General features: G+C 35.2%; 3 protein-coding genes across 3 annotated transcripts in view; all 3 read right to left on the bottom strand.

Moving 5' to 3' along the window:
• Positions 1-17,363, bottom strand: part of LOC134848114 (uncharacterized) — a 27,557-nt gene extending 10,194 nt beyond the window's left edge. Inside the window, exons 1-5 of the mRNA XM_063865461.1 lie at positions 17,221-17,363; positions 16,707-17,149; positions 15,197-15,541; positions 10,853-11,020; positions 9,845-10,357 (exon numbers count right to left, since the gene is read on the bottom strand). Coding sequence (XP_063721531.1) covers positions 9,845-10,357; positions 10,853-11,020; positions 15,197-15,541; positions 16,707-17,149; positions 17,221-17,269 — 1,518 coding nt within the window. The 5' untranslated portion in view covers positions 17,270-17,363. The remainder of the gene's footprint in view (positions 1-9,844; positions 10,358-10,852; positions 11,021-15,196; positions 15,542-16,706; positions 17,150-17,220) is intronic.
• An 11,591-nt stretch (positions 17,364-28,954) lies between these two features.
• LOC134848113 (nesprin-1-like) lies at positions 28,955-47,702 on the bottom strand. Its single transcript, XM_063865459.1, has 10 exons — positions 47,477-47,702; positions 43,788-44,011; positions 37,121-37,303; positions 36,519-36,692; positions 34,220-34,543; positions 33,291-33,425; positions 32,889-33,209; positions 32,286-32,447; positions 31,664-31,860; positions 28,955-29,210 (listed from the first exon to the last, which is right to left on the bottom strand). The coding sequence occupies exons 1-10, from the start codon at positions 47,700-47,702 to the stop codon at positions 28,955-28,957; spliced, it is 2,202 nt and encodes a 733-aa protein (XP_063721529.1).
• An 11,195-nt stretch (positions 47,703-58,897) lies between these two features.
• On the bottom strand, positions 58,898-60,294 carry LOC134848215 (exosome complex component RRP43-like). The gene is made up of 3 exons (XM_063865595.1): positions 60,067-60,294; positions 59,574-59,943; positions 58,898-59,172 (listed from the first exon to the last, which is right to left on the bottom strand). Exons 1-3 carry the CDS (start codon positions 60,250-60,252, stop codon positions 58,913-58,915), a joined length of 816 nt encoding a protein of 271 aa, XP_063721665.1. The 5' UTR covers positions 60,253-60,294; the 3' UTR covers positions 58,898-58,912.
• Positions 60,295-72,089: the final 11,795 nt, after the last annotated feature.

Here is a 72,089-nt window from a genome sequence, read left to right as displayed (position 1 = left end):
TCTCAGATGTATCATCAATGGAAATGATACAAGATATACCGAATGGTCAGCAGATGTAAAACTATTTCCCTTAGCATATAATTCACAAATCAGGACAACTTTAGGAATGTCACCATATGAAATGGTTTTTAACCAAAAGCCACGCAAACCAATAATGTTTACAGCAAACTCTCATAAAAACGCACAAGGTTATTGTCAACCAAATAAAGACTCAATTTGTTATAACCTACCATTACATACACACGATGAAGATCATTTTCATCACCCACAAATTCTTAAATTAGCCTCCGGTACACACACCGAATGGATTTTAAACAGAGATAAAAAACACAATGAAATTTACCAAAAGGTAACAAAAAAGTTGTTACAAAGGCAAAATATTAATGAACAAATAAATTCACGCTTTACACCAGCCTCCGATTTAAAAATTGGAACATTTGTTTTAATACCCAATTTTAATACTCAAAAAGGAATTTCTAAAAAGTTACAACCCCTTCGTAAAGGACCATACCAAATAATTGCAAAACCCACTGATGTCACATATAAAATCACCGACTCAGATAAAAAAGAAATCGTTCAACACCGAAATAACCTATTACCTTATTATCCAAAAGAATACGCACTCCGCGAACTAACTCAATTATATTCTTTTACAGGTTTAAAAGTTATTCAAAATAACCCACATACGGACAACATAACAAAGGAACAAAATGATATTCACCTCGGAAATCAAAATACAAAATCAAACACCACAAAAAACAATACAAAAAATCTCGATAAAAATACATCTCAAAAAGAAAGAAAAAATAGAAAAATGACAGAAAAAATAATACCCCAAAAACAAATCGACAAATCAGAACATAGAGAGTCTTCACGACTTAGAAATCAACCACGTAAAAATTATAAAGTATTCATCCCACAATCTAAAATATTAAAGAAAGTTGAATTTCAAAAACAACCTTAAATTCTACATTTAAAAATCTTTGCACCTCTGAAACATTTCACACTTTCATTTTTCAAGATAACATGCTGATAAACACGCAGCGATTCTAGTTCAAAATTAGCCAATAGGATTCATCCAATCCGTCACCTTCTATAACTTTAACACAAACCAACTAGACGAAAAATATTAAACTCCAGGCATATCTATAACTATAACTCTACGACCTCCAGGTCAAAAATAAGCAAACCACTCCAACTTGACAACTAAAATAAATATCACCATAATATCATAACCCTCCCTTATCTAATAAACCAAAGATCAACAATATTTCCCCAACTCAGCCCTCAAATACCCCCCAAACAAATATGTTAAATTAGCCTAAAGTAAAAGAACGACCATTTTATTTAGCCTAAAGTATAAAAATCTCAAAAATACCCCAGATCATTTGACAAATGAAAATAAAGACAAAGAAGACCTCCCGATCACCATAAAAATTGCCCCCAACAATTTTTTACAAAACTCAACCCACTTGTCAAAAAACTAATAAATAATCCGACCACACTTGAAAATTGCCCCAAACAACAAAAAATATTCGATCACGAAGCCATTTCTTAAATGCTCTTCTATCAAACAGTCACTAAAATTATCACAAATCTCAAACAATTTTTTACGATACTTGAAACTTTCATAATATTTCTTTTTGATATCCTTGAATCTTTTCTAATACTCTTAATCATTTTTTGTAATATTTTTTTAATTTTCTACACTATATTCGAACTATTTCTCCAACTTTCAAAAACCCTTGATTATATCCACAGGTACGATTTATAAAATTGTCTAAATGATACGAACTATTTTCAGTAGAACTGATATTTTTCTACTATTTGTAATTTTCATAACATTTCTATCATCCCTCATTTTGACTATATGCAAATGTATAAAGAAAGCAATCATCACATTCGCTCTAGCAACAATCCTCCTAATTCTTTTCTTAGAAGAATACTTTAATAAACATTAACTTTTTCACTAAAAGAATAGACCAAAAAGCTATCAAAAATTGCTACCCAAAAGTCACAAAGTCAGTCTTCACCGACATCATCCCAAGATAACCCAACAACACCTTCAACTACTAATAATCCTCAAACATCTACACGAATTTCCTTTCAAGATAACCCATAAACTTTTGAAGAACGACACGCTCGTTTATCAGAACCACTAGAACCAGTTCAACGACAAGCACCTCTAAGCGAACCAACATATAACTTATACCCAACACTACCACAAGAATTAAGTAGAATAAGAAATCCTAGTCAAAACCAAAATACAGTCGAAATAAATAGACAAATTATACATCCTCGACGGAACAGGAATTTTCTAACTCCCCGAGTTCATTTTGATATACCTCAATCCCCATCACAAAACACTCCAGAAAACCCCATTGGTATATTACCAGAAACCCCTACGCTTCTTTCACAACGTAGCACCTCAAGCCTACCATCAGATTACTTAGGTTCAACACCAACATCTGAACAAATACGTGAAAATCCCTTTAACCCCCCAAACCAGGCATCACGACTACCATATTGGACAACACATTCATTTACACAAGGTGAATTAAATTTAGTCAATGATCCAATAGATATTTCTACGGATACAACAACATCCTCATCACTACCAGAAACATTATCACTACCATCAACACCATCAATAAGCCAGATTTCACCACCACCTTTTAACTTAAATTTTCCAAATAATCTCGACGCCAGATATCGAGAACAATCATCAACAAATATCCCTTTAAGACTAGATTGGAATACATTTACAGCCCCTCCACCATTATTTGGACAACATCTAGAAAGTAATCGCCTCCACAACTGGGCACTTAATAGATTACAATACCGACAAGACATTCACGACGATATCCGTGATCACAATATCCAAATACTCCAACAAAACAGTTTACAATTAAAGTTTGAAATCACAGTTAAATTAAACAACATTACTCAACATCCCTACCCATTAACCCACCAAACATAACAGCTCAATCACTACCACCACCATTTATAACCACTGAAGTAATATATAAATACGACAGATATACCAAAAAAACAATTGGTTACATCACATTTTATAACCCATACTCAGGATTATCATACACATGTATATTCTAAAATTATTAATTTTTCTCCAACTCCTTTTTCTAGTAATCTCAAATCAAAACATAAACCCTTCTCCCCGCACAGGACCCCAAGATTTATTAGTAACACATTACGATTGTGAAGAAAACGAACAAAAAACACTACACAAGTATGCAATAAATCAAGTATCACAGTGCGAAACAGAACCCCAAGCCATAGAAACTACAAATGTCATAGCAACACTTTATTCAAAAGCCCGAGCAACTACAGTTATAGGATATAAATTCACAGCAACATTTTCTGAAAAGAAAGTACATTGTTCACAAGTCTCAAACGGAAATAAAAACCGACTTGACCATGAATCATTCTACCAGAGTAATATAGAACGACTTTTACATCTCAATCCCGAAGATTGTAAAAACGAGTTACTCCGACTAAAAATCACAAAAAATAAAAACACAGATAGAAATTTAGTATATTTCCAAGTTTTTTCAGATTCTGTACATCAAGCAGAACTTGAAAGATATCAAGGACATATAAAATTAGATGAAAAATACCCATACAACGGCGCACACGGACGATTAACCTATGACATGCACGATAAACACTGGATACCACACATTGGTATAAATGACCCATCAAACTGCAAAGCAGACACAAAAAATAAAGGATACCAAGAAATAATGTTTTTCGATTGGAAAATACAACTCGAAAAAATACAACTCACACGAGATTTATCAGACAACACAATGATTTATCAAGGAATTAGATTACCTTGTAAAAACGACCAAGGTTATTGCGACCCTACAACCAGAACACAAGCAACAATTGTTTGGTTCCCCGAAGACACATGTACAACATTTCAAGTAGCAAAAATACACGCTCGTATGATAAAATTTCACGAAAAATATTTTATACAATCAATACCATATGAACAAGTAAATCCATTACGAAAAATAAGTTCTAATTTTCGAAACATTCATAATATAGAAAATAAATTAACACGTTTTCAAATATATCAAGAAACAGAACTTGCATGTAAATACAGAAACCCACTTCACAAAACACAATACTCTGAAATATTAGTTGAATACGAAAATGGATTCGACATGACCACTGGAAAAATAAAAGTCGACCCATACGCCACAAGTCATCCCCTAAACGAAGGAACATCATATATACCAGTTAATTTTCAAAAGAATACAGGTCAACCTGGTGGACATTTAAAACCCCAAAACGATCAAAGCACACGTTTACAAGAACTATCACTAATGAATAGTACATATTTTGGTAATATCCACTATGATATTCACTTAGATATGAAACTAGACTACACGATTAGCCGAATTTTTCAAGAAATGTCACTCTCCGAATTAGAAACATTACACCAACTATGCGAATTAGAAAGAACACAAATATTACAATCACTTGCACTAGCAGTATTAAAAATACCCTACGCAGGATATTTACTATCAGGAAATAGATCAAATTTTTTAGACTATGAAGGAAACATCTTATGGTTTTATACTTGTACTAAAAAAGTATCACCACTATACGTTTTTGAAGATAAACGATGTTATAAAAGAATCCCTATCTTTTATAAGAATAAAGTACATTTCGTTGACACACTTTCACGAAGAACCTATTTCTGGGATACCGCAGTTCCATGTGGATCAGAAAATAGCCACAACGTAGTACAACTAAACCCTGATGAAGATAAATATTACCTTCTCACCCCATATCCCACATTAATGCAATCACTCAAAAAATTTTCACCAGAAAGCATTCGCGCTATCGCTCGAAACCCAAATATAGACTTACAATCAATAGGAATATACTCAAAATCAGATATTCAACATCACATTAGAACACAACAATTCCAGGAATTATTAACACAAATGGACACAATACAAAGACAATCAATTGACCAAAACTTACGCAAACTTGCCGAAACCGCAGGATTTGCAGACATCTATACGCAAGACTATAGCGGATATTTTAAAGACATTAAAGATTATATATATATCTAAACGGTGAAAAATACCGTCCCCAAGATATATCACCTATCAATATTTTTAGCTTTGTTACACTCAAGAATGAAATTCTTGATTTTCTAGGATGGCCCTACTACATCTTAGAAAAACTAACTATTTTATACGCAATGTTTAACTTTATTGGATTTCTTTTTTCACTCTTAAAAGGAATCTATAACACATGTGCTATACACACACAAGTCAATAGACAAGCAAGTGTAGCACGCATACTATTTGCAGGATTTTTTGGAATATTTTCTACATCTATAAACAAAATTCTTTTAGACGCACAAATAAAAGAATATAACACAAAAATAGCAACAAGACAGAACACATACGACGAAGAACATAACAATGCAGACACAACACCAACAGCACCACAGTTACCACCCCTACCACATAACCATCCATTATCCCTAGTCCCACGTAATTTTCGAAATTTAGCCATAACACATAATAATTTTAGACCAACCATATCACAAAGTCCCATCCAACATATAATGCCACACCACTCACAAGATGAAAATACTTATGAACAAATTATAGAACAACCCCATACCACCGCTTTTCAGTCTCAAAATAATAATTTTTTTAGCCCACGATGAGCCGACAACTTGGATCCCTACACCGATCAAATTCCCACCCAACCAACCTCACCACTCCAATCCCAATAATACCACTTTTTGCTTTTCCGCCACCCGATTTCCCATCCAGTAATGTAACATCCGGCATGAATTCCGATACTAATTCACACATCTCAGTTTTATACTCCATCTCACAACTCAATAACGCAAATATTGAAACCCCCGATGAATTTGCCGACTCTGAACCATCTCCATCAAATAATTTTCACACCAATCCCTTAAATTTTTCCCAACCCCCTTTTCAACCCATACTACCAAATAACCCTGACCCAACCAATTCTACACCCTCTTATGCTTCCCAAGTCACTCCAACCTACTCCTCACTTCACTCAAACCAATCATCTCATTCTTCAGACACCCCCCGAATCTCCCCAGAACTAGATAATTTCATTACCCTACAACAACAATCCTATCACCTTGACACCCCAACCATAAACCAAATCTCATCCACAATAGATTCATCCAACCCTCCTACCCCTACACCCTCTTCAATTTATACTGATTCATTAGCACCATCATCCACAACTACTATATCTTCACTCAGCACTAATAGAGCTTACCGCACTTTTAAAAGGAAGTTCCCCAACCATCCTTTCCCAGCGAAACCAGGAACAGCCCGTGAATATATCAACCATCCACAACACACTAACACAAAAGAGTTTTTAGCTATCACCTTACCCTCATTTCCACAATACACCTTAAACACCCCTCATGACACTAACGAGACACGTAACTTTGTAGACGAATACGTTTTAATGCCTACCCTTCCTTGGACCTCATATTATCATTTTACAAATCCCCTTTGCTTACCTTTATCTAACACTCATATCGATATAGAACGAAATAAGGACATGCTATATCGACTCACTACACCACTAACACCTAGACAATTTACTTACATTGGATACAAAAAATCACTAAAAACACACACTGCACCCCGAGCTAATGAATATACACTAGAATATTACGATCATAACATCATCAGAACTAACCAAGATCAATTCTTAGACGACGATCGCTTCGCTAACCCACAAATCACCGAGAAATTTTTCATTAAAACACCATATGTATTTACACTAAATATCTTCGATCGCAAGTTTGACCACATTATCTCAGAAGCACTAACAGACACGCAAGCCTACGAAAGTTTTAAAGAACGCTTCCAAATATTTTCACTAACCTTTCGTTTCCTTGCACCACATGAAAGAGATTTGCACTGCTCACACGATATTATGTTGCGCACTAAACAAACACACACATATACTTATTATCGTTTCATCCAAAATCACTTTGACCTACACACTCCCTCCAGACAACCACACCATCGTTTTCAATTCATCAATTCCAAATACACCTCACCATTCTTTCTTAACTTCACATATTGCATTAAAGATACTAACCTTCATGGTATTCTTCGAAATTATGATCCCATAACCCAAATGTATATCTTTTGTCCCATCACCAAGACCTTCAACGCAGAAGAATCCCGACCCTTCCTCATCCCACACGAGTTTGTCCAACCTATAGAAATCCCCATTTTAGAATTCATCCATAACACTAAATTCAACCACAAATTATATAATCTAATCCAAAACACACCTTATGAATTTGCAGTTGGCACTGAAGAACTAACCACCATTAAGGCACTTCAATTGCTTTGGCCACTGCTTCAAACTAAAAATATCATCCGCATATTAGCCAAACTACTAACAACTTCAGATCTCATCCACGACATTTTCCCCCACGGTTTCTTCCCCGACGACTAACAGGTAAGTATGAATTATACATATTACTAATTAATTCAAACATTAGAAACTCACCATTCTTTATCCATGTTTTCTTTAGAATTTTAGCCTTCATCCTAGATCATCTGAAAAATTCACAAAAGAAAAATAAAAAATAGCAAACTTCTTCAAAACTGTTTAAGACCCTATTAAATTTTTGCACCAACAATTAAATAAATATAATACCAATGCAGTAAATTAATTTATACATTTTTCCCCCACCAGCAGTAAATCTAATAATGATGAAAATTTGTAACTTAATTTCCCCCAACAACTAGCAGTAAAATTAAAATTCTATGTAGTAAATTCATAAGAAGCAAAAGCAGTACTAACCTTTTGATATTTTCATTCACTCGCATAAAAATTCTATCCAAACTCGCACAGCTCGCCCACGAAGAATTGTTTAAAGCAATGAATTTCAGTTCCAAGCTTTCACACTCGATAACTCTAACACATGATAACATGTTTCAAACTTTACTTTAACCCGGTTGGAAAGGAATTATATACTAAACAAAACTAACCAATGCAGCTTACTAAACACCACAACACATAGCATAACAGCATGACTAAGAAAAGGAAACCAACGGTACCCAAACCGGATTAACCCAGTTTAAAACTGGATAATTTATTCTTTTGAAGACTATTATAAAGTCTAAGAAAGAAATAATAAAACACAAAAAAGTCGAAAGACAAACCCATACCACAAACAATTTGATTTTTGAAAAAAGGACACAACCAACAAAACATAAGAAAAACCACAACAAACCCAACATAAAACGTTGTCACATAACAGGACCTCTCACAAAAACCGCATGCAATCATACTCCCACTCCTGGCCTAACCCACCAGGAAGGACGTCCTGAGCATGCTCTATAGCCGGCCTAACCCACCGTGCTACATCCACGCTTTGTGACCACACTCCTATTTTTAATAAGAGCTACTCAAGGGTGAGTAACTCTTCAAAATAACTGAACTAAAACAAAAAGCTTTTGTGAAAACAACTAACTAAAATCATAATTAAAAAATATTAAACTAATAAAAGTTTTATAAAATGTAAATTACATTATGCAATACATAGATCAGAATACAACACCAAGGACGAACATCCAAAGACAAAACGACCCTACTACACTCGAGAAAGAATGGCCAACTACAATCAATATGCCGCCCACAATCACAACTCAAAGGATTTAGAGTACGACTTGACTTCGCAGAAAAGGACTTCATTGAACTAGACCAATGACCACCTCGATGTTCAAGTATACGTACAGATCCGAGTAACCAGGCATCCCCTCCACGCACAATCTCCACGCCATTCCCAGACAAGGTCAAACACAAAGAAGTTCTCACCAATGAAACAGAAAAACCTGACATAGCCAACCATTCTGAAATCAGATTTGAGTTTGTTGCGAAAACCCAGTCGTTGTCTTGAGAAGACACAATGATTGAATCTGGGACTTCTCTAATAAGAAAACCCAGAAGAAATAAGATGTTCGCCAAATACCAACGTCCATCATCCATCTTTCGAATTGCAGAAAAACTATTCTAAAAAACTCTGTAAAACCCGGATGGGTGGAACCTGATCTAAACTACATTTTATGATTGGATAAATTAGATATTTTACCAATGTAAAGTATTTAATATTAACCAATCATGATCCATCTAACTAACAATCCACTTATTTGTAAGTGCTGAAATTACTTGTAATTTCAGCACCAGAGAGATTTGAATTTAACTTAGAAATTAGTTGAACTCTCCCGAGTACTTCAGCAGCCGCAATAAACCAGTATACCCTAGATCTATTGAGCCTAGCAGAGACTAGTTAAACAACCTGAGACTAGATAGTATAAGAGTAAGATTAGGATCGGTATTAGACTAAGAAGTTGCACGAATCTATCCGGCCGAAAATAAGATAGCGTGACGAGCAGACGGTGTACCCTATCCGAAATTACTCTATGAGTTATACCCATAGAACATAACTCATAATGTCAAAAAAAGACTATTTGATTTTGGTTTTTTTTGCAGCTGATCCAGTTTCATCCAAATTTTAAAACAAAGATTAACTAACTGATGCAAGTTTTGTAATATTTTTCATTGTTTTTCTAGCTAGAAAACTCATTTCAACGATGTAGCAATTTTTTTCTATAAATTTTGTTCTTTGTTTTCATTTTTTTGCAAATGTTACTATGGTCAAAACGTTATCAGCTAATAACCCAGCAACCAAACGTTCTGGGCAACACAATTTTAAACTATTTGGTATTTCCAATGGAACGAGGGTGGGGTGGGGGGACTGGGGGTTTACCGAAAGCAGGTCGAGAGACTGTTCCACACTGTCAACATCTTTCGCCGAAATTGCATCCACCTCATCCACCGCTTCCTCGCTCTCTGATTGGTCAATTTCCTTCTTATGCTCCAACCAATCAGAAACTTTGTTTATCTCCTCTGCAATCGCCTCCTTTTCCGCTTTGCATCGTGTCATTACTGTCTTCGCTTTATTAATTTGGTCACGTGACTGTTTGATTCGGTTCTCTCGCTCGGATATTTTCCCGGCAAGTCTGTGTGTGTCGACAGTTTGACTCATGTCGTCGCGGAAAACACTCAGTTTTTGCTTCATCTCTGCAATTATAGATTCGGATTTGGCTATTTCTTTTTTGGCGCCGTCCAAGTTGTCAAGGAACGCAAGCGGGTCGTTCAGTTTTTCGGGTGTGATTTCAAGCAGTGTTTCTATTTCCACAACTTCGTTTGGGACATTTTTTTCCATCTCAGCTTGTTTATCGACCACCTCTAGGCTTTGTTTCAGTATGTCGGCTTTGACCTTGAAAGAAGAATATATTTCTAATAACTTTTAATCTTCATGGATTGTACTTTAAAGTCTCAACCATATTTGACCCGTAAAAACTTAACTCTGAGGCTAATATTTTTTAAAATACAAATTCAATTCCGTTATAACTCAATGTGCTGTTTAGGTTTCGAGTTCATTCAAGGTTCTTCACCAAGAAGTCGGATTTTTTGTAATTAACCCCTATTTTTCCCTTTATGGCACCTTGTGAAAAATTCCCCCCCCCCCATTCATGAATGATTGATTCAGTGCGGTCAAGCGTACATGTTCATATTTTCCTTAAAAATGATTAGTTTACTAATGAATTATCCTTTTTGTAAAATGAGGCGGAGACAAAAACAGAGATCATGAATCCAAAACTTCGTCTCATTATTCTTCCATTTACTTTTTCCTAGATCTTTTTTGTTTAATTCATCTTCATTCTATTGTTTCTACTGATTCGAAATTGTATATTTTTGAAAATAATCCCACCTTGAGGCTCTCGCCCAGCGACTGGAATGAGCTGAGCAATCCCTCATGATCCTCCGACAGTTTGTAATCCGAGGACTCCGAGGGGGGTCCCAGTTGGGCCATCTTCTCCTTCAAACTCTTCATCTCACTCACCACTTGCTGCTCATTGGACCACGAGTCAATGAATCCCTAAACTCAGCCCGAAAAAACCTAAATTTTGCCAATTACCAAACATTTGCAGAACCGCTCTATCAAATAGCCAATCAAATAAAAGGGGAATAAAACCAGTGGGCGTTGCCTGAGTGCGAATTAAAAATTCTCAGCCCAGAAAAAGCAAAAAAAAACATAAAAATTTTAAGGAGAGCTACAAACTACAAAAAAGGGTTCATCGTGCAGAGTTTAACAGCTGGTATGCTCCCAGATTCCCCTTGTGAATACATGGTGTTACTGATACTCTGATACTGACACGTTTAAAATTTTAAGATCAGAGTCCGTTTCTATTACTTGAAGAATCAACCCGAGTGACATTCCATTATGGCCGTGTTTATAGTTTGCTAGTCTAACTAAACTCAACTACTGCGGGAAACTTGAAACATTTTTATGCGGCTTTGAAAAGCTGTAAGTACGCTGCAATAATTTAAATTGAAAATAAGCTTCAAAAGCCTGGATGCCGTTTTTTTTTACAATACAACGTAAGGGTCAAACTATTGTGGATTATTTTGATAATTTCGCAGGCTTTTTCCAGATGACAAGATAAAAAAGCAGTTCTGACGAGGATAAATCTTGAGAATGATTTTCAATATTTGTTATTGGTGACCGGCAAATAAGACGACAGGACATTAAGACGACAACCGTTTTAATGGGAATTTAAGAAGACGCAATTTTCCACATAGTATTTCTGAGAAATTTAAACCGCTTCTAACTGTTCAGTTTACATGTATTGTCTCTTATTTGTCGTCTTAATGTCTTGTCGTCTGAATGGCATGTCGTCTTATTTACCTAGCACCTGTGAATCTATTGGTAAGCTAGATTTAAACCTAAATAACTCCGTAGCTATAAACTAGCAGCCAAAATTTTCCAGAAGCAACGTCGAACGCTATTTTCTCGCTTATGATTTAACAAAAACAATAAAATTTAGCGCAAGTAGCAAAAGTGAAGACTTTCCGTGGCTCATCAGCCTTGGAACCCAAAATTTCACTATGTCTTCCTATCATTAAAAATGGGGAGATCTTTGTCTTCGGGTGTGTTTTAGTTTTTTTCCATTCAAAATCAGGCACCACAAAAAATCATCGGACTGAGTTGACTGATATCAAATAAAAGCCCTTCAATCAACCGTAAAACCTCTCCTACCCTCCATCTCCCTAAGTGACTTAATGTAAAAAATGTGAAACAAAAATTTATCAATTAACAGTGAGATTGTGCCACAAATTTCCTAAAAATTCAATTTTCCAAAATTTAAAATTGGTTCGAGTTGCAATTTTGAACACTGGAGTTACCCTCAATATTGACAAAAAATCAGCAGCTATGTTTAAAACTCGAAGAATCAAGATAAAATAGTCGATCTACCAAACAACATAAAAAAACTGTTCGATATGGAGAAGTTTTATTCAGTTTTGCTGTTCGATAGAGACGTTTTATTCAAAAACCAAATCACAAAAAAAACACAATATTGCAAAAAAAAAACAAGCTGCAAAAAAAACAAGTTTTTTTTTTAAAAAAAAACAACAAAAAAAATCACAAAGATCTATATACTAGTATTCACTCCCGCAGTCAGTAAAAAGAGAAAATATTAGATTATAATGGATTTTTATTGTGAGTCTCCATAAACTTCAAAAAAACTTGATTATCATCGATTAAAATTCTAATGTTACTAATTTTCGAAACAAACAAAATCATTATAATCGGTAACAAGACTGCTCGTATACCAGGGCAAAGCCCTGAATGTTCCAACTGTCCCTTAATTCATATCGAATAGTTTTTTGGGGGAAAATATTGAAAACTGTAAATTTTGGACAAAATCAAAGTGTAAAACTTTGAGTCGTACGAAATTAATGCGACCAATTAGCCAGCCTCAATTCACTTTGGAACGTTTTTGTTGTGCGGGATAATTTGCCACGCATAAATAATTCGAGTTACGCTCTCAGCAATATGAATAACTTCTTCAAAGCGCACATAAAATAGTCCAGAACATGACCAATTTGGCAATTTTCAAACCCCCAGAACTTCACAATCGAAGGTAAAATATCTTTATACATTTGAACTCAGGAAGTATATCTCTTTAATGGGGTATAAAAACTATATGGTGTGTAAAAACTTTTTTGTTGTACACTATTTTTTCGATCGGCAAAAATTGGCTGAAAAAACCTCACCGAGCATAAATATTCCGTTTTCAAAAAACCGTTCTACTGCAGCATAGCCTAGCATATTATAGAAGGCCTAAATAAGGCTTAGAGAAATGTTTTGAATAACATGCAACTAGTCCACAAAAGGCTGTTTTACTGCTGACAATTTTTCAATTCGGATTGACCAGAAGAATTATATTAGGTCCAAATGTTCACAAATTTAAGACAGAGCAAATAAGACAAATAACAAACAGTTTCAAATCCTTTCAGGATTTGGCGAAAAACAAAACGACAAACAAAGTCAATCTAAAAAAATTTACAACCTCGTCGCAAGTTGTTATTGTTGAGTCACTTCTTGATAAATTGATAATATTAAGAATTTTCCTATTTTAATACGCAACCTTAGCAAACCAAATCATTTGGACATAACTCTTCTAAGATCACAGGAATCAATGCGGAAAAAAAGAGTTGGTTACCACTTTGATTTTATCTTTTTTTTTCCAAAATTATTTCTCTTGAAGTTTTTCCGCAAAAACTGGAGCTGTGAAAATGTATAAAAACATTAAAATGACGCAGAGAAACTAATAAATCATCAAATTAGTTTGAAAATCAGTTTTGACTGTTTTGGAACCAGATCCAAAATATAATTTATTATTGGTTATAATTTAGATATTTTATCCCTATTAAATATTGAAGACTAACCAATCACACTCCGTCAAACTAACAACCCACTTATTTGTAAGTGCTGAAATTACTTGTATTTTCAGCACCAGAGCAATTTGAATTTAACTTACAACTTAGTTGCTTTCTCCAAGAGACTGACTCGTAACAAAACAGTATACTCTAGATCTATTGAGACTAAGAGATATAAGAGTAAGATGAAGATCGGTATTAGACTAAGAAGTTGCACGAATCTATCCGGCCGAAAATAAGACAGCGTGACAAGCAGACGGTGTACCCTATCTGAAATTACTCTATGAGTTAGACTTCCATCTCAACTCAGTTGTATATAAACATTTGTGGAAAAGGTTTCGATATTGTGATTCTGCGAAGCAATCCATGATGATTAAAAAATAGATTTTTTACTGAAGTATAGCCTAATACGATTTGTGAGTAGCATGCAACTATTCCAAAAAAGACGTTTTAACTGCTGGAAACATTTTTAAATTGGATTAATTAGAAAACTTGTAATTAATGCAATTTCTCACAAACTCCGTTAGAAACGGGGCAGTAAAGACGGGACAGGCAACGAACAGATGCAAGCCGATTCAAGGTTTGATGAAAAGCAAAACGACAAACTAAATCGTTCACTTAAAAACTTCAAGTATAACTTCAATTGACCTGACGGGACCACACTTCTAAACGAGCTTTTGAATTGGACTCATCAAAAACATCGGAACTACACTTTTCAACGAGTATCCCCTTTTTGGAACGCAGAAAGCAGAACATCGGAAAGTTGAATAGTTGAATATGGTACAAAAAACTGGCATTAGAACCAGGGGCGGATCTAGGATTTTCTCGAGGGGGGGCGGATTTCGGATTTTCAAAAAATTTTCGAAAATTTTGACGACCTTTTTTTTTTTTAGGTCGATCAGATTGATTTTCCGAGCTCTCCCAAAGCAGTAAAAAGACCCTGTTTTGGCTAAATTTTCTGCGCCGCAGGCAATTTTTTGAAAAAAAAAACAGGTCAAAAAAGCCGTTTTGGGCACTTTTTGGAAAATTTTGACAAAAAAAACGCGTTTTTTTTGGCGCGCGCTCCCCCTCAAAACTAGTATATATTGGCGCCAAAGGCGCCTTTAGAAAAATTTTAGGGTCGGTCGGCCAAAAATGGATTTCCTAAAAAGTACCAAAGGGGGGACCCTTTGGGCTGGCAGGGGTTCGAATCCCTGAGGGAAAAAGGGCGTCCGCCCCCCCTAAATCCGCCCCTGATTAGAACATCTTTTTTGACGGTTGCAAGAAAAATCTATCTTGCTCGATTTTTAGTTCATTTTTTTTAAATTTTGGGTAATTAATAAAAATGAACCTCTGTTTTCTGTAGCGCATCTGTCAATTTTTCCTTGGTCGCATCGAGCTGTGTAGTTCTAAACAGGTGGTCTGTTCCGCGTCTCAAGAAATGCGACATATGACTTTTCGCTTTTTTGTACTTTTCAACAGTTTCCATATATTGTTCAACTTTCTCTGCTTCCCGACTGCACTCGGAAAGCTTCTGTTCCACTTCCCGCTCTACTTTTTCCACTTCCTCGGCAATCAAAGGAGCCGAGACTGTCATTGCACGAGTGGAAGAGGGAATAGAGTCTTCTTCGATCTGATTGGCTCGTTGTTTTAAAGAATTCAATTGGTCCAACACTATCGGGTTTTCCTTGATCGTCTAAACGTACAATCGGATGTAAAAAGGTAAAAATAAGAAGTTTTTGTTTTTTCGATTAACTGATTGAACGAGGATAAAATGAAGGAAAAAAATAAAAAGCAAAAGTGGTTTACTAATTCTTAGCAAGAAAAATTTAATTCTTGAAAACAAATTTTATTATTTAATATTTTATTATTTTGTTCACATTTCCGCTTTCATTTTAATAGGAATCAATTGTTCTGAAGCAGCGTTTTTCCAAATAGTGGTTTTTGTGTTCTATGACATCAACAATGATGGTTTTTTGTTGGATGGAAAAACAAATTTTATGAATAAATCATGAATAGCTCGCCCAATGAGAACGGAAACGAGACAGGAGACCGGAACTGTGTTGAAAAGCCAAGCGATCATTTGGTTTCAATGCTTTTGTTATATTATAGGAAGAATATGAAATTAAAAGGAGGCATAATTATAAATTGTAAGCTGTCGCTTGCGCAGGGGTTTTTTTGAATAAAATTATTTCACCTACCCTTAAATCAGGGGCGCATTTAGAGGGGGAAGAAATTTTTTCCCTTGGGAATGAATTAGTCACCGTGGCAATCTTAAGTATACTTCGTTACTATTTTACACCAAGTTTTAATTGAACATCCCTGTAATTTTTCTAAATGCTTCTTTGGTGCCAAAGTATACTGCGTTTCAGGGTGGAGTACGAGCCGAAAAAGCGGAAGATTTCCAAAAACAGGAATTTCAGCACATTATCTCAAAAATTTACCAGCGGCGCAGAAATGCTCGCCATAGATTAAAAACGTTGAAAGATCTGATTTCAGCTCCAATGCGGCTAGTTGCAAAGGACATTTTTCCTTGTAAGAGATTGTTTAATATTTTGTTTTAACTTTATCACAACATTTTGCTGCTTTTTTTTTAACTTTTCAACCTTTTTTAAGCGTATCAGAACCGTTTAATGCACTTGTCATTAATTGGATGAGATCGGTTAGCTTAACACCGGTCTCCTTTGAGTCGCTCAAGGGGGAGGTGGATATTAACTTTGGGCTACGTCGGAGTTCTCAGCGATGTCGTTACTTTGGTCCATCGGAAAAAATTATGAGAATATTTTATGAGAGTGCAAGAAAGTTATATTTTATGAGAAAGAAGAAGTTTAATTTTATGAGGAAGCAAATCTGGAAATTACCTTTAATTCCTTCAGCAGTGTCTGAAAATCATTCACACTTCCTGTCTTTGTTTTGTTCAACACTTTTCCCACTTTTTCCTTCCACAAAGCGACGTCATCTCTCAAACTGTCCAATTTGGAGTTCAACTTGGAAGTTTCCTCGCTTTTTTTCTGATGAGATTCGATCTCGCTTTTAACAGTTGCTAGATTGCCAAGTAAATTACTGACGAATCCTTCGAATGTAATTTTGTGACCATTTAAGGAAAAGTCGATGCCGGCGTTTTGACAGCTTTGGTCCAATTCTGGAGCGGTTAGTTTCCAGAAGTCCAAATCGCGGTGACAAATGTTGATTTTGCTTTGCGAAGTCGCAAAGTCGGTCGAATCTCGTATGTTTTCAATGGTGTTTTGCAGAACTCGCAAGCTTTCCCACTTGTTTATTAAATTGATTCGTTCGGAACAGTTTCCTGAAACCAAAAACAATTTATATTTTTTGCGTTAAAACAAATTTTAAAAAGGTTAGAAATTCGGTCGTTACCTCTAAGCGCGTCCAAGTCCTCAGCTTTTTTTGCAAAGTTAGTCAACATTAGTTTCACCGTCTCATCAGTGGAGGGAAATACTTTCAATGCGGACTTTCCGTCTTTTAAGCTTGAATCTATTTTAGACTTAATTAAGTTCTCCAAAATTTTTTCGATCTTTGATTTTGAGTAATCCAAATCTTCTAGTGCTGTCGTATTACTTAGCGAGGCCTCTGACTTTGCTGCAGCGAAACAGTCATCAATTTCATTATTGTAGTTGTCAATTTTTGTTTTCAAATCTCGGCATTTTGAAACTGAATCATTTTTCATTTTCAAGGCTTTTTTCAGCTGTTTGAGCTGAGAGTCAACCATTTCAAAAGCATTTGTTGGTTTTTTGTCAGCCGTTGAACTTTCGAACACTTCCAAAGATTTGTTCATTTCTTTCAAATGTTGGTCAAAAGTGTCTAATTTCTGGGCCAATTCTTCCAAATTTGAGTCCCATAATTCGAGAGTTTCGCTGTTGAGCGTTCTAGTATTCGCTGTCTGTTTCAACTGTTTGTCGGCTTGGTCTAATTCAGCTGTAATCTGTCTTCGTGCCATTTCGAAGCTGTTTATTGACTCCTGAAGTTCGCTGTACGACTTCAAATCGTTAGTGACACATTTGGAAACGCGTTCAAATTTCTGTTCTGCTTCCTAAAACAAAAGCTTCAATAATTTTCTCAATTTTGAAAAAAAAAATTATAGTTTTTGTATTACTTTTTTAAAGTTTCCACAACTGTGAAGTCTCTGGGCCTAAACTGTCTTGAAAGTTAAATATGATAAGTTTGATACACTATTTATTGTTTTCCGAACCAAAATTAGAACGTTTGTTTTTTTAAATTTTGGTTGGTAACAGAATACGTACCTGCAATTGGTTTTCCATTGAGCTCAGACAAGGTTCGGTTCCCATTAAGGTTACCATGTTTTGAAGAAGCGCCTCCACCGATTTTTTTTCTCTGTCAAAGGCCTGAAATAATAAGAAATTCAATAAAATAATGAAAAAAATGATAAATGAGAAAGAGCAGTTTCGCTATTTGTGACAGACACCATTTATAATTTATAGTTTTGGGTTTTGGTGAGACATTTTGGCGAGCTTTACAGCAGCAAATTTAACTTCGGGAACAATTTAGGCGCTTTTTCATTTAGTTAACATCACAGAAATATCTTAGCTGTCAGTTTTTAAAATTGTCTAGAAAGTCACTAACCAATGAAGAAATACTAGGAATCCATTTAAAAAAAAGACACCTAAAACCTCATATTATGGTTTCATTTATGCTAAAAATTAGGGCCCGTAGCCGTAGGTCATCGTTGGATGTTGTAAAATTGTACCAAAGAGAAAATTTTGATTGACCAGGAAAGGCTCGAAGTCTTGACTGGTTTACGATTAAGGCGCGCAACCTCCCAAAACTAGCCACGCGTTCTTCTATTTTGAAAAAGAACAATAAACGAGCGGCTCTGGTCTAAATCGACAACCGCGGAGTAACGTCCCTGTGATTGGTACCTGGAATTCGTGCTTGAGTCCGGCAACCTCTGAAACAGTGGCCACTTTGGCAGGTATGGAGAGACTTCTGGCATCCACTCGTGACGTGAACTCTTCCAGGGTTGAGAGATCTTGTCGAAACTGCTCCAGTTTAGATTTTTCGGACTCTACAAAACATGTTAATTTATCAAACAAGGTACCACAGCCGAGTTACCAATGTACTTGTTTTTATTTTCCTTAATTTTTTTTTGGTCATATCGGTTTTAAACTTTTCTTCAACAATTTTATCAAAATTTTAGTTCAATAGTTCTACATGTAGGTGAAGCAGAAAAGACGACTTTATGGGTGCATAACATCAATTTTAAACCTTATTTTCAACAATTTTTTTTTCAAATTGTCATCCAAAATAAGAGGCTTGGTGGTCAAAAATTGTTGTTACAAGTTCAGAAAATAGGCCTTTCGAGAAATACTCCATCGTTACAACTTATAATAGCTGAAGTACAAGAAAAAAAAAGAACTCGCAAAAATAAGTTAACTGGTTTCAAAGTTAAAGCATTAAAAAGTGATCTTACATATACTTTCGGCGCATATACAAAACATTCCCATACAAATCAGTCCGAAACTTCAAAACAAAGTCCTAAAAAACAGTCACGTACAAAAAATTTCAAAACTATTTGATACTTTTGACTTGATCTTTTGGCGCCGACAGAAATGATTTACAAAAATGAGTTTGAATCGCCGATGGCACAAAAAGATTTCAATTTTCCGAAAAACTGAAGTTTGGTTAAATATAGCATGGAAATGTGACGGGAACAAAAAATGGGCTCAAACTTAGAGAGTTGGGCGAGGGGAAAGAAAAATCACCACCTTGTATGTATCCAGTATTTTGCCGGTTTCGAATTGACTCTAGCTTAACTTTGAAAAATCAGGGAAATTATTTTTTACTGCTTTGCAATGTTGTGATAAAAAACTGAAAACAAAAAAAACGTGTGTTATGGTTTATTTTTACATTATTATTTAATTTTCAATTTATTTTATAACAAAAATACATAAAATTTAATGTTCCAAGTTATATTGTACAACTCCTAACAAATTCAATTTTTTTGTTGGATTGATTTGACCTAATCATAGCCGTTAAGTTTTGGTTGAGTTTTTGGTATTTAATGTTTTTGGATCTTTTCGTCCTGCGCACATTTTTTCTAGTAAAATTTCCGCGTTTTTTTGTTCATACGTGATCTTCTCGATGCGTTGAGTTTTGGAAACGACGGCTGCTTGCTGTTGACTAGCTTCACAAAGTTTCTGTTCCAACCTTCTACAGCGTTTTTGGTGCGAGGAAATTTGTTTTTTTTTACTCCGTGATGGCAACTCCATTGCTCTATTTCAAGTCTGGGCTTCTGTCGTCCTTGAGAAACCAAACTAAAAAAATAGACGTCCCCGAAAAAAATGAAATTTGGTTGACTGTCTTCGGATGCTTGACCTTGAAAAAGGTCAAAGGCACTGGGACGTCTTCTATGGGCAGAAACCCTATTGACAGAAGCATTCAAAAAAACTCACGAAAATTAAGATCATTTTTGTAATTGTGAGTCTTGCCTGGCACTGAACATGTCGCCAAACGCTTTGACTCATATAAATGAAACAAAATTAAAATTGAGGGCTCTGATGGGTAGCTGTATTAGAGCTTCGTACTGCTATTTTAAAATCAATTGCAACGCGATTTGGGGACTCAACTCTTAGAACCTTGAGAAGCCAACGGTAACTTGTCTCCCTTTTGCCAGGAAGCAGAACGTAAACGAGATATAAAAGACATTCTGCAACTGAAGCGCGTTCTGTATAAAATTGGTAGAATACAATCGGAGCAATCGAAAACGTTCCATCGCAGAACCAATCTTCCACCGCAGGCCAGAGGTAATTCAAAGCCAGTCAACGAAGTTGTCTCTGCCATCGCGACGATCTCCGTTTACAGTTTAGTGGTTAGCACAGTAACTTGGTAAATGAACAGCTGTTTCTGGGTTAACATCGCGCTGGGCTGCAGAAAGTGTTTTGCTGCGCTGTTACATACGAAACTGCTGCTCGATCTTTAAGCGTTTTCTTGAACTTACGTTTTTCGATAATAATCGGATCGCAGATGTGGCAATGATCGTTAGAGATCTCGATGGAGTCCTCCTTTTTATGCACATATCCCATGCAACTGCTTTATGCAGAGCGCCAGGAGAGATAGTTGTCTGACAGTATTCGAGATTTAATGTATGCATACCCTTCAAAAAGTAGAAACTCATAATTTATGTTATTAAAAACAATTTCAGTTTATAGCGAGTTAACAGTGTTCTATTGAGTGGTTACAAGTGTTCACAAAAAAATAACTTGATCAACCTGTTTGTGTTTGACTGGAAAAAGAAACAAAAAGTCCATTTGTTATTTGTGTTAACTTGTATATTTTGCGGATTTTAGCTTTTAACCAGTGGACGCTGCTCATATCTAGTTTGTTCTATTTCATCCGCTATACTACCAAATATTATCCTGATTGAGTATATCCAATAAATTTCTTAATCCACGGGAATTTTCCTTTTCAGTTTTTGGAAGAATTATCACTTCTATCAATGGGACTGTTTTTGAGACTGTTTTGTATGGGACAGTTTTTCAGGACTTTGATATAATTTTTCGGACTATTTTGTTTTGGGCTGTTTCGTAAAAACACGATTTGTTTCATTTTACTCCAGTGTGTACTTTTAAGTGATCTGAATGATTGAGTAAAATTAAAGATTTCTTTTTTTTTTCAAAAACAAAATGGCAATTTAAAAGAGTGGAAAGGCAGCTAGAAGATGGCTATTTGGCTGTTCCCAAAACTGTCAAAACTAAAAAAAACCGTGATGAAGGTTTTTTCGGAGCCTTATAAAGTTGCGCAATTACTTCGTACAAACGAGCTTTTTGGATGTTTTAATAACAACAATTTTTCTGTTCAAAGTGTCTTTGCCTAACAAAAGTTCTCCTGAAAGCAACTGAACTAAAGTCCAAAATCATGCGCCAGTTATAAGGCGTTCAAGTATACTTGAATTAAATTTCTTAGAATTAAAATTTTGGAAGCTTTTCTATTCGATTATTCATTAATTTGATGGGATGCGTTTACTTTTTGATTATTTTGGCATGAAAATTTCGTGAAAACAAGATTTTTTATTTTGTTAATTTTTAATTATTCCTAAGACGCTTTGCAATGGGTTAGTTTTTTGATTTTTAATTGCAATGGAATACAATTACGAATTGTTTGACTATCAATTGGTAACTTTAAGTTTAGTAATTTTACCATCAATTAAGATAAATTATCGTTTCCCAAAATTTTTTATGTCCAACTTTCACAAAAGCTTGAAACCAATCCATAAACAAATTTGGCTCACAAAAATTCTAATAAAATTTATTGTGTCCTCTGTAAATCCACAGCAGAGGTTTTTCACTGTTCCAGGGGCAGCTTTCTAACTTGTGTTGTTGGTTTTTCTTTAGAAAATTTACACAAGGCGCGCTGAGTCACATCTGGAATATTGAACTTCATTTACATATCCAAGTCCAGTATCTAGAAATTTTGTCGTTTCTTTTCCGTCGCTGTCATGGATTAATGTAACGTTCAAAACGGAGTAGCCGTCATTCTTAGAGTCGATAAGTTCAATTTGAGATTTCATTATTGTTCCGACTTTCGATATGAAAGTAACGGAATATTTGTGCTCGGGGTGGGTTTTTTTTTCTTCAGACAAATTTAGACTTTTTAACTAGCCATTTTTGACGGAATTTTTTATATCATTCAAAAGGCATTGTTGCCCTGAGCTTAAGTTTGAAAAGATATTTTACCTGTGATCATTTTTTGTAAAGTTATGAGGGTTTAAAGATTGCAATTGTGGCCAATTTGGGACAATTAACGCGCGATAGATTTCGCGCTATTAAAGCGTAAGCGGAGAGTTAGTCGTTCTTAGAAATCATTCCAAATTGGTTGAAAGAAGCTTTTTTGCCATAATTGGTTTGTTACAAGGAGCGAAATCTATCCTTTTGTACTTTATATGGCGTGTGGGGGGATGAGTTCATAAAAAAATCAAATTTTAGAATTTTTTTTTTCAGATTATTTTATTGCATTTAAATTTTTGATGTTACTACTACTCCATAAACCTTAAAAGGCAGTCGGAACATTCAAGGCTTTGCCCTGATACGAGCAGTCTTGTTGTTCCGACTTTCGATACGAAAGTAACGGAATATTCGTGCTCGGGGTGGGTTTTCTTTTCTTCAGACAAATTTCGACTTTTTAACTAGCCATTTTTGACGGAATTTTTTTTTACATCGTTCGAAAGCTATTGTTGTCCTGAGCTTAAATTTAAAGAAAAGATATTTTACCTGTGATCATTTTTCATAAAGTTATGAGGGTTTAAAGATTGCCATTTTGGCCAATTTGGGACAATTAACGCGCGATATAATTTGGCTATTAACGCGTAAGTGGAGAGTTATTCCGTCTAAGAAATCGTTCCAAATTGGTTAAAAGAAGCTTATTTGCCATAATTGGTTTGTTACAAGGAGCGAAATCTATACTTTTGTACTTTATATGGCGTGTGGGTGGATGATTCTCATAAAAAATTTCAAATTTTAGAAATTTTTTTTTCATTTTGTTTTATTTCAATGAAACTTTTAATGTTATTACTGCTCCATAAACCTTAAAAGGCAGTCGGAACATTCAGGGCTTTGCCCTGATACGAGCAGTCTTGTTATTTCTCTACACTGTTTAAATTTGCATTTCAAGCTTCCGCAGGAATAATGACATCTTGTTTATTTATTGTTCCGAATTTCGATACGAAAGTAACGGAATATTTGTGCTCGGGGTGGGTTTTTTTTTCTTCAGACAAATTTCTACTTTTTAACTAGCTATTTTTGACGGAATTTTTTTATATCATTCGAAAGGTATTGTTGTCATGAGCTCAAATTTGAAAAAATATTTCACCTGTGATCATTTTTCGTAAAGTTATAGGGGTTTAAAGATTGCCATTTTGGCCAATTTGGGACAATCATATAATTCGCGCTATTAACGCGTAAGCGGAGAGTTATTCCGTCTTAGAAATCGTTCCAAATTGGTTGAAAGAAGCTTATTTGCCATAATTGGTTTGTTACAAGGAGCGAAATCTATATTTTGGTACTTTATATGGCGTGTGGGGGGATGATTTTCAGAAAAAATTTCAAATTTTAGAGAAAAAAAATTTTCATTTTGTTTTATTACATTTAATTTTTTAATGTTATTACTGCTCCATAAACCTTAAAAGGCAGTCGGGACATTCAGGGCTTCGCCCTGATACGAGCAGTCTTGTGATAATTTATAAACAGACAAGAGGTTTTAACAACGTGGTATGCAATTTTCTGGAGTTCCCTCTACATTTACTGCAAGTAAAATTTCAGTCCTTTGCTGGAAAGATCTCCAATTATCTCGAAAAAAAAATTCTCGTACCATTCATCCAATTAATGAGTTTAAAATTGTTGTTGGCTTCCTCTTGTCATTAGATATCATAAGATAGTTAAGTGTTTATGTACTAAAAATCAAGATTGTTGCAAACTATTTGTCATCTTGAGAAGATTGTGATTTAGGTTTTGCTCTTCTACGTCACATTCGGTGCTTTCAGTGAAGGTAAGGTCTCGGTTAAAAATTTACTTTTAAAGTCGTAGTTTCACCTTTGGTTAGGAAAATTTCAAATCATTTTGTCTTCTCCGGCGGATATAATAGATCAAAAAACATCTGGGATAATTTCGTGTCTCTCAAGAGTGGTATATTTCTTCTTTTAAACAATCGAAGATCTTCTTTTGCGCTGTAGTGTTGCATCAGGTAGCTGAAAATAATTTCTCAAGGTAGCTCCGAACATTTTGATCATCACACGTACATGTGTCTGACCGCGGTGTTTCGGCGTTCTGATGGAACCCATATGATCCTTTTTAATTTTTTTAATTTTGAGAACAACTCTTTTATTTACTTTCAAATTTTTTTGCAGTAGTTTATCTATAATCAGTTGTACTAATGGAACAATTTCGTGTGGTATAGCCAAACAGTAACAAATCAAACTTGAGAAAGAATTACTTTTTTGGCAGAATAACAAAGTTACCAGTCCCATGGGAGGACCTGAGTCATTTACTCCAGTTAGCCAATTTTGTCAAAAAAGTATCAACATGGACAATATATATCAAATTCTGTGGAACAATATCACCACTTGGACAAAATTCATCAAAGTTAACGTACTCATATTGCTATTCACAGAATCCTGCCGACCCGATTGTTTAAAAGAAGAAATATATCACTTTTGAGAGACACGAGCTTTTGTAAGGAAAAAAAATAAGAATTTTCCGGAGCAACTCTGGGACGAAAATTTAGCTTTTGCATGCAAATTTTTCACAAAGCAGATCAATTGTTCTTTTTAATTAATTTTGTCCGCCCGAACTTTTTGCTTCTAATTATAATTAGTTACCAGCTTTGTCCAATTTGGCCTTGATGAGTTGCATGGTGTCTCTGATCTGATTCCTCTGCTCCTGCGCCTGCCTAACAACACTAGGAGATGCTCTCAGCTCCTCCGCTTCATCCAACATCATCGACACCCTGTCTTCTTTACTCTCAAGGTCACCTATCGCTTGCTGTGAACAAAATTTCAAAATCAATTTTCAAAAACAAATTTTCAAGGTCAGTTTTCATGAACAAATTTTCGAGGTCACTTTTTTTAGAGCAAATTTTCAAGGTCAATTTTCAAGAGCAAATTTTCAAGGTCAGTTTTCAAGAACAAATTTTCATGATCACCTATCTCTGGTTGTGAACAAGTCCACAGAACGAGTGAATAAGTTTGAATTTTTTTTACTGCGAAGTTTTACGAAATCATTTTTTTGTTGGCCTAAACTTTTTTGACGGCATTTTTGACCTGTTTTTTCAAAAAATTTGGTCAAAATGAGTTCTTTGTAGTGTCCTGGGAGAGCTCGGAAAATCAATATGGCCGACTTAAAAAGACCTAGATTCGCCCCTGATGCAGTGTAAGTTTTCCTTGTCCAAAAAGATGAAGAAAGGAGATGAATTGATGATCGCATTATAGGTATAGAATACTACAATGACCTGCTTTTTCATCATTTTTTCTCGAACTTACACCGAATAAAAATTCAATATGAGAGCTCGAAGTTCAAAGTTTTTTGTTTAGCTTTTAAAACTAACCTGCAGTTGAGGAACGAGTTCATCAAAGCAAGGTTTGACCTTTGACCCTTCCTTAGTCGCAGCTCTCTGTGCCTCCAAATAGTTATTTAAATTATCAAGGACAGCTTGACTCTCAATAAGTTCACTTTGCAGACTTTTCTGCGCATCGACAGCCTTTTTGGGGAGTTTAAATCTATTATTTTCACAAATGATTTCGTGTAGTGTTTTTTGTTCCGATTTTTGATACAAAAGTAACGGAATATTCGTGCTCGGGGTGGGTTTTTTTTCTTCAGACAAATTTCGACTTTTTAACTAGCCCTTTTTGACGGAATTTTTTTTACATCGTTCGAAAGCTATTGTTGTCCTGAGCTTAAATTTGAAAAGTTATTTTACCTGTGATCATTTTTCATAAAGTTATGAGGGTTTAAAGATTGCCATTTTGGCCAATTTGGGACAATTAACGCGCGATATAATTTGGCTATTAACGCGTAAGCGGAGAGTTATTCCGTCTAAGAAATCGTTCCAAATTGGTTAAAAGAAGCTTATTTGCCATAATTGGTTTGTTACAAGGAGCGAAATTTATACTTTTGTACTTTATATGGCGTGTGGGTGGATGATTCTCATAAAAAATTTCAAATTTTTAAAATTTTTTTTTTCATTTTGTTTTATTTCAATGAAACTTTTAATGTTATTACTGCTCCATAAACCTTAAAAGGCAGTCGGAACATTCAGGGCTTTGCCCTGATACGAGCAGTCTTGTTATTTCTCTACACTGTTTAAATTTGCATTTCAAGCTTCCGCAGGAATAATGACATCTTGTTTATTTATTGTTCCGAATTTCGATACGAAAGTAACGGAATATTTGTGCTCGGGGTGGGTTTTTTTTTCTTCAGACAAATTTCTACTTTTTAACTAGCTATTTTTGACGGAATTTTTTTATATCATTCGAAAGGTATTGTTGTCATGAGCTCAAATTTGAAAAAATATTTCACCTGTGATCATTTTTCGTAAAGTTATAGGGGTTTAAAGATTGCCATTTTGGCCAATTTGGGACAATCATATAATTCGCGCTATTAACGCGTAGTCAGTTTTCAAGAACAAATTTTCATGATCACCTATCTCTGGCTGTGAACAAGTCCACAGAACGAGTGAATAAGTTTGAATTTTTTTTACTGCGAAGTTTTACGAAATCATTTTTTTGTTGGCCTAAACTTTTTTGACGGCATTTTTGACCTGTTTTTTTCAAAAAATTTGGTCAAAATGAGTTCTTTGTAGTGTCCTGGGAGAGCTCGGAAAATCAATATGGCCGACTTAAAAAGACCTAGATTCGCCCCTGATGCAGTGTAAGTTTTCCTTGTCCAAAAAGATGAAGAAAGGAGATGAATTGATGATCGCATTATAGGCATAGAATACTACAATGACCTGCTTTTTCATCATTTTTTCTCGAACTTACACCGAATAAAAATTCAATATGAGAGCTCGAAGTTCAAAGTTTTTTGTTTAGCTTTTAAAACTAACCTGCAGTTGAGGAACGAGTTCATCAAAGCAAGGTTTGACCTTTGACCCTTCCTTAGTCGCAGCTCTCTGTGCCTCCAAATAGTTATTTAAATTATCAAGGACAGCTTGACTCTCAATAAGTTCACTTTGCAGACTTTTCTGCGCATCGACAGCCTTTTTAAACCCACTCGTTTTGCTTTCCAAACTTCGGATTTGTTCGTCTAGAGATTTTTTGAGGGTTTCAGTTTCTCGTTTTGTGTCAATGGTGGTTTCTGTGTTGAGATAAGAGCCGGCGGTTTGGAGGATGGAAAACTTGCTTCTCATCGCTTTTAGGTCGGCTAGTTTTTCCTGGAACATTTCCATTTTTTCACCATTTAAAAACTAAGTCTGTTTTTTAGCTAAAAAATATGAAGTAATAACGAAACAAAATTTTGAAATCTACATACTCTGAATCTATTTTTCATCTTAAAAATTTGAAGAAGCAACATAAAAAAACATTTGAATTAAAAAAAAGATTTTTGAATTGATTGAATCATTAAAAAGAGGCCCAAAAATTTATTTTTATCAATAATTTCCTGCAAATATTTGGATTTTTTCGCTTTTATCTGTTTTCAACTGTTAAAGAACAAAGACTAACATGCATGCTTTCGAGATGTTTCTCCGTCGAAGCTTCAATATTTTCACCTCTCGTAGTATTCTGTTCACAATGCTGAACAGCTGTTAAAATTTGTGTTCTCTTTTCCTCGTATATTTTCCAATCTTTTGACAACTTCTTCAATGAAGTTTCTCGTTGAGCAAGAGAATCCTTGACTCGTTTGAGCAACGCTTGAGCTCTTTTGTGATTGGCTGACAGTTTACTTGGCGTGCGATTGGATCGCATTAGCATTTCTGCTTCTGCCATTACGTTTGAGACTTCATTAGCAATTGCGCTCTTTTTGAGCTCCTGGAAAAAAAAACTGGAAAGAAATAAGTCAAGAACAAAGTTAATTCAACAGAAATTATCTTTTGATTTATTTGATGTACAGTTTTTTTAATTATGAGATTCTTCATATTGAGAAAAATAGATAAAAAAATGAAGAGGCCTTGCTGGGGATCGAACCACAGATTGCAACCTACAGCTATTTTTTGTTGAGCAACTTCAACTTCCTGCTGTGATTTGAATTTAGAAGTGTCAATCAGCGAAGTGATAATGGACTCCAGTTCTACACAGGATTGTTCGAGGTCTTCGCTGCAGTCGAAGGCGTCTCTCAACTTTTCTATTCTCTCGCTGATGGCCGGAAGCGCATTTGCTAATTTGGACACACTAAAAAAAAGAAAGCAAATTCAATGCCAAGTCGAAATTTAAGCAAATTAACAATAAAAAGCCAGAAATTTTGAAAAGAGTTTTCCTTGCTCTTTGAAAAATTGGTAGGTTTTGAACAAATCTTCGTAATACAATATGAAAACAGGCTAAAATTCAAAAAAATTGCCTTTTTTGAGGAAAAAAGTTGCAAGAGGACGATGTTGTCATCAAAAAATAATGTAAACACCGAAACAAAAATTCAAAAAAGTTGTTTAAAATTGTTTACTTGTGGTTGAGCCGGATGAGTTTATTGTCCTCTCGTTTGAACTTATCCTCCGACATCCACTGTCTTAGCGCCTGCAATATCTCATTCATTGCATGCAATTCCGCCTGCACGCGTGCAATCTTTTCCTGGTGAGACTGCAGCTGACCAGCCAAATTTTCGAAGCCCTCTTGCGAACTGTTAGAGAATGTCTCGTCTTGTATGCATGTTACGTAACTCGAGCAACTGTCCACTATGGATTGTATTTTTTCGAACCTAAAATTAATTAATCATAAAATAAACAGGAAAAATGCAACTTAAAAATAAACTTAATTATGTAGGCATTCATCTACGTAGCTATTTTTTCATTTCAGTCTTTTAACACAGAGGCAAATTTAAGCGAAGATGAAAAGAGCAGAAATCGCAATCAACGGCGTTGAAAAAGCATTCAGTAAGATTAAACAAGCGGTCACTTAATTAAAAGTACTTCGGTTAATTTATTGTTTTCAAAAAAAAACTCGGATCAATTGAGCAGTCTCCCCCACCCCGCAAAAGCCGCAAAACACTCTTAAAGACCTTTTTAAACTCGAGCAGATGATTGAAATGTATGTAGGTCGTAATCAATTTGCCGACTTTTTAATACGAGTGTCGAGAAAACAGTTTTTGAAAAAAAATTTAAACACTTTTTCATTTTTTCCATTTTTTTTCTTTAGAAGAGCATTGCTTTGAGGTAAACAGTTTACCAGGGTTAGTTCTTTGACATCTTTTTTGGCCACAAAAAGTTACACAATTCTAGTAATATATGCAATTGCACATTTTTCTTCAAACAAATCAGTAGAAAGCCGTTTTAAATTCTTTTTTTGGCGTAATTATTTCTCTCGCTAACTTAGCCGTATGAAAAACATAATCTACTAGTAAATGGTTTGATTGAGTGAGAGCGTTAACGTTTTCAATTTTTTTCCTGAAAAAGATAATTCTTTAAAAACGATTTTGAAGACCGGAAGTTTTATTTAATTTACACTTGTACGTGTTTTTGTCCGCAGTTAGACTTTGTTGTATAGTGGAATGAGCATAAAGTTTGTCAAACGCTAAAAGCTGAATGGTACAGACTTTTTCTATCCTTAAACAGACTTTCAAAAAACACCAAAAAAGTTTGGCAACCCTTTAAATATTTTTTTTATTCGAGTGTATTGTCTTCAAAAAGCGCAAAAAAAATGTTTTTTCAATATTGTTTTTTTTTAAATTAGAAGTTTTCCTAAAGTAAACAGATGCACTTCTGTTCCTATTTTTAGCATACCAGTTTTTTTTTTCAAATAATTAGGCAATTTTCTATAATTACTATTGCGATCGAAACCTATTATTTGCTGTAGTGTCATCAGAAAAATAACAACATTTGAGTTAGTGCATACAAGAGGCATATCTTTGTTATATATTGAAAAAGCAATGGCCTAACAACGGAGGTTTGGGGCACACTAAATCGTATTGGTTAAACACATGAAATTTCAGTGGCATGCTCAAGATATTGTTTGCGATCATTCATAAATCTTTTTAGGGATTTAATTGTTTTTTTTTAAATTGAAATCCATAGCCATATATATTATTAACAGGTTGGAGTGATCAGTTGTGTCAAAATATTTCTCAAAAAAGAAGAAACAGGCATTTCCAAAAAAAAACTTTAAATAATTTTTCAACATTTTTAATTAAATTTCAACATAATTTTTTGGACTGGAACCCAAATTATTCAATTTTTAAAATCTCAGACTTTTTTATGAACACCATTAGTCGCTTCTGAAAAAAAAATTTTTGAAAAAAATTTAAATAGAGCTTTTTGTTTAGATGGTTCTTCAAAACTTTTTCAAACATGGGGGCATGGAGAAAAAACCCGGCCTTGGCCTTCGTTTATAGTAAACAGGGAGTGTTAAATCAGAAGAAAATTTCATAATATAGAACTTGAGCAGACAAAAAAGCAAACAAACGGTAGTTCGACAAATCAAGTTTTCCTATAAAAGTTTTTGAATTCATACATATCAAAAAAAACACCACCCCTTCGGGATTTGAACTCCAGAGTTTTTGGTCCAAACGCACACACTTCACCGTTAAACCATCTGGTAATGAGCCTGCAAATTGTTGAGGTTCTTTCACAAAGGTTTCCTTTTTCATTATCAGAAAACCGATCTACCGAAAACCGATCTACCCTACAACAGCCGGACCCGAATATGAGTGGAAATACTCTACAGAAATCTATGGAAAAGTTTAAAAAGCAAATCTAATTTCTATAGATTTGAAAACAAAATTGTTTACGGGAAAAACGTTTGCGGAAAAACTGAAGAAAACACTGAAATTTAAAAATAACCTTAGTTTCTCTACAAGTGAGTGTTTTCAAGATGTTTAGGAGAATCTTCAGACCTATTTGACAATTCCAACTGTTTGTGTTTTCGATACAACGCGAAAAAAACTATTTCAGGTTTGTTTTCCGCTCTTTGATAATTTCTACTTCTAAAACTTTAGCTCAGATTGCCCTATTAAAATACAAAAAAAAAATTGGCATACATACTAATTACGCTATTTCATACAGATTTAGTCTTCACTTAACATAGTAAAACTAAATATTACACATTAAACATTAAAAGGGAGGCTTAAATGAAATCGGGGAAAGAAAAAAAAAGATGTATATTTCCTCATAAAATAGTGGGTAACTTGTTTTAACAAATATGAAAACGAAAAGCTACCTTTGTCTGTATCTCTCCATCTTCTCTGGGATCCCCTGCAACTCGCTCAAGAACTGGCGCTCCCTGTCCAAAAAGTCCCCCCATCTGTTTTGGTGGGACTGGAACAGCTGTGGTTGGCTCTCTCTCATCTTACTTTTACTAAGCACTTCCAGGGCACGGGATCCGTCTTCGAGATGATGCTGGTTCTCGAAGAACGCCTACAAGTTAAGGAAAAAAACATCTTCGCATGTTCAAAAATGGGGGTTTTCTCATGCATTTTTGAAGCTCTGAATGGCCACAGATCACCCCGATGGTTGCTCAATCAAGGTCCTTACAACTGTCCAAAACTTAGAAATTTTCTATGTTATTTTGCTTTTGAGCTTTCAAATGCTGATTAGTTAGTACCTATCGAGACCCATGAATCCCGTTCCTTTCGAGATTTCCGTTCCATTCTCACATTCCATTCACTATAAACCCATACTTTTTGACAATTTAATGATAATTTATAACTCGAACTTAAGTGTTACGTATTTACAATAAGAGCTCGACCGGAACAAAATCTCAAAAAGTATACCTAAATACAGAATTATTAAAAGTATGAATGCGTTCTGACACGTACACGTATGATTCTTAGACCACTAACCACGTGGTTACTCAGGATGTCTTCGATTGGGGATCCGGCCTTGATGCGACTGGTCTCCTCGTGCAGCTGAGCCTCCCCCTTTGAAATCATCTGGAGGAACAGCCGCTCCTGCGTGGCCACGTCCTCCCGCTCCACCGCCACGCGCAACTCTTCGAACAGATCCTGCGAGCACATCGTAGTGTAGCTTTAAAACTCCGATTGTGGATTTTTATTAATAGCTTACTATATCTACTTTTGGCCGACTGAGCCTTCATTTTTCTTAGAGTGCTTTCGGCGCCTAGTAAGTTTGAGGTGGGAAAAACGCCGAAGCATGCAACACTTTGGTCAAAACTGCCCAAAAAATACCCAAAACGTCAATTTTACAGTTATTTTTCCGAAAATTGTTTGAAAACTCGCCCCTCGCGAAAAACCTAGTTTTGCCCCTGACCTTTTGCATTTGTGGATGGCGAAATTTTTTTGATTTTTGAATTGTTTTCTCAGATTCTGAAACATGAAACTCAAAAAGCAAAACATATTCTGAAAAATCAACAATCGTTTAGACAGGAGCACGTATAAGGTTTCCGTCAATAAAAATACGGACTCGAAATCTGAACAAAAACTAACATTAGAAGACTGTTGTAATTTTCGCGCTTGTTCCACAACTTGTCGTTTCGTCTTCGCGTTCAGAGCCGAGTAGGACGAAATGCTTTCCGACATCCTTTTGTATTCCGACATCCGACTCGTCACCGACTCCAGTTTGTTCTTCGTGGATTTCAACATGAGTGTGTGGTCGTCTCGCGACTGCATAGGCGTCCCACGTGACAACGCGTGTCGGGCTTCGTCAAGCGACGACTCGAACTCGGCTCGCATTTTGTGAAGTCGGGTCGATTCTTGGATTCGCGACTCCATTGTTGTCATTTCTTCAGATAAACGAGACCGGAAAGTCTGAAGAAAAAATCGAATTGGGATCTAAACCGAAGAACCAAAAGGTCGAAAGCAGAAGAGTAGAAAATTGTATTTACATACCTGGTAGTTATTGCGAATAACCACTAGTTCGTTGGAAATCGCTTTCGTATCTAAGCTCTCGTGTTGAGATAACTGACTGATCAGCGACGAAAGGTCTTTGAGATCCGAGTCCAAATTTTCCGAATTATTCAACTCCTAAAATTTGAAATAGACAAATTTGTGATTTCGAAGAAAGGAAACGAGGCTAAGTTTTTTTATAAAGAAAGAAAAACTGAAAACTTAAAGCCAGAACACAAATTTTTATGTGGGTTCTTGTAAAATTGGCAGACAGTTTTGATTCGTTTTGAATAAATATCAAAAAAAAATCAGCTTTCCGTTTTCGTCGGTGTAAATTTTCATTAGTGATAATAAAAAAGAATTTCCAACAGGAACAGTTGTTTTAACCGGGATTCAACCAACATTTGAGGTGGAAAAAAGATCGTTTTTGTTCCTATCAGCTGAGATTTCCTCATTAAATTGATGTTAATTATTCATGCATCTCGAAGACAAAAGCGAAGCCATGTTTTATGATAGCAAATTGCCAAATTCATTGTCAAAAGTGAACTGGGAAAAATCCAAATATGGTATTGTTTGTGCAATTGGCTTTTTTCCTGCAAATTCGGATGTTTTTGATATGATAAATTTGAAACTGATGACTCGCAAGCAAATACTATTAATATTCAAGGCATATAATCAATTAAATAAATTTTGGAAAAAGGAAGGTTTCAGATAACAACGAAAACTGTCTTCAAAAACTATGGCGTAACAAAAAAAGACACTTCTCATTTTTTCCGTAAATGTTTTATCCCGAAAATGAATTAATCAAGAAAAAGCATATTATTGTGCATTTATAAGGAGAAAGCGTATAAATTATTTATACAAAAAAGATCATTTTTTGGCAGGTTTTTGGGGGCCTTTATTTTGTAACTTATCAATAGCAAAAGATGTACCTGGAGTTTGCGTCTAAAAGTTTCAAGTTGGTTCAACTCTAGTCCCTTTTCAATTTCACCGAACAATTCTCGACAGCGCGAGATCCACAGTTGAACTGACTGTGTTCTCTGCTCGTAATTCTGGACCAAATCAACGGCAGTTATCGAGTCCTCGATCTCAGCTGCTACTCTGGTTTTGACGTCTAAGATGTCGTCTTTCAGCTTGCGAAGTCTGGATACTATTTTGGACTTTTGGTCGTCTGAGACCTGAGGCACGATTAGTTGACAGAGTCTGTTAAGTGACTTAAACTGTTCCTCAACATCAGGTAGATCCAGTTCCAATTCCTGTAAAAATTAAAATCTAAGTCAATTTTTTATTGGTTATATGTCATTTTCAAACACAGAGGGAAAACGGAGCTTCGGACCATTTGCGATACAACACAAAAGCTAAAAAAAAACATAAGAAGTCGAAAAAAAGAGAAAATTTAAAGAAAAACCAAGAAAGCCATGAAAAATTGTTGAATAAAAAAAAATATAGGGTATACAAAAAGTTTTCGCAGCCTATGTTCGCAGTTTAAGCTGGAAGTGCGCGTTTTTTGTGAAATTTTTATGCTGATGCCGGACGAAATGCGTAAATTCAACAATTGGACTTTGCCCATAACCTTACTGTCCCAAGGACATGAAGTTTCTCTTACAAAAAATAAAGGAGTCAAAATTTTGCAGTTGGTTCTTTCGATTAAATTTTTCATAATAGATGTGAAACGGTAGTTTTTATGAAAACTCAAAAAAGTTTTAGAAAAAAATTCAAAAAATCAAATTTTTGACTTTCTGAAATCTAAAGTAGAGAAAATTCCCCATATTGGAATTCTCGATTCAGCATTGAATCTCAAAACTGGTACGGCAATTTTGGAAAAAAATCAAAACGCTTCCAAGATACTGTCGAAAATTTATATTTCTGATTTTTTTTGAAAACCAAAAGCTTTTTCTATAAAAAATTGTGCACGAAAAATGTTTTTCATGGTTTACTACCCAATAACAAAGCTAAACTTTCGACATTCAACACCCTGTTTTTTACAATCAACCCTATGGTATCAGATTTGGCAAGATAGTTATCAAGATAACTCCAAAAAACGGTCAACAAATCAAAAACTTGTAATATGCATTTTCGACTGAACCCAAAAATTCAAATTTTAAAGGATATTTCTCGAAAAATTCAAAAAGTTTCAAAATCTGGTCAAAAATTCAAAATCTATATATTTTAACAAAGGTATATAAATTCTTAATTAAAAATGTGGGCGTAGTCGCGTATGCAAACAAGCTCCGCAACATCCGTTTTTTAAATTTAACTCAAAGTCTCAGATTTGAGAGGGTATTTTTGGTAAAATTTATAAATTTATGCATATGCAGGAGAGTATTTCACTCCAGTTTTTTTCATTGAAACTAAAATTTGAAATTTGGGAGGGTTGTTTACGAAAAATTGAAAAAAATCAAATGTATGGATCAAATAATCCCCCACATAGACTTTTTCGAAGGCTGTAGATAGAGGGGTAAAGTAAACAGAGACTAGGGGAATATGCATACATGCAGACACACAGGGGAGCAGGCAGTCTTTTCACTGTTATCCCTTTCAGCACAAAATAAAATTTGTGATGTGGCAACTAAGCCGACAAAACGCGAGCAGATAAAAAAGTCTGACAAATCAATCAGTCCCATAAAACGAAAGTCCGACAAATCAACTTTCCGATAACTTCGGTATGAGGGAACCTGGATGTTTTTAGGATTCAATAATAAAGCAAATTGAAAATTTGTAAGAAAAGTTTTTAACGGAAAAAAAGTTTAGTTGCCGATTACAAGACACTTGCTTTTGCAAGTCTAAATTAATCTACCGGTTTTCAGATGCCGGATTTTGGAGTGAGCTCTTCCTTTTTTGTCAAAAATTTTTTGATCTATCGGATATTCGCTAAAACTTCGAAAAGTTTTCTGAAAGTTTGTCCCTATGTTCGGAAAATGCAGGATCTTACTACCGTAAGGTTTACCGAAGAATATTTTAAAATTTTACTCAACATTCGGGATGAAAAAAATGCGGGTTTTATTGCAAAGCCAAAAAGGTCTACGCTCCTGTAATCCTGGAACCGTATAAATAGCGGATGATGATATTGACACTCTTGCTCTAGCACCAAATAAAAAACATGACTTTTAAAATGCGCATTTTAGTTATGATTTTTATTGGTAATATTTTTTCATTTTGTTTGTTGTTTGATTTTTTTGTATATTTTTTGATCAAATTTCATATATTGTTACTGAATATAATGGACGGTACCTTCAGTTGATCCTGCCTGGCGATGATATCTGTGAGGTTGCATTTTACTCTGCAGCTGGTCCCGCTGTTACTTGTAGTTGTAGTTGTACCATGTTGTAGAACTTTTCTCGCTTCGCTTACCCACTTATTACATTTGGAGATATCTTCTTCAAACTTCCTCAATTGTTGAACTTTCTGCAAATTAAAAAAAGCAATTCAATTCTATTATACAAGTAAGAAAAAAAATTCAATTAGTTGCTGAGGCTCGATTTAAACACAAAATGGGGGGGGGGGGGGGTGTTTTCATGACCGAAGAATCAAATATGCAAAACTTTTCAACTAATCAATGTCCTTTAAACTGCCCAAAACTGTCTGATTTTCAAGCTTATTTAAGTCATCGCTCATCTAGAAAAAAATTTTGTGACACTTAGTGACAAAATGACAAAAATTTAGGAAGTTTTTAATTAATTAGGGTTTAATTCTTTAGGTCATCACTGTGTTTTTTTTATTTTACGAGGGGTCAAGGACACTGGTTTAAAACCCATCACTTTTTTTCACCAAAACACCTAAACATTTAAGGAGTGTGGTTCACTTAAGATCCAACTACTTATAGCTGACCATACCATTTTGTCGCCGAAGTTGGCCTTGACTGTGTCTGCGATCTCCTTCCATCTGGAGTTGATGGCAAGCACCTGTTTCTTCAACTTCTCCCTTGTCTTGTCATCCGCACCCTCTATTAGAAAGTTGCCACTCTCATTCACTATGGTGTGTATGCCAGCCCAGTGGTGGAAGTCTTGGAAAAAATCCTGAAAGGAAAAAAAAAGTCAATCCAGTGTTACCACCCCGCCCCCCCCAAAAGAAAAAAACTGGTTAAAATCAATCACTCCAATATCTAAGCTGGACTCAATTGCCCAGGTCTGCATGTAAAATAGTTATTTCTGTTGTGTTAAAAAATTCCAAGTTAGGACTATATCAATAAATCTATTTCTCTTCACATAAAACCCTTGGGTTCTTTGAAGGGTTTGAACTTTGTTCCAATTGTTTTCGAACTTGAGTTCAGTCGCTTTCTGTCAGCTATGCTTCTTTTCAATTTATTTTGACCGTTGAACGGTCAAAAGAGAAGAAAATCTTCATAAAACGTTTCATGAAAAACATGATCAAAGTGTTCAATTGTTTCATCAATTATTAGATTTGGCAAACAGAATAAATTTTCCTGGAAATTCGTTCTTCAAAAAAACTGCAGTATACAACCTCTATGAAACCTCTAATGAAAAAGAGTTTAACAGCTCATCAACTTCAAATCTCATCAAATTCGCAGAGACTGATTTCAGTTGCAGACCACCAATAAGTGTCAGTTGAAAAACTCGAACGAATTTTTTTTACTGTCATATAGTATTAAGTTGAAGCCAGAGTTTTAAAACTTCTTTATAGATTTAAGGCCTTCTTTGTAGCTCAGCATCAACATTGAAACATCTCGACTAGATCAAAGGGGACTGCTCTTACTAAAAAGAGGAAGAAAACTGAAAGTTCCTACTACAGTGCTGATTTAAATTATCCGGACAAAATGAACAAAACATGAGTTTTCAAACACGTTTTTATCAAATTGGGTTAAGATTAGACAAAAAAATGAGGAGAAAAAAGTTGCTAAGAATTTCATCAGAATTAATATGGTGCAAATTTGTCTCCGAAAATCTCAACCAAAATTTTACCCCAAAGTGGGTCATTTTTTTTTCTTCAATTAATCAAGAATTACGCTGAAACTACTTGGTTAATTGATAAGAAAATTAAATCACAAGAAGCCTCTTACACAACCCAACAAAATTTAAGAAGAGTTAATTCTCCAAAAATTTGCGCAAATTGTTTAAAATTTGTTTATAAACAGAGGTTCTGGGTTTTATATAGTAAAAATTACTTTTATTGACTATCAAATAGAAAATTTTTCTCTTATACTAGTTTTTGGAAAATTAACCCTTCTTAAACTTTGTTGGGCTGTGTAAGAGGCTTCTTGTGATATAATTTTTTTATAAATTAACAAAATAGTTTCAGCGTAATTTTTGATTATTTGAAAAAAATCAAAGTGACCCATTTTTGGGGTAAAATTTTGGTTGAGAATTTCAGAGAAAAAAAAATAACACCATATTAATTCTGAGGAATTTCTGTTCTTTTCTTGTCTAATCTTAACCCAATTTGGGAAAAAACTCGTTTGAAAATTCAAGTTTTGTTCGTTTTGTCCGGATAATTTAAATCTGCACTGTATCTCTTCTATCATTGATCAAGAGCTTTTTGAAAGCTGAGGGCACCCTGAGCATTGAAATTCTTCAGATTTATACAAATTTTAGCCACCGGTTGCCTGTTAAATTGTCGAAATTTGTAAAATATTAAGTGATAAATTATGAAAAAAAAATGCCTGCCTCAATTCAGTTTGGAACAATTTTTTTCTTGGCGCTTACAATTTAATACGACAAAATTGATCGCCACGACAAAGAATTACCACAAGTACACATCTATTTGATTTTGAGCCATGCATGGGCAACAAAATTTTTCAGGCTGTATTAAAATTTCCTTCAAAGGTTGCAATCAGTTAAAATGTGGAGCAATGTCTGAGGAAAAACCAACTCGAATATGAAATGATAAACTTTACAAAATTTGAGCAAATCAATTCTGGCAAGCTTCAAGTTGACATTTGGGTTATATGGACAGAATCTCTTTTTTCTCAGAAACACTTCGAAAAAAAAAATTATTAGCGTAAGTTATATACGAGCTTTGCATGAAAAAATTGTTAACTTGCTTCTAAGATATAGTAGTTTGTTTCTATCTTGTTTATGCTAATTGAGTAATTAGTTACGGTATTTTGATGCCCAATCACGCATTCAAAATATTTTCGAACTGCCGGAAAAAAAGAGCATTTACAACACAAAAATGAATGCCAAAGTTCAAAAGATATAATAAGTTTCTTTAAATAGACTTTGAAAAACCATACTTCTAAAACTTGTTTCAGCTCGAAGGAAGTTGTAAGGATCTCGTTAGATTTATTTTGAAATGCTCATAATCAAACAAAACACATTTTTGGTTTAACTAAAGTAGAAGTCTTTAATCAACTCTGTAAAAATTGAATTCGGTTGAAAAAGTGATCGGCTAGAAAAAAAGCCCTTTTGCCAATTTTACTAATAAAACAATTTTTCTGTGGGCCATAATAAAGAATTCAAGCTATAAAAAACTCCATTTACTACCTTCTCATAAAAAAACTAAACATGGAAATTTTGCACAAAAATTATCCAAGAAACTTCAATTTTTTGAAAGAGAGTTGATGAAAATTTTGAAACAAACTTACTACAATTTCATCTGAAAAATTGGTGATTGAATCAATTCTTACCCGCTGCCTCCTTATTAGTAATACCAAAAAGAACGAGTAATATTGGACTCGGTGGCGAAACTGAACTTCACACCACTTGCGATACAAAATGAAAAATTATACAATCAATTGAATTCTGTTGAAGAAACCGTACGGTAAAAAAATCAAAAAACATGTTTGCAATTGTAAAGAAAAATAAGTTTCCCAAAGAAAAAAACAAGTACTCGGCTGTTCTTTTTCATAATTTCTAGATATAAACGGTAAGAAAAACTATGAAATCTTAGAAACGATAAAAACAGATCTTGAAATCAAACAAACTACATTACCTAAAGAATCAGTTGAGGACTATACATACGCGAGGCTTGCGATAAACTAGGACTAAAAAAAAGAAAAATTGGAACACTAAATATTTAAGAAGCTTGGACGCAAAAATTCCCAACTTTTGCCACAATACAGGCTTGCCGAAAATCTACAAAGCTTTTCAATCCTTTTAAATTACCCAAATTAAGAAAACTTATCAAATATGAAATTATTACGAACTGATCAGAAGGTTGATTCTTGTTAACAGGAAACAGATCACAATTCAAAAAGACACCAGTTACTGACAGGAAAAAGACAGTAACAATCACAATTATGAGTCTCGTGGACACTTGCCAAAAACTTCGAATTTAAAACAATCCAATCAAACTTAAAACAATCCAATCCAAGCAAAAAAACCTAATATATGAAGAGAGTTAAGGCGCTTAAAGCTAAAAACTAAGTCAAAATACACAAAACGAAAAATAAGCAGAAGCCGTACAGCCGAAAAACAGATTTCCAGTTCCATTTTTTCTTCACTAAAAATAGGTCTGATGAACATGAAATCAAAGACCTAAAAATTATAAAAAACGTAAAATCAAACAGCTAAAATTTGAATTAGAAAAACAGGACCAATTTGTTTGGAACGTAGTTTTTGATTTAATAGCTCTTAAATCTTACTGACTCAGTGTTTTTCGCTGAAAAGGGTTATCACTATGGAATATAGGATACCAAGTTCTTGAACACTAAAAGAAATTTTTTTTTTGCAAAAATCGAAACATTAAACCATGAAGGTAAAACATAAACTCAAAAAACACAATAAATAAGGAATGCATTTCAAACGAAAGAGATTATGAAATTTATTCTTTTTAAAGAAATCTGTCTCCGTAAAAAAGAACAAAAAAATATTTACTCAAACTAAAAGAAAAAAAACTAGGTAAATAACCCGACAGAATTGGAGCCAAAACCAAAAAAGCTGAAAGCTCCAACTACCAAAAACGATCATTCTGTGAACAACATTTTTTAAGAGAAGAATGCAGCACCCGGTTGCAATAGCATTCCTTATCGCAATGGGTAAAAGAACGGTCGTTAAAAATTTGCATTTTCAGTTTTTTTATTTACTCTTCCTAGAAATTCGCAATATCTCAACAGATACTTTGTCGGAATTTTTCGAACGGCTACTCAAAAATACTTAGCAGGAAGCAAAAAGGCATTTAACACCATTTTAGGACAATTTCTTGCACAGGACATTATAAAAATTTTTATAAGTGTCCTCAAAATCATAATTTACTACAGTCCAACCTGAAAAAGTGGCAGCTAGTCAATTTAAATCAAGAAAGTTTGTATCAAGTCAAAGGCTTGAAAGTTCGATCTGCCTTTAATTAGTCTCAAATCGTTTTTCTTTAAAAGTTATGACAAAATTTGAATTTTAGACTAAATATACTAAATGGGAAACATTTATTTGGGAAACTTGTTAGTTTTATGCGGTATGTATATGCGGTAAAAATCTATGAAGTTGCCTAAAAAAAAACTCAAAATATGCGCAAAAAAAATTCAGTTGTTCAGCTATTACATTCATATTCAGTTTGAAGTACAGAAACAAAACTTAAAAATTAATTTATGACCTAATTTTCAAACAATTTTTTGTCGTTATTGCAATAAAATCAAAAAAATTGCTTCAACCTCTGCTAAAGTGAAAAAGGAACGCATATTTGAGCGCCAAATCGGATGATTTGGGCATGATGTCCTAGTAGCAATGTCGATGATAGCTTTTGCTAGATTCTCCATGATGTATGGGTTACTGGCTCACTGAAATTTTCTTGCCTTTTTGGACCAAGTTTGAAATTTTGCCTCAGGAACATATTCAATTTTTGAAATGCTGAGGTTTAGTAGTTGGTTGTAAAATGGACAAACTTTTGGTCTGGTTAAAACACACAACATCAATCATGAATTCCAATCAGGGGTGCATTCCTCTAGCAGGGCAAAAATGTTATTCGTGTTTTCCGATCAATTTTACTGCCGCTTCCGAAATTTTATTAACAAAATTTGACAACCGCATTTTAAGGATGTTGTCAAAAATATTTTGAGGAATGCAGCTGAAAATTGAGAAATCATCCAAATTCTTCATTTTCAAAGAGCAAGTTTCAGTTTTTCTAGAGTTGAATAAGCAAATTTCCAAGTTCCAAATTTGACTGAAACATGTCCAGAGAATCTTCAAAAAACTCTTAATTGGAAGACAGAAAACGCACGTTTATGCATGTTTCAGGTCTTGCCCCAACATATTTTGATATAAAAACCAGTTATAAAGTATTTGGTTTTTTTTAAATCAAAATTCATTTTTTTTAATACACCAGGAATCTGGGGATTCCGTTAATCCGATAATCAGGAAGTGGGTATACTCGATTGATTCTGCCTTTGCCTGCGGAAGGTATTCTGATTGTAGGTCAAAATCGCCCTGTTAATGGTAGAATCAACGCTGACGCTGAGTTTCTAGATGGCATAACGCACCAAAAGTGAAACACCAAAGTTTTGAGTTAGACTGCAAACGAAGACAAGACTGCTCGTATCAGGGTGAAGCCCTGAAGGTTCCGACTGCCTTTTAAAGTCTTTAGAGCAGTATCAACATGGAAAAATTAAAAGCAATAAAATAAAATGAAACTTTTTTTTATAAATTGAGATTTTTTTCGTGAAAATCATCCCCCAAACACCATATAAAGTACGAAGTGATAGATTTAGCCCCTAATAACAAATCAATTATGGCGATTAAGCTTCCTTCAACCAGTTTGGAACGAATTTTCTGAAAAAAGTCTTAATTAATGTAAAGCATTTTATACGTTGGTTTTTGATAGAGCTCCTATATTTTCTTTTGTCTTTATAAAAGTCGACTAACCAAGCAAATATACCTCTGGAGTGCAATTATACATGAAAAGTTTTGAAGATTTTGTATTTCTTTCAAAAAATAGTTGAAATTAAGGTGTGAACAATCTCCACCCTAAATTTACCAAGTGATCACCCGGGTCTCGGTAGAACTCAAATTTCATATTAAAAATTCATATAACTAAAAACATAAATATTGTATACATTTTCCAAGATTATCACTAAAACATAGATATGGTATAAATTTTCTAAGAAATTAAATCTTCCTTAGGTTTCATGCATGTGTTTAATGCCTAAACCAGGAACAAATCAGTTTCTTCAGTTTCAATGTATGTTGATAACTGGACTGGTAAAACGAAAACAAAATGTATTACATCCTGTATTTAAGATACGCACCAGCGCTTTCTATGTCCAGCGCCATAATCAAAAAGTGGATATTTTTTGACTCGCATACTAAGAACTTACTTGAATGTCCAAGAGAATGGGGTATCTTTTTGAAAGAGAAATTATTTAATTAGATGAGAAAAATTTTTCTAGCGTAATCATTCAGTGTGATTGAATAATTTAAAATATCCGACTTCTATGAAAGGGAGACTTGATTTGGTTCAACAGAAATCTTTAGCCAAACTATAAACTTTTTCAGAGGGTGGCGTCTAGTTTTGTTTCGATAAAAATATTTCAATTTTTTTTTGTTTCTTTTTGTATATGTTTCTTCAAAAATGAGAAACTCATAACTGAAAGATAGTAGAAAAAAATTGGCTCACTGCTGAAACTGACGATTCGGACGCCGAGTTCTCAAGTTGGGGACGGGTGGCCTTGAGAATATCCAGGCACTGCTTCATGTATCCTTTGAGATCTTCGGCTGAAGTGTTGAACCTGCTCCACGTGTCTCTCACTTCAGTCAACATGACCCCCGTTGCCTTCAGTTCTACCTGGATATTGTCCAGGGTCGAGAGAAGCGACCGCAGTCTGGATTCAGGGGAGGGACCTGGATTATTCAAGAAAAAACTAAAATTTCTTTAATCTGAGTAATTACGGAAGATATCATTTAGCATTCTCCGACTTGTCCTGAGCTCACACTTTAAAAGATATTTCACCTGTGATTTTTTTGTAAGACTATGGCGGTTAAAAATTGCCAGTTTGGCCGATTTGGGTTCATTAACGCGCGTATAGCGTGTTTCGTGCAGCGCGTAAATAAAGATTTGATCCGTCCTACATGTAGTTACGAACTGAATCGAGGCATGTTATTTGGTCGATTTGCATTACGAGGCCAAACTGTGCATTCTCTGCATTGTGAGCGGAATAAGCAACAGGCCAAAATCAGATTTGTCGCGGAATCCGCAACATTGCTACTTTTCTTTGATCTTCTGTGCTGTTGTACCGCTCAAAATTGCTCGAAAAATAAGCAAATTTGCGGAATCCGCAACTGTATTTGCGGAATCCAGAACAGTTTGTTGAATCCACAAATAAATGATAAAACAATTGCATCGTTAAATTGAGCTGTTGCGGAATCCGCATTTGTAAGTGGAATCCGCAAATTGTAATTGGAATCCGCACTTTGTTTGCGGATTCCTTTTATATATATTTATATGTGTAGTAGCCTTTGAAATTATATCTTTTAAATACATGATTTGATTTCACTAGAATAGAAATTTACTAGAAAAGAAATTTACTAGAAAAGATCAGTGTTTGGGATTAATGAAATCCCAATTATTGACCAGTATTTGGGATCGATGAAATCCCAAATACTGAACTAATTCGACGATTTGCTATGCGTTGGGTTTCTAATCACTCTCAACCCAATGACTCCAAATAATGGATATATTACATATTTATTCTAAATTATTCCAGTTTTTGGATTCCATCAATCCCAAATACTGACCAGTATTTGGGATCGATGGAATCCCAAATACTGACCTAATTTGGCGATATGCTGTATGTTGTGTTTCCATACACTCTCAACGCAATGACTACAATTACTGCATTTATTCGGCTATATGTTTCCAAAATCAGTATTTGGGATTGACCCAATACCAAATACTGACCTAATTTGTCGATATGATGTGTGTTCCATACACTCTCAACTCAATGACTCCAAAAATTGAAATTATTCGGTGTTGTGTTTCCAAAATACTAAAAGATGACATCCACCGATTTAGGTAACCAATTTTTTAAGACTTGTTTGTGGATTCCGCTCACAATGGTTAAGTCTTTGCTTTTAAATTCTGCATTGCTAGAGATAAGAATTCCAGCTAAGCTTTTAATTGTTCATATGCAAGTTCAGTTTTGAACAAAATTCGGAACCCACTCACTGTTTGCGGAATCCACTTACACTTGCGGAATCCATAACAACTAGCTATTATTGCTTGTTGCGAAATCTGCATCAAAACAAATATGCCGACAAAATTAACGTTACAGGTAATTGTATGCGGAATTCATTGAAATCTTATTTGTGGAATCCACTCACGTTTTGGAACAAATTTTAAGACTTGTCTATGGAATCCAGGAACATACAGACACAAAATTGTCCTCCTATCCAGTGCACAGTTTGGCCTCGTAATGTAATACTTTGCTATTTGCAAAAATTTTATTTTTTTATATAGCGTGAAGAGTGTTCTGAAAAAATCTTCCGACTTGAAAGGCAGTCGAACAATCACAACCTCTCCCTAATATGAGCAGTCTTGTTTTCTTTTGCCAGGCCAATTTTGACTTAACTAGCCGTTTTTGACGAAACTTTTTTATCATCCAAAAGTTAAGGATGTCCTGAGCTCAAAATTGCAAAACACCCCACCTTTGATCACATTTCATAAATTTATATAGGTTTAGTCAATCTCGGGATGATTTGCGCGCAATATATTTTGTGTTATTAAGAAGAAAGCGGCAATGTAATCCGTCTCAGAAATCGTTCTAAGCAGAACTGAAGTGCACTTAGAAATTTGGATTTGACAAGGATGATTTATTTAGATTAAACAAACACGCCTGGCATCATTTTGGATTGATTTTAGATCAGATTTAAATCACCACTAAATTTTTTTCTAGATTACCAATAATATCCTGAATTTTAGTGGACCTCACTTTTAACTTAGAACAATTATTGTACTCAATAAATTTCCTGTGACTAAATCTATCTACCTAAAGGTTATGAATTTTTCTCGGTAAATTTGCACTATTTTTCCTTAACTTTAGAACCAATATACCAATATGTTTCTAGAGTGCTAGTGAAAAAAAGTCACAAAAAGTGGAACTGAAAAAATTAAATTGATGTTTTTAGCACTTTAATTCCAATTCAAGCAAAAATCAAATATATGCGTCTTTTTTGATAGAACATTTTACAGTTTAAGGCAGCAATCTGAAGAAAATAGACAATATTGAAACTGTTGTAGGCAAGAAAGAGACTTTTAAGGCACCAAAGAGATTTTAAAAATGGCGGATTTAGCGCTTGATCTCAAAAAGTATGACTCTGTCTGTAATCATTTTATCATTTTATAATTTTTTAAATTTGATATTTAAGACAGTTACCTACTTTTTTTCTAATAAAATGAGCGTATCAGGTAGGGCGATAACAAAGAAGCAAGAAAAAAAAACATTTGAGTAAAAAAACTAATTTAAAAAGACAATATATTAGAAAAACCTAAAATCAAGCAAATGATTTTTACCGGAAAAACAATAGGTTTAAAATGCCACTTTTTTCAAACAGGAGTTTCTTCAGAAACTAATTTATTATTTTTGATCATTCAAGCGGCACGTGTGCAATGGCTAGTACAATAGAGTCGACGCTAAAATGTAAATATGCGTCTTTTCCTATTGAACTATTTTTCGGCAATTAATTTATTTTCAACTAGTCAGCTTCGAGCAATTTTCTTTTAAATATTTTTTTAAATTTGAGGTTCAATATTTTGGGCGGAATAAGAAAAAAGACCTGTTAAATTCTGGTAACTTCCCAAATGGCATAATTCCCAAATGGCATAAAAATTGAAACTTTTCCCTAATGGCATAAATTTCAAGTTTTCATTGTAATTTAAACATTTTTTTGTCAATTTCTAATTCTAACATTTTGCCAGGAACGAAAGCATGTGAACAAGATTTGGAATTAATTGCTTCCAAACAATTTTACGCAACAAAATTTGTCGAAAAAATTGACCACAATAAGCTTATTAATAACCGCAAGCTTATACTTCTTGCTTTTATAAAAAATTCTACAACTTTTTCAAGATAAAATGTCAATCAACATTTGAATTGACAATTTGACTAATTTTCTCACATTGTTCACGAAAAGATTGTTCTCGATTTTTTCAATGCAACTGTTGCATGAAATTTATGCCATTTGGGACATTTTTAATTTTTATGCCATTTGGGAATTATGCCATTTGAGACGTAATCCTTTTTCTTGGCTTTTTAACGAGTTTTTCAGATAGCGCGACGTTTTATTGTAAATAACGAGAAATTTACAAACCTTTTACCCCATTCGTTGCATGTGTGGCCAAAAACTGTTCAACTTCATTTTTTACAGTTTCACAAGCCTGAGGGAAATTTCTCGTAACACAAAACTCATTGTAGTCTTTCAGCAGAATGTTCACAGCGTCTAAAGTGCCGTACTTAATACTCCACACTTGCAGTTTAGATTCGGCCGACATAACCATCTGCTGAATGGAATCTTCCAGTAATGCATGTTCGCCCATCATGCAAAGTTCCAGGAACTGTAAAACCCAAAAACCAAATAACTTCTCTTGAGATGTGTTCTGGTTAGATCTTTGAGTTAATTGTAAAATCGAATGAAAACTCGGTTGAACTTAATAACTTGCACAATTTCTTGCTTGTTTTAAAACAACAATGAGCAATTTAAAATTTGAACGAGGACCAAATCTAGTTTCGCAAATCATCAAGATATAGTTTTCAAAAAAAATAAATTCTGCGAGTGGTTATACTGGTTTTTGAAGGCTTTCAATTTTCAAAAAAAAGTCTTCAATTTTTTTCTTGGTGGTTCATTTTTTGCAAATTTGTTCGATTGGATTTTGAGTAATTGTTTTCAATTCTTACAACTGCTGTCAAATGTAACAAAAACAGCTTGTTTTGCTGTAATTTTCAGGTGATAAGTTTTTCAACCAGACCTGATGTACAATTAGAAATTGAACGCAAATATTGTGTAATACATGTTTTAACTGCGAACAGAAATGAGTCACGTAGTGCTGATGATGATTGAATTTATGACCAGTACGTTTTTTGGACCATTTTACACCAATACGTTTACTAAAAATTACAGCGATGCTCGTTAGATATGTTATACGATTTGCTTAACAAAAATAAAAATTAAAAATATATTGCATGAGCATACAAAAATAGTAGTATTACCAAATTAATTGGTCTCAAAATGAGAGGGGGTTTCAAGAAAATAAGAGTAAAGGGGTTCAGTAAGTAAGTACAGAGTGAATCAGAGAACAAAAGTGATGGAATCAAAAATGCTTCAACTCAAATAAAAATTGACCCAGAAAACAAAAATGCTAGGGTCAAGGCAAAATAAAGCTCAGAAACCTGTAAATATCCCCAAAAAGTGGGTTTTCCCAATTTTTCTGGATCTTTTTTGTTTGCACGGCAATCAAAACGTCATGCTTAGACTTTGAGCATATTTTTGAATTTGTTAGAATGAATTTTGTAATTTCAGAAGTTGGACTTTACCCAAAACCTTAGTTGTTTTTCCACTAAAACAAGTGAAAAGAGTAAACATTTTTGAGAATTTGGAATTTTCTCAAAAATATAACTTTTCTCTTTAAAAAAAAATAAGGATTAGCCGCTTCTGCAGGAAAGTTTGCGCAGGCGCAGGCGCTTCTTTCGATTGGAAATTTCATCTCAGATTTGATAAGGTAGTTTTTAAGAAAATTCAAAAAATTTCCAAAAAAAAGGATCAAAGCTCAAAAATTTAACTACCAGAAATCAATCAATTTTTCTGATATCAGATTTGGCAGGATAGTTATCGAGAAAAGTAAAAACCGGCAACAAATTAGAAAGTTGAAATTTCCGAGAATCAAAGCTTTCCTTTAAAAAAAATGGGCGTAGACGATTATGCAGAAGATATTCACTCAACTTGTAATTTCAACTGAACCCAAAAAATCAGGTTTGGCAGGGTAGTTGCCAAAGAAAGATAAAAGGTCACAACACGATCAAAAAATCAAAGTCTTGACTTTTCCGAGGGCCATAATTTTTGCTTCGAAAAAAATTTGGGCGTAATTGCGAATGCAAAGGAGCTTCTCACAACACGTTCTTCAGATTGAACCCAAAATTTCATATATCAAGAGTTTTTTTGATAATATTCATAAAATTTATAGAAAAAAAATGCTCGAAAAAAATTGATTTTTCCGATGACGACGATTTTTTAATTAAAACAATTGTGAGTGACCGCTCAGGCAGGAGAACTTTCCACTACCTGTTATCTCCAATGAATCCACAACTTCAGGTTTAGGAGATCATTTTTCGAGAAAAGTTGAAAAAGATTCAAAAAAACTGTCAAAAAATCAAAAATTTGACTATTCCGAGGGCCATATTTTTATATGTACAAAAGATTTGGGCCTAGTCACTGATGAAGGGGAGTTTTACATTTTCATTGAAACCAAAAACTCAGATTTGAGACGGGTAGTTATCGAGAAAACAAAAAAATCAAATAATATCGGTCAAATATTCCCCCACAGACTTTTTCGAAGGCTGTAGACAAAATTGGGAAGCAAAAAACACCAGGGAAGTATGCAGGCACACAAATTGTAGGCGGTCTTTCTACGGATACGCTTTTTTCCATAAAACTTAAGTGTTTGTAAAAATTGATAAAACTTTCAAAAGCGTCTCAAAAAACATGATAAAAAACCCAATCCCTTACGGTTTTCGTTCTGGTCAATAAAAGGGGGAGCAACTTTGTCTTCGGTAGTGATTTCGTTTTTCAAAATTTAGTTTCCACTTGAAAGCAGGCACCGCAAATAACCATTGGAATTGATCAATTTTTATGTATCAATTAAAAACTCGATCAGTCGTAGAGTAATAATTTTCGATTGAGGACATGAACTCCACGAGCTCCAGTTAATATATTTTTTTAAACGTTCTTGAAATATTTGTAGATTTTTCTTTTTTTCTCTTTTCATTTCTTGAAAATACCAATTTTACTATTAATATCTTATATTTCTGAAAAATTATCCTTTAAATCTTCTTATTTCTTTACAAACAAAAAACAACATAACTTTTATTATAAAAAAAATTGCATTGTTTATTCACAGTCGTAGTGAATGTTTTCTCTACAACTTTATCAAAAACCGACTATACTTAGTTTTTTTGAACTTGAATGGCTACGTTCGCAAAATCTTTTTATCCACTCATCAAGGAACTGCTTTTGATTTTGCGGTTCAGATTAACTGACCGCTAAAAAATAAAACGGAGAGAAAGGTTCCACAAAAAAATTGAAATGGTTGCTTGTGAATTTATTGAGAATTCATTTCTGAGTTTGTTTTTCTTATAACAAAAAACCCAAATTATTTTCTGAAAACTTTTTAAATTTCTTTAAAAAACTTTCCGAAATATGTTTTGTGACAGAAATTAAAGCAAAACTTAGCAAAATTTGGAGTATACTTGAAGAGTCATAATGCACGCCAAACATTTTATGCAAATTTAAAAAAAATGCGAAAGCAACCAAAACGGTAAACGAAGGGATTGAATTCCCATTCAATTGATACAAACAAAACATCAAGTATTAGGGATACCAAAAACCAAACATTTAGAAATATCGTATCATCAATTTCTCTACAGAACAAATGCTATCATGTAAATTGCTATAATTTCTCGCAAAAAGCAGAATCAACAAAATGAAAAACAGATGAACTGAAAAAAAACATCGAATGTAAATAAAAATTAACAGGAAAAAAATACTGGAAATTAGCTTCACTGAAAAAAAATTATTCAATATCAGAGATTATTTAAAAATCATTTCCATCTCCACAAACTAACAAAAAAACATTCACAATCCTTAAATCGCGTTTGCTCATAAAAGAGATGCGACTATGAAGAAATAATGGCAGAGCAAGTACGTTGAACGCATTTTGAACAAATAATTAAAACAAGTATAAAAACTAATGAAAAGTTTTCGTTTTCCCATAAAAAAAGACTCAGCAGAGCAAAAAAGAATGCATTTCTCAATTAAACTTAAAATTAAAATACGAAACTAAGTTATGAAAAACAATAGGAAAAAAATTCAAAAATTAATTTAAAAGCATGTAGAAAGGAGCAATTGAGTTCGAAAAAAAATATTTTGCGTCTAAACTAATTGTATTTCGAAAACTCTCCAGGCGACATAAACAATGATGCTTTATTCAATAAATTTTCCAGTAAACAAAAATAACTTCTAATAGGCTTAGCATCAAACTTACAAAAAACATTACACAGGAAAAAGTACACATTTGACTGAAAAAAAAAATACGATGACCACAAACTTCAACATCATGTAGACTAAAGTGTTTTTGATTTGTAAATTTCATTTTACTGTATATATAGGATGATAAAAAGGTGAAAAAATAATTAAAATTAAAACTCGCTTTAAAAAAATGCGCATTTAAAATTTATCTTGTTGTTAGAATTTCTAGTGATTTAAAAAAAAATTTCCTCAAATTGATTTTTTTCACGTTGGAAAACAATGCGTACAACCTTGAATTAATCAAAAAGTTCACAAATTAGTTAGAAAGCAGAAATAGAAGGAAAATTATATTATGGAACCAAAAAGAAAATTTGAGGCCCACATCCGAAAACCGAATCTTAACTGATTAACTGAAGAATGCAATTGAAGCAGCGAGAGCAAAAATCTTCAGACAATGTAAGTGACTTTTATGAGGAAAAAAAGAGTTTTCGAGATCTGGCGACTGAACGAGCCAAAATTAACTTAAATTTAACAACATTATTTTAAAAGATTGAAAATGAGGCTTAGGGCACAATGGGGAGTTCAAGTAAGGACTGGGTATCAATAAAAAACCTACCCTTTGATGCAAGGATGTCTCAAGATGTAACAGCGGACAATTTGATTGTTAAAAAAAACTTGAGATAAAAAACTGAAGTGCGATCGCATTAAGGCGTGTCATGTATTACCGGGTGACACAAAGAGACTCCTGTACTCAGTTATTTGCAATTCTCTTTTTGCAGACAAAGCTGTCCGTCTTACGAGCTAGTAGAATATTAAGAAAAGCCAACGCGGCGAACAATAAGTATTTATACTTATCCGAAAGATTAACCAAATTTGAAGACCAAATCAACTCGGCAGCCAAAAACATAGGCTTGATTATAACCACAAACAGTTTGGTTGTATCGGTGCTCGTCATTGTATATGCACACGTCATTTATATGCACACTTATACAACAAGACTGCTCGTATCACGGCGAAGCCCTGAATGTTCCGACTGCCTTTTAAGGTTTAATGAGCAGCGGTAATACATAAAAAAAATTAAATGAAATAAATTAAAATGAAATTTTTTTTTAATTTGAAATTTTTGATGAAAATCATCCCCCCACACGCCATATAAAGTACAAAAAGATAGATTTTGTTCCTTGTAACAAATCAATTATGGCAAATAAGCTTCGTTCAATCAATTTGGAACGATTTATAAGACGGATTAAATCTCCGCTTACGCGGTAATAGCGCGAACTATATTGCGCGTTAATTGTCCCAAATTGGTCAAAATGGCCAAAATGGCAATCTTTAAACCCTCCTAACTTAACGAAAAATGATCACAGGTGAAATATCTTTTCAAATTTAAGCTCAGGACAACAATACCTTTTGAATGATATAAAAAATTTCAGTCAAAAATGGCTAATTAAAAAGTCGAAATTTGTCTGAAGAAAAAAAAACCCACCCCGAGCACAAATATTCCGTTACTTTCGTATCGAAAGTCGCAACAATACGAAGGAAGGTAACATTCAAAAACCTAATCGACAAAGCTTCAGTCAGAAAATCTTGGGGCGAAGACGTAGAACTGAGACTTAATTGAGAATTAAGGCAATAAGCAGAAAAAAGCAAGACATATATGCATAATCAAACTACATAAACGGCGGAACAGCTCAGGTCACGCCGGAACTCATACTATCTGCCTTAATCTTTTCAAGCTAGCGCCTCATTGTCATATGAAGAAAAAATTGTTCGAAACTCCCGAAGTTTGACGAAAATATCAATTTACTTTCAGATGTGAATGAGTTAAATTTTAATCACCAATTTTTAGCACAATTTTTTTAATATAAACTATAACAATTGGATCGCCCCACCAATATTCAATTGAAAAACAATTTTTGAGAAAAAAAATTGGAAATGGCAAAATTATAAAAACGAAATTAAACAAAAAAAGTTAATCGAAAAATTATTAGGCCACCTACATCGGTAAAGTTAGAACTTAGCCCAATTGGTTCATTTTTAGGATTCATTTTGTGCTCAAAACTGCAGAAAAACAAATAATTTCAAGCTTTTACTGAGCTTAAAATCACAAAAAAAAGATAAATTGAAGCTCAATTTTCACATTTGCCAAAACCGACAAATGCATTCGGAGGATTTTCGAAGCCTAACAATTTATGCAACGCAACAAAGTTTTTTCATATCAAATACCCCTTGAAAAAAAAAGAATTTTTTTCAACCCAAATTGAAGAAATTATCAGTTATATACTACTTTCTGTGAGCGTTTATTTTCCCGCGCATAACTTTATTCTGGAGATTTAGAAATTACATCAAACTGCTATAGTTTTCTTTGCAGCAACAAACCGTCATTGATCTATTTATATTTGACACTCTCAAAAAGTATACACAATTTGTAATCCATGCAGCATTGCAGGCTAACGGATAAAAGCGAGACGAAAAACGCAAGATCAAAAAAAAGTTATTTGAAAATGGAGAGCAAACTACATCTAAAATATTTTCATTTGCGCGTCACCAATGATGTTCAATTTTTTAAAAACCAGTCACAGAAAGCAATCCTCAGAGTTAAATTATTAGAAATTGTAGCAGCGAGACAAAAATTACAGAAGCGAAGCTGCAACTTAGCAAACACACCCGAAAAGTAGCAATAGATACCTTTGAATTGCACAAAAATATGGAATGCACAAAAGTATGGCACATGTATTTTGGCTTGTTAAAATATGGAATGTAATAAACTAAAGGCAACCACACTAACATTGCATCTGATATACTGGAATGTATAAAAATTTGTGTATAAATTAACCATTCTAAAACTTTCGCGAATTTTGTTTCTTTTGGTTTATCACTGAATTGAAAAAACATCCATTGGATTGAGTTATTACGATTCAATTTTCAGAGCAGATTTAAAATCGAGCGGCCGACAGTCAGAAATTGTTAGGATAGACGTCGTGAGCCAAAAAAAATGTTAAAAATATTGATATATAAAAATTTACGACTCCAAAAAACATTGCCGCTACCCCCGAATCTCAAATTAGCCAAAAACATCAACTTTTATGCTTCTGATGCTATTGGACTTATAATGAGGCAGGTTCAACAAACGTCAAAACCAATCAAGTCGAAAATCAAGAAATCAATATGAAAATGGAGTAGCCAAATAATAGTCCTCTTAAACTTGATTAGCCAACACAGCGGAGATTTATAATCACGTCTATCTTTTAGTCGTCAATATATAACTACAATGTATAACTATAAGTCTTCAATGTATAACTAATTTTGAGTTTACTAAAAATATTTACTACGAATTTTTTGTTTTGATTACCCAAAAGAATCAAAAGTTACCTAATGATTTGTAAATACTTTCTAATATTATCTTTTTAAAATGTCAATACTGTCAAAAACTGCTTCTTATTTATGATAATTCTTAATTTATTTTGAACGTTTCACCTTCTAAACGCTTCACTTGAACGGGAGTTTTTTCAGTATGCCAGTAATTGACGGTTTACAGAAATTTCGATTTCATATATTCTCATTAATTTCGGTCGAATTTGCAGAGGAGTGTACGGGTTCAAATCTTTAATGTCGGAACTGTTTGATTATAAAATTTTGCAAATTGGCGAAGCTGCAGCCCAAACACTAGTAAAAAATTGTCCTGAGAAAGCTACAAACTTGTATAAGAAATCCCTTTTCGCAACCCACACATGAAATTGCATCATACCATTGTCTAAAACTTGTTTCAGCTTCAATTTGCATGCAAAATTTTGCTCAAAATCAGTGCACTTTATTCAGCTTACACTGTTTAATGCAGTTTGAGACAAAAACGAAGCCGCACTATGCAAAATGAAGCAACAAAACGGCAAAAAGCAGCTCTAAAAAGACAAAAAGTGAACGATAGAAAGGCAAAACAACCTTGGAAAAAATTGCTTTGTTGCAGATTTGAAGTCCGACCTAAAGTCTGGAGATTCACGTACTTGCCTCTTCACCACAGTCTTTTGATTATTAGCAATCACTAGCTACAATAAATCAGCAAACTGGTGATACTAAATTGCCGAACTTATGCAGCCACCAAATGAACAAATTTTAATCGACTTGATTTGGAAAAAAAGTGATTCGGTAACTAAACACTACGCTGGGTAGTACAAGCAGCAAAAATCCATTAAAAAAACTGTTGTACATCGAACATCAGAAAAAAAAAAGAGTAATCTTCCTCAAGACATATTGCTCCACTCTAAAGATTTTTCATTTTCGGCAATTTCAAGTGATCCAATTGAACTTAAATATAATACTATAGTTTCAGAGAAGTTTTCACATTTAAATATTAAAAACTGCGCTCATCAAACTAGAATAAAAATTTTGCGAGTAATTTCTCTCATTTTTTATACATAAAAAACATAATTGATTATTTAGAGGTACTGATTTGATACACATATCCCCAGAAAAAGCCATTATGTACAGGTCACGATTTTACCATCACATCTCGCGAAACAATGAGTTGAGAAAAAAAACAACTTTTCCTTCACTTGAAACAGTCGGTCAACCTCCATGCATTTTTTAGCTTAAAACAATTTTTTTTCTCGAAAGCGTTGGAATTGCATTATATTCTACATGAGACTCAAATTCATTTAAAGTTTCGGTTAATAATCAATTAGATACAGAAAAAACTCTGCTCCCAATTAAAAATATCTTTCGATTAATGAGCAGCGAGAGCAAAAAAGTTCAGACTGATGTTGTAAAATATGTTCATGAGGGAAAAAAAAAGTTTTCGGGGTCTAGCGATTGAACGGACCGAAAATAAATTAAATTTAACATTAGCAAAGAAAGAATGAACGTTAGGTTTAGAGCACGAGATTTCAAATAAGGACTGGGTATCAATAATAAACCTACCCTTTGATGCAAGGGTGTCTGAAGATGTAACAGCGAATAACTTGATTGTTCAAAAAACTTAAGATAAAAAACTGAAGTACGATGGCATTATATCTTGTCATATATTACCGGGTGATCTTAAGAGACTCTTGTTCTTAGTTATTTGCATGTCTTTTTTGCGGACAAAGCTGTCCGGCTTACAAGCTAGTAGATGAAAACAGCCAACGCGGCGAACAATAAGTATATATACTTATTCGAAAGATTAATCAAATGTGAGGACCAAATCAAGTCGGCGGCCAAAAACAAGGGCTTGATTAAACCGCAAACAATGTTGTATCGGTGCTCGTACAAAAGAAAGGAGCATCAATAAAAGAAAGGAGCTCGTACAAAAAAAAGAGCATCAACAGAGGAATCAAGACATGCAAGGGTGAACGACTGGAACAAAACATTGCCGGAAAACGACTAGAACAAAACATTGACTAGAAAAAGCAAAAAAGTAAGCAATGGTCAGAATTAGCAATTTTATTTGAACCTATAGAGATTGATATTTTGCAAAAGACTTAGTTTTTTGTTTGACGTGATTCACGTTATTCATTTTTGTGATGAAAGTAATTAAATTGAAATCACGCGAGATCGAATAAATGTTTTATGTCCCCTACTGTCTTAAATCAACAAAAAAGTTATTATTTTTTTAAATTTTGAAAATATTTAAAAACTGTTGTTTGCTTTGCTGTTCTCCTGAAAATAAATTATTTTCCAAGTGCCCTGTCTGCAATAAATCTTGTCTTATGTTGTGAGATCCCGGCCGGCTAAAAACGATACGAAGGTTCACTTCGGAAAATCTCTGAAAAAATCTGTCTATTGGAATATATCAGTTAAGTTTTCCCTTGCCCTGCCAGTGAGTCAGCGGTCAAGCTTGTCTCAGGTTTTGAGACTGCGACCGGAAGAAACAAAGACACGGGTACATCAGAAAAAATTTCAATTTCATTCAGTTTAAAAACTGGAAAGATTGAAACAAACTTTACCACGAGTTCTGGTGCTAGTTATTTTCAAAACTAGTCGATACAAAGTTTCTTAATGTTTTTGTCTCTCAATTTGAAACTTAAAACAAAACTATAAAATGTAATATAATTTATAAACTAATTTTGATTTTTAAATTGAACCACTTTGAACGAAGAGCTGCAAGGTATTCTTGCAGAGAATTTAAATCGTTTTGTAACAGTATATAAAAAAACCAACATGAAAGCACGCAAAGTCGGGATGGATAAGCAATTGGGAAAAGTTGCCTCTAAGAACCGTCTGAAGCAGTTATATAATCGTCGTGAAAATTCCAAAACCAGAACACAAAATGGAAAACAAATGTAATAAAACTTAAATAAAAGCAAAATGAAGATTGAGAATTCATTCATTTTTCTGTATCAAAAATATACTTAATGAATTTGTGCTGAGACACCTGTGAACGGATCGTATCTGTAGAACCAATGGTGTTCTCCCAGATAGTAAAAATCTTGGCGTGGTTTATAAATTTGTTTAATTAATTACCACAATAGAACTGTTTACCACAACGATTTATTATTATTACAGAGGAGAAAAATATAAAGCCGAAAATGGAAATTTTTGAAAGAAACTAGGTCATATAAACTTTCATGTCGCGATAGAAATTCATTCCAGGCAAACATGCCTCACACTTGCTCAAATCAGCAACAACGGAACACCTTTAAGCAGACACAAGTTGAGCCGAAAAAAATATGCTTTTATATTAAAAAGTCCCACATTAAACAACAATGGACAACAACTGCACTTGAAACTACAATGTAAGTTGTTTACAGCAAAAAAAAAACCAGTGATGGGGCAACTAAGCCGACCATCTTTGACACCAACTGAACCGAAAAAAAAATTTATGAAAGCTTTTTAAAATGTTTCAAGTCCCCTTTTGAAATTAGAATGAACAACACTTGCACTTGCAATTTAGCCGACAAAACTTGAGCAAACAAAGAAAAAACTAACAATTAATTTTTGTCGGAATTTTTTTTTTCAATTTTCTTGATACTGAATCCAGGCCATGACTCGAACACAGGCCATGGGGGAAGCAACCTGAAAAATGCTAAGAGAAGGTAAGAAGAGAAGTGAAAAGAAGTGAAAAGTCTTTATTCCAGTTTAATAACGCTGGCTTATCGCAAGCGTAATTATTATTTGAAGCAGATGGCTGGTTTCAATTATTACAGGACTTTGAAATCATCAGTAGGATAACTAATTACCACTCGAAGTTCAATTTTGCTGAAATTTGTAATCTTTGCGACTTCGAATGCGGATGGTAAAGAGGGAATTTTAATGTATGTTTCGCTATCGAAAAAAAATGTTTCAAAATATATTGGGCATGTTCCTAAATGGTCACCTTTCAAATAATTATCAATTTACGAGCTAAGACATGTTTTCGTCATGATACGTGGTCATTTATAGGGACTCATATATCATAAGAGTATCTTTTTAGAATATGCTGAGACTTTGTTTTCAATTATTCGTCAACTATCTTAATGGTTGGCTTTTCTGTGATATTTTTATCGTCTAAATATTTTGAACTATGAACCGACTCTAATACAGCAAAAAAAAATGAAATTAATTCATAAGCTTTAACATAAACTTGGTTCTCTTTTTAGCTTCTTCAAAAACAAAATGAGAGTTTAACAAAACAGTTCCATTTTGAGCAAATTTGCAGTTGTCTCCGAGTACTGTCACTCTTATCACTCCCGATGAAGGGATACTTTCCTCTTGATCATTCGGATCCATCACTATCACATTATGCCCCCGATTGCGAGGTGAGGACATAGAGAGAAATGTAGTCATGACTGGAGTATTATCAGACAACTTCAAGAGTTCTAAACAGACAAGGAATAGTTCGAAAGGAATTAAATTATTTAGGAGCGTTTTCAAAAAATCGCTGATTTTCAGAAGTGATTGACTTCAATTTAAAATCAACCAAAATAAAATTCCAAAGTGGCAACAAATCTTGCCGTCAGGAATGCTCGAAGATCACTTAGGTCAAAACAAGAAACAATGACAAGGTATTTTTGAAGGAAATATCTGAATATATCTGAAGGAACTATCTGAAGGAACTATCTGAGGAAATATCTGAGGAAATATCAAGAAACATTGACAAGGAACTATCTGAATACTAAAAAACCATGAGCTATAAGACCCCTAGAATAATAAAATTAATCTCCAAGAAATGAAAAACTATATAAGACAATGTATTGATCGCGGTACCTTTAAAATTTACCTGACTGCGAAACATCAACACCGTTCACTTCAAATTCTTCATCTAGATCAACTTTAGGTAGCTTCACTTTTTTCAGGGCCAAAACAGCTGCAAAAATGAGAGCATCGACCAATGAGCCGTCATCTTCAATCACTGTCAGGTCGAGCATCAAACACCAGCAAAGCACTCCACGCTTAACACACAAACTGTTCAGATCCAAAAAGGAAGATGACAAAATAGTCTCTGAAATGACGTCACTGAGAACGGCATTTCGTTTGTGACTTCTTTGGAAAGGGTTGGAGAAACTAGTTTGGGTTCTGATATGCAGAAGACCTCTGCCAGGATACTGCAGAATGGGTTTGCACAGTCTCATATTGACTCCACACATAACCTAAACCTGTATTATTTTACCTCGATAAACGCTTCCTCAAATTAATGACTGTTAACCACTATGAGAACTGAAAAAAAAATGCTCATTGCCACTAAATGTTTGTTCGTTAGGAGAAAAATAAACCTTAGTGTTTCCAATTCTAACTGAAGAACTAGAGTCGCAACTTTTGATATCTCCGCTACTGATGAGAATAGGGCGCGATTCCAAGAGCTGTCGACCGTCTACTCTAAGATTATGCTCCAAGTGCTTCTCATTCAAGAGTTCAGGATCGATGCATCTGTAGGCATCGCCCACTGAAGTCTCAAACATTTTTTTCTGAAAGCAAATTATTGTTCTGACCTTGAAAAATCAATTTTTAAAGTTACGTACCCAGAAGCCTAACCCGCTGAGGAAAACAATTTTCAAAATTCAGATACAAAGTTTTTTTTTTTTATTTTCCACGCAAAATTAGGTACCTACAAATAATCGACTGTGACAGATTTTGTCCCATAACAGATCTCGTCCCATTTTAATTTCAACAGATTTCGTCCGATTTCAAAGCGTACAGATTTCGTCCCACAAATTTGAATATGGGATGATAGGATGTTGGATATGGGACGAAATCTGAATATTAATTAAATAGGACGAAAACTGTGCCAATCCAAATAATCATCGGAATGGGTCAGGTGATACATCATATAAGAGCGCTTTCAGTCGTGATTAAAAATTGTCCCAGCGTCGAGAAAAATTGATTTGAAATTTTTGATTGCGATTTAGTCTAATTTCGGGCGAATAACGCGATCGAGTAACACTCTTGGAAATTTACTGGAAATTCACTACCTGGAAATTTACTTTCTTTTATACTTTAAGGCTAAAAAACTTGATCTTACTAGAAAGAAAAATAGTTTCATTTTTCGCTAGTTTCATTTTTCGCGAATGTTTCATTTTGCGCTTATTTGGCAAAAAAAAAATTTTTTTTTTTAAAATTACAACTTGGTGCAAAAAAAATGTGCAAAAAAAAGATATATTGTCGATCATGCCGATTTCACATACTTTCTACGCGATCGCATAGTTCTCAAATCACACCACGCACTGAAAACGACACCCATTTGGAGAAACTTAGAAAAAAAAACTTTCTTTTTCTATTTTTTTTAAGTGAATTTGGCCGGAATATTCTGTGCTACTTGCACATCAACCGGCTATTCTAAATTCTAAATTCGAGTTTTTTTCAAAGGTTTTCTCGACACTATAAAATCAAACTTCAACCGATCAATTAATTGCGTGCTATGTACACATCAACCATCTGCTTCCGTTTGATATCGTCTTTTGTATAGTAGTAGTAAAAGATTTAGAGACATTTCTCAAGGGTTCGCACCCAGATTCAAGTTCATCAGTTTAGTTTTATCTTGTTTGTGATGTTACTGTTTCCACATCTGCATATTATTCTCCATGTGCATTTATTTTCCTCGGAGTAGTATATAGTGAAAAAGTGCCAATAGATTTTCTGCAAGGTATCTTTGTTAGTTTCGTTGCTAAAATTAGGGTACGTTCGTGATACGTAGTTGAAGAGAAGTTTCGTTCGTCGGAAAAAGTTGTCATCGGTTTTATCAATTTTGATTCGTACAGCCTGTATTCTCCTCTATGATTTTGTCTGGTGTTTCCTAGCGAAGCAATATAATCACCGTTTCTCATTGACAATAGAAAAAGAAGAACATACATCACGACATATTGACTGAGTGGTAGTATTCTTAGGGAAAGGAGGCGGCTACGGTAATTGATGTTCGATCCTAATATCCGTTTTGTTGCATAGAGTTGGACTTTTTCCAACTCTTGGAGGTTTCCCTTGCTTGGCCACCACGTTTGAGAAGCGTATGTTGCTACCAGTACTACGTTTCCAGTTTACGCGTTCAACTTAGCCTTCCAGTGGCAGTCCGAAGTAAGGTTTCTTTTATTTTGAAAGAGCGCATTCATTGCCTTTTTGGAACGTATTTGACAATTTTCAGACCAGCTTAGGTTTTGATATACAATGAGCCCTAGATCACTTGGGATTCCACTGGCTCCAGAGGACTGCCCATGAGATTGGCTTTTAGTGCTCCTTTAATGTTTACAATTTGTGTGTCATCTTATTTTCAGAAAGCCATTTTTCAATGTTTTCTGTTGCTTTGTTCATTTCACCTTGGCTCCGGATTATTGCTTTAAAGTCACCTGCGTACCCGTAACAGGGTATTTCTTTCATCGTTCCAGGTAAATCATTGATGAAGAGGAGGAATAGTAGTGGTCCAAGGATAGACCCTTGGGGTTTTCTTTCATTAGCCCATGTTGGTCGGGTTAGGCTCGTCTGTCTCCAGGCTAAGGAACTTCGCAACTTCCACAGCCCTAAGCCACAAGTCTGCGGGGGTGAATGGGCAGGGATTCTTGGGGCAGTTCAAAATGTGGCAACTAGTGTGGGGTGCAAGGTCCGGGCATAGTGGGGAAACTTTGTTGTCTAGCCGGGAGAGGTATGTGTTTAAAAGCCGGCTGTAACCAGACCGGAGTTGGGAGAGTTTACAGTGGGTAGTTCTGGGGAGAGATTTTTCATTGGGGTCGACCTTAGGGGGCGGTATACAAATTACTTTAGAGGGAGGGATTTCTGCGAGGAACTTGGTTACTAGATTTGTGTGGTTGCGTTTTAAAATGGACTTGTGGTGGTTAAAAACGAAAGTGGAAACTTCTTCTGGGTTGTTAAGATTGAGTGAAGGGTTAAGATTGGTTAAAACGGAGTCAATACCTTCTTTTAAAAGCGCTTAAAAATGATTGTCGAACTTGACGTGGAGGTGTGGGGTGTGATTGGTACAAATTATTTGGGTGATGGGAGCGGTATGACGAGATAAAAATTGAGAGGTTAAAAGAGTGTGATGATTTGGGACATTGAGGATCTTGACCTCACTGTGCAGGTGGGCAGTGGAACTTATGAGTGTTGAGCCGGTAATAACTCTGAGGGCTTATTTTTGGGTAACCTGCAGGTCGTTAATGGAAGTTTTGCTGGCGGCATGTGACCAGGCAGGGGAGGCATAATCTAAAATGGGGCGTATTAAGGCTTTGTAAGTTAAGAGGAGGGTTTCTTTTGTCTGTCCCCAAGAGGATCCTGCCAACGCTTTCAGGACACCTAACCTGCGCCGAGCCTTGTCGGTAGATCTTTTAGTGTGCAGCAAAGCATAAGGAACCCCTAAAATTTTTGGGTTTTTGTTAGGAGGGAATGGCTCGTTGTTTAAAAGTACTCTGGGTGTTCTGTTAAAATCTTTATTGGATGAAGAAAAAAGGGTAACTGATCCTTTAGAGGACGCGAAAGATAACTTCCTGGAAGTGAAAAAATTAAAAAGATGATGAAGGTAATCGTTCAACGATCGAGATGCTGCCTCTACATCAGGGCTTTGGAAAAAGGGATGGAAATCGTCAGCGCAAGATTTGAAACGAACATTATAGGGGAGTGTGAGAGCGTCATGGACGTAAAAATTAAAAAGATTGGGCGAAAGAACAGAGCCCTTGGGGACTCCACAGTGAACTATTTTGTGAGGGGATTCTTGGGAGTTAAAAAGTGTGGTGGTTTGTCGGCCGTTCAAGTAGTTACTCAGCCAACGAACAATTCCTCTCGGGAGCGGTGTGTCATGAATTAGTTCCACGAGAGTACGATGACACACCATGTCAAAAGCCTTCGAGAGGTCGAGCGTAGCGAGAATGGTGCGGGAGGGGGCAATTTTAATTAAAACTCTGTGACAAAAAAATTCAAGTGTGGAAAGCGCAGTAAATGTAGAGTGGAAAAGACGAAAACCATGTTGATGTGTGGCGGTAGGGAGATACTTTGTTTAAAAAAGGATGAATAAGCCTTTCTAAAACTTTAACAGCGGGGCAGAGTAAAGAGATGGGCCTATAAGAAGTGGATAATTGGGTAGGGGGATTATCTTCGATTTTTTCCACATTTGAGGGATAATATTTTCAGACAGCGACATTAAAAAGAAGGGTTAAATATTCAAGAGGTAGGGGTCCCAGGTAAATTAAGTGAAAGTTGCAAAGGCCATCCGGACCAAGTGCTCGCGAGGGTTTGCTGTCCGCTATGGCTTGTTTGGTTTGTAGGGGGGAGAAAGTGGGGTTATCTAACAGGGTGAGCTTGGCTATTTTGCGTCTGGTTTTCCGGAGTAGCTTATCTGACCCATGAATCCTGGCATTTGTGAATTGTTTATTAAAAGCCTTAGCTATGTCTGTGTCTGAAGAGATTGTTTTTGATTCAAATTGAATAGGGTGCCTTCCTACCACAGGCCTGGATCAGTTTACGGAGCGTACCACTTTCTACAATTTTCTGGCGACAGTGCGGTAATCACAGGTCTGGAGGATATTACGCCATTTGTTTCTCTTGTCTTTCGCTGTCTGATTGAGGAGTTGGGAGTTCAATTGGGAAGGAGTGAAACGAGAGTGCTGTGTAGGTTCCATGGGCTGATTGTTGTGGCGGCCGAGCTCTCCTTCAGCAGCAAGGAAGGCTGACTCTGGAGAAAGAGTCGGGCTGTAATGGCGGTGGCGCCCGGTGGGGATGTGGTGGCGTGCTGCCCTCAGTACCAGATCCCGAAAGATTTTCTCCCCGGCCGTAACTGAAGAAGGAAACCTCGAGACGAGCAACCCGACTCGATCTCCTCGGTAAATTGCCGCCAATCAGCGCTGAGGAAGTTAATGAAAGTCTTTTTCGGAGAAAAGTGTATGCTGTTTTCTAGAGGTAATTCGATAAATCTGGGGACGTGGTCGGAAACTAGAGACTTAATTAGGGTCCAGGACGAAAAAAGTAATAGGCTCTGCGATGCTAGGGAGATGTCAGGTGAGGAGAAATGTGCATTGGAGGATAAATAATTAAAAGGTACTCTAGTTTGAGTATCATCATTCAGGGGGGGGGGGGCGTAAGTGGATTCAGTAATTTCATTGGAGAGTAATTGACCACCTTGCTCTTCTTCTAAGTTTGAATTCCACAGGGAAGAGTGGGCGTTTGCATCTCCGAGTACAAGAGCGTCGCCTGGAATCAGGGGATCAGTTAGGGACGCAGTATAACTGGGGGGACGACTAGATCTAGGGGGGATATAAAAATTACTAATACGAAGTTTCGACGTACCGGCTACAACCGATATACACATAGCTTCTTGTGTTCCGTCGGTATTTAAACTTACTTCTTCGCATTGTATGGATTCATGTATTGCAATGAGGAGGCCTCCACCCTCTTTGGGCCTGTCTTTTCGAATAAGAGTGAATAAGGGACCTAGTGAGGGGTTACGGCTTTGTTTCTTGAGCTTGGTTTCTTGGAATAGGGCTATGTTTATTTCATTCTGGGCTAGGAATGCTGCAATTTCAGGAGCTTTCCCAGATATTCCATTACATTTAAACTGGAGGATTCTAAGGATGCCTTTTGATTGTTTGGTTTGGGAATTGATTGCAGAAAGGGCTGTGGGCAAGGATTGTTTGTGGGAACCGTTACTTGGTAAGAGGTGGTGGATGGGGCTTTGGTTCCGGGGGGAGGTAAAATGAAAGTAGTGCAAAGGGGGCAGTAAAAATCTCTGTTATGTTCTTTTAAAAATTTGAGGCCACTGCATTTAAAATGTATCCAGCCACATATGTGGCACCAGACACTAGCTTGGTTTATACTAATGTTTAGGTTACAGGGTGAACACTTGTAGGGACCGGGGTTAGGGTTAATGCCGGATCTTAGGAGTAGGGTGAGTATGAGCAGACGGAGCAGCCTGGCCGGCTTCAGATGCTCCGTAACCGAAAACCCGAGACTTCTGAGCTTTCCCCGACCCATGGGAGGGGGAGCTTGACGCCATTTGCAACCTGGCAAGCCAGGATGTCGGGTCCACCACTTGAAGGCGGCGTCGTCTGGACCCTTGGGTTACTCCTCCGTTGACAATTTTTTGGCGGGACCTTTTCTGATTGATTTGAACATATTGTTGTCTCTCAGATAAGTATGAGTTGACTATACCTATGACACTTCCGCCTAGTCTTTGCTCTTCAAGTTTGAGCAGTAGTTTATCATGTGGGACGTTGTCAAAGGTTTTGCAAATACGAGATATAGCACGCTGAGTTCTTTCGTCGCTTCGAGATCATTGTATTCATATAATTTATCAATAAAACTGTATTAACTGTAGTGTGGCCCGATCGCTTTTTCCGAATACCGTATTGACTAGGGTGGAATCTTGTCCAGAAAAAAATTATAAATTTCATCTAAGATTAGTTTTTCAAAGACTTTAGAACAGCAACAAAGAAGGCTTATCGGTCTATAGCAAGTAACGTCTGCTGCTTTATTTCCTTCTTTGAAAATTGGTGTAACCTGACTAATTTTCCAAAATGTCGGAAAATACCTTTTATTCGGGAAAGTTTGAAATAGTAGTTTCATGGATTTACAAAGAGTGTGATGGCATTTATTTCAGAATTAGATTTCCAATGTTATCTGGTCCGGTTGATTTGTCCGGAATTAAGTGGCTCATAATGACACTTAATTGTTTTTCAGATATTTTTATAGCGTTTTACCGTTTTGATTTGGGAGAGATATCTCAATTGGTCATTACGTGGGGGGGGGGGGGGGGGAGGCGAGATTTTTCAATTAATCTAGCTCATCTAGGCTATAAGCTAGGACTTCAATTATATAGGCTAGGACTTCAGCTGGATTTTTCAATTAATCCAGCTCATCTAGGCTATAAGCTAGGACTCACTTGCAAAAGCTCACCGTGCAGGACCCTAGCTAACAACCTATGATTGTTAGCAATCTTTACCATCGCTTGCGATACAAGGGCACAAAACTTTTTATTTAAGAGCTTCGGGTTCTTTTTCAATGATAATCACGCAAAATTTAAATTTTTTTCAATTCAGATTGAAAATAACTAATATATTTCAACAAATAATCAAATAAAAATGATAAAAAATTCACGTTTTCAAAAACAGACGTTCAATTTCAATGGCTCAAATATAGCAAAAACTACTTGAAACATTTCTGATCGATCACATGAAATTGTTTGACCATTCGTTGAGACAAGTGAAGCAGTCGTTAGCTTGCTTTGCATTAGCGCTAATGGTATCTTTCAGCCATGTTTTGAACAAATCTTCATCTTTGTTCAGAATAAGAAACTGTCCCAAGACCATGTACGCCTGAAAAAAAATGCTATTTTGCTTTCTGCAGCTTCCATCGGCGCTATAAAATCAACTGAAGCAATGTCTACGTTACTTTTATGAATCCTTTGTCAATTAGCCGATCGCCAAGAACAGGACCGATTCCGGCCAATTCACTGACAGGCTTGTCCCCCATGGGTTCGCTGATGAAATTCTTATGTTTCTGACTAGTAGATGACATGGTAAAAACACAACAGTGATCTGGAAACAAAACTGAACAAACAAAATATTCTGAAGTTTGCTGTAAAATCAGTTAAAATGTAAATGTCGATTGCAAGAAAAACAGCCTTGATAATAGCGAAACAATATGATTTATTTAACCTTTGCTATAGAAAAGAAAAATGATTTTTTTTTCTTCAACAGTATATTATCTAGTGTTGTTGGTACTCTTTGAGTGTGGTTGTTTTTTGGTCCGAGGAAGCGCGTCCGGCATGCTCAAACCATGCCCAAGACACGTCGCAACTTCCGACGGACGAGTCTATGATGGTCTAAAACTTACTTATCTAGAAACAGCTGAAGGATGGAGAGTGGTGCGGGGGAAGAACGGTGGGGACAGTTCGTGGGGACGTTGGGATCTCATTTCAGGTACCCGTGGAGAAAAAGGTTGTACCCGGATCTCAATCGTGATAGAGTCCTACTTGTATAACGAGGGATGGATTTTTTAGCGACCAGATGGTCTGAGGGGTGGGTACGGACTTTTAGGGGTAATGTGACTGATATGGCCTACCTGATTCTGGACTTATGTAGCTATTTTTGAAGCAACTTACTTCTTGGTCTTACAATGGGACTTTCATTGCCCATCTATGGCTGAAGAAGCATGAGCTTTCTTTGAATTAGGAAATACCGGCTGGGTGGATGTACAACCAGTGGATGACAAGAATCATGCTGCAGCAGAAATAACATATAGACCGAAGTTGAATGAATGAGAAAGATGAAAAACTTTAAACACCCGATATATGCGGCAACATCGTAAATACGGGAAAAAATCTGATATGTACGCATCAACCGAGATAGTCTGGTATTGTGAAAGCTGCTGCCGCGCTAAGAACAATGGGAAGGATACTCCACAGGTGAAACTGTACCTAATTCATGTGGTATAACGCATATCGACTAAATTCTTGAACCTATAATGCATGTCGCCTAATTCACTTGATAAAAACCCAGGAGGTAGGCCAATTGGCATAGGCGATGTCATCCGCAGAATAATAGGTAGAAGGATCACAAAATGCTTGAATGGTACTCGGATCGAATTACCTACTATGCCTCGGCCAAAAATATGGCATCGAATATGCAATTCATACGCGGAAAATGCATTTAACTCCCTAAACCGCAACCTGGCTTTGAAAAACATTGCAAATATACGCCCTTCTATACTACCCATACTACCCGCTATAAAGAACTCATACTCTAATCCATCCAAAATCTTCGTAAAAAAATTTATCCAATCTAGAGAGGGAACCACACAAGGAGACCCAATAGCAATGGCGATGAAAGGGCAAGCCACGTTATCTTTAATGAACTAGTCAACGAAAAAACTTAGCTCAGAAATGGTATGCAGACGATGGGAACGAAGTCGAAAATTTGAACAGCCTGCGAACAGTCTATAACAACATTATCAATGACGGAAAATATTTTGGATATCATGTAACGGCATCGAAATGCCAGCTCATAGTAAAAAATGAAAAACACAACAAAGCGATAAAAAAATTCAACAACACCGAAATCCAAATTAAGAAAGTGGCGAAGTTACTTGAATCTGTCATAAGATCCGAGACTGAGTGGAAACTTTCTTGGAAACAATTTCTAACATGGAAACACAGTAAGAAGTTTCCATGTTAGAAAAATGTAAGGATCATAACTTGAATTAGTTTGGCAAAGGTCATTGCTAATTTAAGGTATTGAGCAACTTCAACCACCAAATATTGTGAATCGGGCACCAACTTCATGCGAAGAGGTGATCAACCTCAAGGGGCAGATAAGTCAAACCGAGAGGTATTTAGATAACAGCGAGAACCTGGGGGTGACAATTCAGGGAGCAACGGAGACCCTCTCCAATTGAGGTTAACAACGGATTGAGAAACTCCTGCAAAAGGAGGGAGCCGTTGAAGAATACAAATTAAAAGTTAAAGCTCTCGAAATAGAGAGTTACTCGCTGGAGAGCGAGTACAAGAAGAAAAGCTCTGAAAGTCAGAGGGTGAGGAAGAAGTTTCACGCTAACTTGAAGGCAGAAAGTCTCGCAAAAGATTTACTCTGGAGAAGACAGCGTCTACATGACGCACAGAGTAATTTTTTCCGCCATCAAATCCTCTTTGATAAATTGTTGTTGCCGGAACTAGCGGCGCCTGAAACATTGGATGCGCTTTTAAGAGTCTTTGCCTTCTATGCCACCCAGACAGAGGCGAAAAAGAAGAATACTTCAAGATGCTGGTTGATGCCCGAAATGTTCTCATGGATCCAATATAAGAGGCCTAGATGCCGCAAGAGATGTGTTGCACCATAAAATGTACTTTTAAACTGGAAAATTGTTTTTTTTTGACAAAGTTTCTGATTTGCTCAATAAATATAGTAAAAATATATCATGGGGAACCCACTAATTTGCAAAAACCGTCGTGAGTGGACCAATCTAATTTCAAGGATAGGAACATTGTAGGGAAACGGAAGTTTCCTTGTTAAAAATTGTAAAGATCATAACTTGAACTAGATTGGCGAATGTCATTGCTAATTTATGATGTCTGAGAGCTGTCAGCGCATTAAACAATTTGACAAATATGCAAACGCCTTGACAGGTGGGAGAAAACTTCACTTAAATAGTGTCAGATAAAGCTGACAAAAGATGCAAAAATCCGTAATCTAGGTAAAATCAGTCATTACTGGGGTTAAGAATAGAAATGGGGCAACCAGTTTGTACAGAAAATTGTTTATTGAGAGCAATCAGTTGGTTTATAAATCATTCTATGAGAAACCCTTTCAATGAAAAAATTCGGTTATTATCACATAAGTCTGTGGGACCAACTTTGAATAAAAGTATTAAAACAGATAAAGATGTTTCGAATTCAACTTTTACTCAATCCTTTTTTCATTCCGAGAAAGCACGTGTTCGGTTGATCCAAAAAAAAATACTGAAAAAGATGGGCAAGATCGCGAAAACATCAACACAAAACATGTACTCCTGTTACACCAAAGAATTACAAAAAAATTAACGTTTTCAGCTAGAATCACGCCCAATGTCACAGAAAACATGCAGGCCAGCAAGAAGATACTTCAGAAACAACTCAGTCCAAATTTGATAGGTAATATTAGCAATCAACTTAGAGACATCGCTTCTTTGCCACTAAAAATGAGCGGTGTAAATATCCAGCTACTTTGTGACTATTAAAATTTTTCGCAATGGTAACTTAAAATATCGTCAGTCTTAGACACATACGACCCATTAACAGCTATATCTGAGCAACAAAAATCTATACAAAAAATCAAACACTAAAAAAAGAAAGATCAAACCAGAGGAGAACTAAAATTTTGAACAACTTGAGAGACAGTGAAAAATACGCATTTTGGCTAGCCTCCGAAAAAAGAGCCTCAAACTGGTTAAATGCACAGCTACTTAGCAGATATAAATTCAACCTCAAAAAACTTGAATTCTGGGATGGAAATTATCTCAGATATGGATACGGTTCAACCAACATTCTATTCACATGTGCATGTGGTCAATCTTCCGATCCTAGCATCGCCCTTCACTGTGCGAATGGTGGATTCACCCACAAGAGGCATGACGAAATCAGAGATACCTTGGCTAACATGAGCAAGTTTTGCTATGATGTTGAAATCGAGACAAAACTTCGGTCGTTGCAAGGTAAACAAGGTAAAAGCAAACGGATTATGAGGCTCAAGCTTTAGCCGAACCTTCTTTGATGACAAAGTCTTCAACCAGCGCGCAAAAACTTCACGAATATTAATGAGAGAAGCCTATAAGTACCACGAATCACTAAAAAACTTAAAATACCAACAAAGAGTTCTACACGCCGAACAGCGCAGCTTCTGCCCGCTCATTTTTGGCTGCACTGGTGGTGCCGCACCAGCAGCTACGCGGACAATGCAGCGCATAGCTGAGAAATGTAGTGCAAAATGGCGCGAAAGCTACTCAGAAACAATAAACTATATAAAAACAACTAAAATAAGCTATCTTTTGTATACGGGGGTGCAGATATGAGGAGCGCTATCTTTTGTATACGGGGGTGCAGATCACAGCGTAAGACGCAACTCATAGATAATTTATTTAGTGCTATTAAAGAGAGGGTCGAATGAAGTAAATAGCTTTAACGACAACGCCTTAAACGCTGACTTGATTTAATTCCTGCAATAATGTTTATTGTAGTATTTATATTATGCTGGTTCGGGCTCTATCCAGCTTGTGCACGACCGTAACGGAAGAAATCCTTTTAAATTTTACCTTTTTAAATTTTTATGTGGTTGACACTATTAGAACAGTCGAAGATGAGCGAACTCGTTTTCTTGATGCCGTCAATTCTCTTCACACAAATCTATAGCTCACGCTAGAAGAAACAATTCCAGACGTGAGTTTGCGCTTCCAGGTAAGAACATAGATGTATATCAAGATAGGAGGGTAGCCTGCAATCAAAAACAAACCGATGCTGAGACTAAACTGATTTATAATTTAGAGGAGCTGCGTTCCAACAGTAGAGGCGTATTTTATACCAAGCACTGTACATAGAGAGTTTTGGAGTACATCTAGCTGGGAGCAATTCAAAAAGCTATGGAAACTGAAAAGTCCCATTGAATGACGAATCAGAACCCAGAAAATGTGTCCGCAAAAGTGGCAGCAGACGTCCTGTGTAAACTCATTGAGGCCAAGGATAAGCCCCTCGACAGAGAGAAGAAATCCAAATCACAAAAAGATGTGAAGCCCTCAAAGCTGATGATTCAAGGAGGTAACCGAAATCAGCATTTTGCAAGCAGGCTAAGGAGCTCCACCATTG

Source organism: Symsagittifera roscoffensis, chromosome 6 (assembly GCF_963678635.1).
Source record: "Symsagittifera roscoffensis chromosome 6, txSymRosc1.1, whole genome shotgun sequence".
Taxonomy (NCBI): domain Eukaryota; kingdom Metazoa; phylum Xenacoelomorpha; order Acoela; family Convolutidae; genus Symsagittifera; species Symsagittifera roscoffensis.
This window is presented reverse-complemented; position numbering and strand designations above follow the sequence as displayed.

Coding starts and splice junctions, on each gene's coding strand:
- LOC134848215 (XM_063865595.1), bottom strand. CDS start 60,252: ATGTTTGAGACTTCAGTGGGCGATGCCTACAGATGCATCGATCCTGAA. Junction 59,944..60,066: donor TTAGAATTGGAAACACTAAG/GTTTATTTTTCT, acceptor ATACAGGTTTAG/GTTATGTGTGGAGTCAATAT. Junction 59,173..59,573: donor TGTTGATGTTTCGCAGTCAG/GTAAATTTTAAA, acceptor TTGTCTGTTTAG/AACTCTTGAAGTTGTCTGAT.
- LOC134848113 (XM_063865459.1), bottom strand. CDS start 47,702: ATGGGCGAACATGCATTACTGGAAGATTCCATTCAGCAGATGGTTATG. Junction 33,210..33,290: donor TTATTCGCAATAACTACCAG/GTATGTAAATAC, acceptor TTTTTTCTTCAG/ACTTTCCGGTCTCGTTTATC. Junction 31,861..32,285: donor ACATCCTGAGTAACCACGTG/GTTAGTGGTCTA, acceptor CTTAACTTGTAG/GCGTTCTTCGAGAACCAGCA.